Source organism: Euleptes europaea, chromosome 4 (genome assembly GCF_029931775.1).
Source record: "Euleptes europaea isolate rEulEur1 chromosome 4, rEulEur1.hap1, whole genome shotgun sequence".
NCBI classification, from domain to species: Eukaryota; Metazoa; Chordata; class Lepidosauria; order Squamata; family Sphaerodactylidae; genus Euleptes; species Euleptes europaea.
In genome coordinates this window covers 105334839-105397779 of record NC_079315.1, presented here as the reverse complement: position 1 = coordinate 105397779, position 62941 = coordinate 105334839, and the positions used below count along the sequence as shown (strand labels likewise).

The 62941-nt window shown below is 43.3% G+C and overlaps 1 protein-coding gene across 1 annotated transcript; it reads right to left on the bottom strand.

Annotated features, from left to right (window-relative positions):
• Nucleotides 1-6360: 6360 nt before the first annotated feature.
• Nucleotides 6361-53077, bottom strand: RANBP3L (RAN binding protein 3 like). Its single transcript, XM_056849062.1, has 15 exons — nt 52913-53077; nt 37370-37428; nt 36936-36972; nt 34860-34937; nt 33106-33180; nt 28641-28709; nt 27105-27241; nt 24393-24466; nt 22684-22768; nt 20601-20703; nt 19526-19659; nt 18560-18680; nt 16141-16283; nt 14052-14226; nt 6361-6404 (listed from the first exon to the last, which is right to left on the bottom strand). Exons 1-15 carry the CDS (start codon nt 53052-53054, stop codon nt 6361-6363), a joined length of 1476 nt encoding a protein of 491 aa, XP_056705040.1. The 5' UTR covers nt 53055-53077.
• Nucleotides 53078-62941: the final 9864 nt, after the last annotated feature.

The following is a 62941-nucleotide window of genomic DNA, read 5'->3' as shown; positions in this document are numbered from 1 at the left end:
CGGGGACACGCCCACTGCTCCCTCTCACCCCGCCGTTTCCCTCCCCGCTCATTCGCTCAAAGGTTCCGCTCCCACGCATTCTAGAGGGGGGGGGGGAAGACGCCGATTGTGTCTCTGCGCCTGCGCCCGTTTCCGCCAATTGCCGCAAGCCGGGGCTCAGAATCCTTCTGATCCATACTACGGCCTTAGGTCGATAAGGGAGGCTGTCGTTTTGCGCATGCGTGCGAATGTCACAGGGCGTACATAAGGAAGGCCCTGCTGGATCAGACCAAGGCCCATCAAGTCCAGCAGTCTGTTCACACAGTGGCCAACCAGGGGCCTCTAGGAAGCCCACAAACATAGCAACTGCAGCAGCATTGTCCTGCCTGTGTTCCACAACACCTAATATATTAGGCATGCTCCTCTGATCCAGGAGAGAATAGGCATGCAGCATGACTAGTATCCCTTTTAACTAATAGCCATGAATACCCCTCTCCTCCATGAACATGCCCACCCCCCTCTTAAAGCCCTCCAAGTTGGCAGCCATCACCACATCCTGGGGCAGGGAGTTCCACAATCTAACTATGCGCTGTGTGAAAAAATACTTCCATTTATCTGTTTTGAATCTCTCACCCTCCAGCTTCAACAGATGACCCCGCGTTCTAGTATTATGGGAGAGGGAGAAAACCTCCCTGTCCACTCTCTCCAAACCATGCCTAATTTTACAGACCTCTTACCAGGTCTCCCCTCAGCTGCCTTCTTTCCAAGCTAAACAGCCCTAAGCGTCCTAACCGCTCCCCATAGGACAGTTGCTCTAGTCCCCTAATCATTTTGGTTGCTCTTTTCTGCACCTTCTCAAGCTCTGTAATATCCTTTTTTAGGTGTGGTGACCAGAACTGTACACAGTATTCCAAGTGTGGTCTCACCATAGGTTTTATTCTCTATTCCTCGTCTAATTATGGCCAGCATGGAATTTGCCTTTTTTACAGCAGTTACAAGTAGAGTAAATAACAAGTAGGGTCCTGCAGAATCTGTGCTTTGGACCTAAGGGAGGAGGTGGAGTAAATAGAGCGGGCGGCTGATCTGAGCCGCTGAGAGTAACCGTATTAAATGCTCATGCAATTTGAGCCTATCTGTGCTTACTCGGAAGTAAGCCCTGTTGTGCCTCATGGGCAGAAGCTTGTTCCCAGGAAAATATGAATAAATTGCATTACAGTGCAATCATGTTCAGGCTTACTCCAGTGTGATGGGATTTAGAGTGTGTGTCAAGCAGATGAACCAATATTGTAGCCAGAGCCCTATCCACAATTAGAACTATGACCGTAGGCAGTTCATGAGAGGGAGGGCATCTTGGCCATCTTCTGGGCATAAATTAGGGGGTCACTGGGGGTGTGGGGAGGAGTTGATGGACCTTGATGGACCTTGGACTTGATGGACCTTGGTCTGATCCAGCATGGCCTTTCCTACATTCTTAAAACAAAGGGTGGACCATAAAAATGGTCAACTTTCATTAAAGCCATTTGGACAGGAACTTCCATTAACCCCTATTTTCAGTATTCCTGTGTGCGTGCATGGAGAGAGGGTTGCTGGAAGTTTAAACAATTCATGCATTTCAAAATGGCAATAAACTGTCCTGAAAATGTGTACATGCTGTGGCTGAATTCTGAAAAATAACTGTCACTTTCTATGGAAAGATAATATTTGAAACCAGGAGCGCTAAAAAAGATACATAAGAAACTCAAGCTACAACTTTTTTTCTTTTCATTATCCATACAATTAACATAATTTTATTTTATTTTTTTATATATTAGATTAATAAAATCCCAAAAACTGCATATATAATACTTTGCTGGGTTATCCTGTGTAAATAATCTATACTAAAACAGTACATTTTAAAAACAGCATCAGGATACCAAGGATAAAATCTCATAGTTATGTAGCTTTGCTAATGGAACCAACATGGCCTCTTTAAGATATTTAAATTCTAATAACAGTGTTCTTTCACAGCCTGTACAAGTAGCTTATTCAATAATAAGTTTGTATATTGATTTGTAGACAGAATTAACTTTATATCCAAAGACGCACATTGTTTCAGAAGTAATTCCTGTTCAGATCTGTAGGACCCAATGCCAAAGTACGTGTTTTATTCTTTAAAAACATGAATTCTGCTTTTCAGTTGTTAAGCTTTAGACAAGATTAAGATTGGGTATTAATATCCACAACATTTCTACCCTACTATAGGAATAAATGCCATGATCCAGTGCTTCTGGGGAAAATGTAACTGTCATTGTGTATCTTCTATTTGTTAGGCATTTTCTGATCAGAAAGAGATCTGCTTGCAGAAGAAGAAGTTGGTTTTTATACACCGACTTTCCCTACCACTTAAGGGAGAATCAAACCGGATTACAATCACCTTACCCTCCCCACAACAGACCCCCTGTGAGGTGGATGGGGCTGAGAGAGCTCTAACAGAATTGTGACGCCCAAAGTCACCCAGCTAGCTTCATCTGTAGGAGTGGGGAAACCCACCCAGTTCACCAGATTAGCGTCCACCGCTCATGTGGAGGAGTGAGGAATCAAACCCGGTTCTCCAGATTAGAGTCCACCTCTCCAAACCATCACTCTTAACCACGGCACCACGCTGGCTCTCAGGACACTGCATCGTATTGATTGAAAGAAGAACAAATGTGCAATCCTAAACAATGTTATATCCTTCTAAATCCATTGAATCAATGGGTTTGGAAGGGTATAGCTCTCCTTAGGATTACACTGTGAATTTAGATTCTAGACACGGGTTTTATTCAGGACTTTACCTATTAGATTACAGACCTTGAATTGGACTATGAATCAGTGAGGAAATGCTGCAAAGAGAGCTCACTGGGACAACACATGCCCTATGACCTCTCGCTAAACCGATTAGCCGCTGAGCTTTGCAAACAGCTGGCGTTTACTTCACGGTTTATAGCTTTGCATTTGGAGACGAATTGTTCAGAAGAGGTCTGAAGGTCGTATGGCTTTTAGGAGGGACAGTTTAAAGACAGGACATGAGGGTGTGATGTGGTCTGTTACACTGGGCATCTTTGCTTTTGCCGTACTTGAGCATCCATTTGCATTGATCCCTTAGCCATAGACCACCTGACCGATAGGGTTGCTAGGTCTCTCTTTGCCATCGGTGGGAGGTTTTTGGGGTGGAGCCTGAGGAGGGTGGGGTTTGGGAATGGGAGGGACTTCAATGCCATAGGGTCCAATTGCCAAAGTTGCCATTTTCTTCAGGTGAACTGATCTCTATCGGCTGGAGATCAGTTGTAATAGCAGAGGAACTCCAGCTAGTACCTGGAGGTTGGCAACACTACTGACCGAACGTGATAGCCACAGTCTGTTAGCTGGAGATGCTCTGTCAACAAGAAGATTGCCGTCCTTGTAAGAACAAGCATCTCTTCAGTCTTGCCAACTCATTAATCTGATGTGTTGATTTATGGCTCAACTCAAAGAACATATTTGTCTTTGAAAATGTGTAGAACGTGATGTCCTTTGCTAGTAAGAAGCTCTTCAGTCACTCACTAACATATATTGTGTGTGCTTTGGAAGAAATTATTCAGGGTGTTTTCATAAAGCTCTACAACCTGATGGATATAAAGTATTAATCCTAGCCTGATCTCGTCAGATCTCAGAAGCTAAGCAGGGTCAGTCCTGGCTAGTACTTGGATGGGAGACCACCAAGGAATACCAGGGCTGCTGTGCAGACGAAGGCACTCTTGCCATGAACCCCCCCCCAAAAAGGGGGTCGCCATAAGTCAGCTGTGACTTGACAGCACTTTACACACTCACATGTATAAAAAAGAGGCTGTCAAACCTCGCTGAACGTAGCTATATTAGTCTGGAAAAACAAGTTGGCAAAACTGAAATTCTAATTCTAACGTGGATACACGCTTACTCAATGTGAACAAATTACTCTCCCTTTGACTTATGACTCATGAATGACACTAAAAAGCACTTTACACATAAATAGGGTTGCCAACCTCCAGGTGCTGGCTGGAGATCTTCCGCTATCACAACTGATCTCCAGGTGACAGAGATCAGTTCCCCGGGAGAAAATGGCCGCTTTGGCAATTGGACTGTATGGCATTGAAGTCCCTCCCCTCTTCAAACCCAGCCCTCCTCATGCTCCACCCCCAAAATATCCAGGTATTTCCCAACCCAGCTGGCAACCCTACACATAAGAAATGCTATGCATGAACAGAAGGGACAGACACTTTCAGACCACAAAATCATGGGTTAGTTTTGTATAATAATGCACAAATGGCACAGCACATCAGCAAAAAATAGGTACTGTTATAAACTATATTTTCCAAAACACTTCATTTTTCCCTTAAAAAAAAAAGCAGCCGTTTATAGTATTTATTGGTTTTGATCAGAAGATCTGAAAATATTATTTGGAGTATTGTGTATGCAAAACTGAGAGATGCTTGCTCAGCAAAAATATTGGCTTTTAAATTTTGCATGTAAATATTAACGCAATTACAGGACATCTCACACGTGTAAGGCAAAGTTTTCAGCAAGTTTTTAGAATGTTTCTGGTGAAACCATTCACACGTGCAAAATATATAACTGTTTATACAGTTATCTATGTAAATCAGGCCAAAAGGGGTGAACAGATGATTTTGCAAATATTGCTGGTTTGTTATCTGCCCACTTGAAAGCTTCAGGCATAACCTAATGCTCACATATTCATCTGTGGCAAAACACTTACTGTGCAATCCTGGACAGAGTTACACCTTAAAGCCAATTGACTTCAGTGCATTTAGAAGAGTGTAACTCTGTACTAGTATGCTGTAATTCTATTTCCTGGAGGTTAGCCGTGATGACTAAAGTGGGATTTATTTCTGGGTAGACCTGATTAAGATTGCTTCACTGCCTGGTAGGATTGCCAACTCCAAGTTGTAAAATTCCAGGAGATTTGGGGGTGGAGTCTGGGGAGAGCTTGGTTTAGGTAGGGGAGGGAGCTCAGTGGAGTATAATACCATAGAGCCCATCCTGCAAAGCTTTTATTTTTTTCTACGGCAATTGATCTTTGTAGTCCGGATATCACTTGTAACTACAGGAGACCTCTAGGCCCCACCTAGAGGTTGGGAACCCTTTTACAGGGTCATGCAGTGCCCATAGGGTTGCCAGCTCCAGGTTGGGAAATACCTGGATATGTTTGGGGTGGAGCCTGAGGAGGGCGGGGCTTGGGGAGAGGAGGGACTTGAATGCCATAGAGTCCAATTGCCAAAGATGCCATTTTTCCAGGTGAACTGATCTCTATCGGCTGGAGATCAGTTGTAATAGCAGATCTACAGCTAGTACCTGGAGGTTGGCAACCCTCAGTGCCCATCTATTCAGAATCCTACTCAATGGGGCTGACTCCCAAAAAAGCATCCATAAGATTGTACTGACAGTGATGTAAACTGAGCACAATATTGAGTGCAATCCTCAGTAGAGTCCCTCCAGTATAATTGATTTCAATGGACTTAGACTGGAGTAACTCTGCATTGTGATACCACAAAGAAAAAATACAATTTTAATGGAACAATTATTATATTTATAGATGTTTGGCTCCTTCTAGACTAGATTGTTGTCCCCTCTAATAAAATGATGTTCAATGCGCAGGTTTCGAGCACAGAGGGATCCTACGGAGTAAAAAATACATTACAGGGTGGCTGCACAGTCTTCTCCCATGCCTCCCAGGTGTATAAAATATTCACCTGCAAAGTTCTGTTTCTACAGGTAGATTATTATTATTATTTTCATTTATAGTCCACCTTTCTCACTGTGACTGATAGTATTTACTGGACGGAGGAATCCCTTACAATAGGCCTACTATACACCAAGTATTTGGGCATAAATATGAACCGCTGAGTAGTAAGATTTCAAATCTTACAAAATGTTTATAATCATGTCCAAAGTGGATTTTATGCAGATTTTCACAAACTGCCACAGTATAGATAAGTCTATTTAGAAACAACACATTAAATAATTCATAGACAAAATTATAGATTCCATCAATGTGATGAATGAAGCTGGACTGGGATGAACTTTTTCTTTAAAAATTTTCTTAAAGCTGATTCATACCAAAATGTGAAACTTTAAAAAAATGTACTTTTCAAAGAACTGGGATTGTTCCAGCCAAGGAAAAGGAATGACGATTGGAATCCTTAAAGTGCATCTTCACATATCCTTAATAATATTGCTTCTAATGTCCACTTGGAAAAGGTCGTCTTGGCCTCATTAATAATAAAGCAAAAGCACAGAACTTCCTCACATCCATGAGATCACATAGGGATAGTTCAATAAGATGAGAGAGTTTCCATTGTTATTGCTTGAATTCGAGGTAGTTCGTTGTCACAAGCATAGCACAGACTGTCTGCGGGTCCATCGAGAATGATCTGGAGGAGGAAGCAAAGCTGCTGGTTACTTGACATTTAATACAAATCTGCATCCATTGAATCACATTGGCCATTTATGCAGGGTCAATTTTGATAAACGCTCAAAGCTCTTTTTGTAAAAGTGGCCTTTAAAATGCCTTTTCACGGTCTCGCTGCAAAAGGAGAAATTCTACCCCCCACACTTGCCTGCTCCTTCGTTCCTCCGTTTGCATAGCCATTAACAACCACAGTTTGCATAGCTACCGCGTGGCTGTGATTTTGCATGCTTCCTTGAGGGGATTCTTCAAGGCAGGGGCAGAGCAAACACAAAAATGTCGCGTTAAAGGGGCTCTTAAGAAATGCGAAGCAGGTATGTGCTGGCTTTGCAGTCGCTTCCAGAATGACGGTTCAGCATGAAAAACTCAAAAAAATATGAGGGCCCTTCAGCCTGGAATGTGCTGCTAATTACCAAGCATATTGAATCACTTGTAAATAAAATTAATTGTCATAAATACTAGAGACAAAAAATTCAGATACAAACTAAACTAGAGATCTGCACAAAAGTGTGTGTGTGTGTGTGGGGGGGGAGTACGGAAAAGCCAGGGACTTCAGAATAAAAGCCAAACTACACTGAGATCTCTTAGCATCACCTTAAAAAGCAACCATAGATGGTGATTTGGTTTGGGGGCAGAACACTGAGATGGAAGGGGTTTCAAGTCTCTCCTCCAGGTTGGTGTTTTCAATAGAAATGGGCCTCTTTTTCTCCATTAGGGCTAAGAGCAGCTCAGGGTAGGGCTTCTAGGGAAACGGTGCAGGTTAAAGGTGTATTTATTCATTTCATAGATGTCCATCCTGTGCTTTCAGCCACATAGGCTTCTGATACATTAATTTGAAAGTGGAACAATTAAAGACCCCTTGCCTTAACATGAGGATCCTAATAAAAAAAAGGTTGTTCTTAAAGCCAGCCGTGGAGCTTCCACATGGGGGCAATTCCCTGTTGTGGACTTGTTGCCTCTGTGAATGTAGAGGCATTTACAGTGGTGATGGAGATTTCACACTGGGCAATTTCCCATTCTTTTTCCCCTATCCCCTGACACTACGGTTGCCAACCTCCAGGTGGTAGCTGCAGATCTGCTATTACAACTGATTTCCAGGCGACAGAGGTCAGTTCCCCTGGAGAAAATGGCCGCTTTGGCAATTGGACTCTATGGCATTGAAGTCCCTTCCCTCTCCAAACCCCATCCTCCTCAGGCTCCACTTGTAATTAAAGTCTGAGCGTTAATACCAAAAATGGTGCTCAGAACAGCCTTCTTCTTAGCATTGTTTAGTGTCAATTTATTGAAAAAAGAGAGATTCGTGGCGCAGACTTGCTTAACATTAGTCTGTGACTGATGCATTTTTGCGGGATAAGATGATGATATTTTGGTGGAACTGAATTCAGTTGCATCTTCTTCAAAGTCAAAGTAAAAAAATATCTGCTACATACTAAAGGTATCTGTACAAAATGAACTTATAAATGCCATCACCATAAAATGAAGTGTAGGACTATTGATTGTTTTTAGGAAGAGTGTTTTAAAAACAAGTGCCTTCCCATTTTCCATGGGAAAAATGTTTCTATCTGGCCAACATCCAAGAGCTAGTGCGCATGCTCAACTGTCTTTTGAGCTGGCCTGTGTGTGCTGGTCCCACACTGGGCTAAAGGTAGCTGGGACCGGGTATCTTTGAAAGAAATAGAACAAAACAAACTGACTTGCCCTATTAGTTTCAAAGGACTTCAAAGAGCCTATGCAAATTGACACAGACCATGCTCTGCGCAAATGGCCATACTCTTAAATAAGAACGCATGCAGTTGCAGCCTTAGCCATAACATAGCTGGACTGTGGCCATAAATAAAGGTGCCAGCCAACCAGTAAATAACCCTGGTTTGTGGGGTGGAGTGGAACAAGTCCAATTTTTTTCCTCTTTGGACTTATAGCTTTTGAACTGGACTTTGTACGCAAGCCTGCCAAAAGTTAAGGTTGTTAATTCCCTGACTCCTCCCCAGACCTACTCGGCATTCTTCTTCCAGGCACCGGCAGGAACCAGAATTTTTGATCATAAGAGTTAGGAAGCCTTAACCAGAAAGTCCATGCCCATAGATGTGTTTCTGTGAACAGAGCAAGTGTCTTAAATTTTCATTGTAAGCTATTGGGCAGTGTTTCACGCTGGATTTTCTCATTGTGATACAGCTAAATAATGCAAAATGTGCCATCCAAGACTGACAATACATAGATCATTAATGAAATCAGAAAAGTCTGAATATAACCAAGGAAGATAACAATGCATTCTCAGGAATAGAACAGTTCTTAGTACAAAGCTGGAGCTGCTCAAAGAGTTAAACTCTTCAAACTGGGGGAAAAAAACAACTTTCAAGAACAAAGCAAGGGGGAATTTTGAGCACTCAGCACACGTAGTGCGCACTGCCCTTTCACGCCTGCCAATTTTTCAAAGGCCTCACTCAGACTGTTACCCCTTTTGTACATCTTTTAGATCAACTGCAGTCCTTTAACAGAGGAAAGTGCCAGAGGTTACTTTTGAATTTTCCATTACATCCTGAAGAGACAAGCTATGTTTCCCTATTCAGCAATGCATTTGAAACATCAATGAAACCCCCCTAGCTATTTGTTCACACAGACTCATCCCCCTGTATTTAGATCATAGCCTAGGAAACAAAACATGGCCGCTGGGTTTTTATTCAGACAAAGTTTTAAGCATCCTCCCCCATGCTTGCCGTAAGGGAAAAGAAAAATGTAGCGGTCCACAAAGAATAAGCAAACCAGAATTGTGGTCTTGAATATAAAGTGGTTCTCAAGTGGCTATATGAAGCACATCTTTAGAAAAAGTCAGCTAAATTCTGATCAAGAACACCATCGAACACGGTTCCAAAGGAGTAGCCTTTGTTGCAGCAACAGGAGATAGGCAGCACCTTAAAAACTCACACATCTTCTAGCAGAAAACTTACATGGACTCAGGTCCACTTCATCACATGCATGAGGTGGGTCCTCAGTTATATATATGTAATTATGTGTGTAAAGTGCCTTCAAGTCGCAGCCGACTTATGGCGACCCCTTTTGGGGTTTTCATGGCAAGAGACTAACAGAGGTGGTTTGCCAGTGCCTTCCTCTGCACAGCAACCCTGGTATTCCTTGGTGGTCTCCCATCCAAATACTAACCAGGGATATATATATAGGGTTGCCAACCTCCAGGTACTAGCTGGCGATCTCCTGCTATTACAACTGATCTCCAGCCGACAGAGATCAGTTCACCTGCGGAAAAATGGCCACTTTGGCAATTGGACTCTATAGCATTGAAGTCCCTCCTCTCCCCAAACCCCACCATCCTCAGGCTCCGCCCCAAAAACCTCCCGCCGGTGGCGAAGAGGGACCTGGCAACCCTAATTATATATCTATATCTATCTGTATCATAATATAGATACATGTGAGTGTGTGTGTGAGAGTGTGTTTATAAAGAAACAGAAGTTGTAAAAAGCAGGGTGAAAGATTCATGAAATACAAAAGATACAGGGTGAGACATAATTATGTAAAATTCAGATGCAATAAAGAAAACCACAACTTTTGTTCATAACAGCAGTAATTGGTGATGATTCAGTTTTGCTAATTTTGTTAAGCTATTTAAAAGTCCTAATAGCTGAGGAACCCCAAGCCCTTGTTAAGCCCTTAGTAGACACTGCCAAACGTCTTGATGAATTCAGCATTTTCACGCTAAAGGCTTCCTTTGTAGTTCTTGTGCTGGAGCATACCAGTTTTGACCATCCTTTCTGACTTTCCAGAGGAGGTTAATAAAAAGGCTGCAGTTTGTTTACTGAGCTAAAGGTAACATCCAATCTGAGTAAAGACTGCTGATGTGCAAGTTAAACAATCATGTTGACAAGCAAAGGTCTCTGACCCATGATTTGGAGAAAACATTCAAGGGTCAGCGGGCAAAGATAACTGACTCCATGAGCCTTGGGGATCACTCACGCTATAGCACAAGTGTTTGTTTTAATGGGGTTTGCACAGAACATCTTCTAAGCACGTGCATGTATAAAACAGTGCAGTCATATAAATCCTGATGAGTCTTTCCATCCTGATGGTCTGAATTCTTATATAGTTTTATCTCCAGGTAGCTGCGGGACACCCCGGCCCCGTCTCTTATCAAGAAACCTTGGCAGACCCTCTGATAGGGTTGCCAACCTCCAGGAGATCTCCTGCTATTACAACTGATCTCCAGCTGATAGAGATCAGTTCATCTGCAGAAAATCACCGCTTTGGCAGTTGGACTCAATGGCGTTGAAGTCCCTCCCCTCCCCAAACCTCGCCCTCCTCAGGCTCTGCGCCCAAAACCTCCTGCCGCTGGCAACCCTACCCTCTGACGTTTCTCACTTTATTTTATTTGTTCTGACTCTGTCATTCCAATTATCTTTCATGCAAGCTGAGCCTGCAGCTAGGAGTTGCTAACCTCCAGGTGGGGGCTGGAGTTCTCCTGGAATGACACCTGATTTCCAGACTACAGAGATCAGTTCTCCTGGAGAAAATGGCAACTCGGGAGAGTGGACTCTTGCATTCACATCCCTCTCGAGTAGGGTTGCCAGGTCTCCCCTCTCTTCCGGCGGGAGGCTATTCGGCTGCTATTGGGAATGTGAGCGTATGCGCGCGTGCGCTGACGCACATGCGCCACTTCCGGTTTAGAACTGGAAGTGCCGACTCTCAAGGGGCCTTATACCTCTTAGTTCGAATGGTAAAGTGGTAGTTTGAATGGTAAAGTGGCCCTTTACCACTCAAACTAAGAGTTTGAGTGATATAAGCCCCCCCCCCCCCGAGGCGGCACTTCCTGGAAGTGACGTGCGCGCGGTATGTACGCGCGTGTGCACATTTGCCCACTGACCCTCAGGTGGTTGGCAGGCAGAGGGGTAAATTGCCGGGGTTTTGCCCGCCACCAGCGGGCACCTGGCAACCCTACTCTCGAGTTCCCTCCCCTCCTCAAACTCCGCCATCTCTGCATCCAAATCTCCAGGAATCTTTCAACTCAGAGTTGGCAACCCTACTTACATCAATCACACTGTGCAGCCCCACCTCTCTATTCAATTCAAGTATCATAATTTGGAAAAAATGTGTATACTGCGGAGGTTGCAAACTAGGAACAGAACTTCTATGCCTTTAACAGTTTTGTAACATGCAGAAGTCAGCAGGAGAAGCTCCCCCCCGCCCCAAAAAAATAATTGCATGGGTGCTTAACCACCAAGTCTATTTTGGCATGCAAACAGGTTTGCATGTCTGTAAAGGTCCTTTTTGCTTTCCTCTTGGAACAGCAGCTCTTCAGCACTGGAAGTGGATTTTGAACTTCCCTTATACATTCAATTTTTCAGAAGTGAGCAGCTTCCAGCAGTTGGGTAGCTGCAATCCACAGTGCTTCACTATATCAGGAATGTTAAATTAAATTGAGACAGTCTAGCAAGTAAAACAATTGTTGTCTTTTTGTAACATTCCCCCCCCCCCGCCAGTGGAAAAAGAAAGAGATTGCAAATTCACACATTATTTTAAGATGCTGAAAGCTTACGAAAGGAAACAAACAAGAATGCAAGCCCTTTATAGTCTAACAAAAAGATCACGTTCTGTTTAGAGAAGAAAATATCTCAATAATGCTCTTAGGTGACAGTGGAAAAGGAAGACAAGCAGTATAAACGGTGGCATTTTTGCCAAAATAAATGCATAAATAAGAACTTGTTACCAGAAGGGTTCTCGGGCAACTCCCCATCAGTGGGAGCCAAAGGCTGGGAGGCAGTTTTCTGATAACTGAGGAATTCATATGAGAATTGGCCATAACTGAGAGAAGATGGCATGCTCCAGCTGAGGAGTCAGGGGTGTGTGAGAACAGCCAGAAATTTGGAGTCTGGAAGAAAATAAAGAAGCCCTCTTCAGTCATTGTGGCACTCCTGCATACCAGGAGAGTGCGCTAGCACAATCCTCTGAGTATGTGCTTTCACCATTTTGTACGAATAAGGGAAATACATGTATTTTCCAACAGTGTTTGTGCCTACCAGATCTGGAAAGTGCACATGCTGCCCTGCGCACGCAAAAAAGTGAGCATACATGTGAACAAGAGGATCACTTGTAGTAGTACCCTTTCCCAGTATACATGGTAGAAGTGCCAAACTGATAATGACTAAAAAAGGTGAGAGAGGAAACTGGCAGAAAGGGTGGTGCTGGTTCTTTCCTGTCCAATATCAGATGGTGAATCTACTCCAATGCTGAAAGGCCTTTTCACCAAAGGCACCAGGACTGTAGACAGTGGTGGAAATTGCTGTCATGTCTCACCTGACTTCTAGCAACCTTGTAGGGTTTCAGGGCAAGAGATGAACAGAGGTGGTTGGCCATTGCCTGCCTCTGCATGGCAACCCTGGACTTTCTTGGTGTTCTCCCATCCAGTTACTAACCAAGGCCAACCCTGCCTAGTTTCCAGTCTCTGACGAGATCAGGCTAGCCTGGGCTATCCAGGTGAGAGAACTATAGTCTACATATACTACACTGCTACATATCCAAAGGGAGCTTGGACTCTCAAAAGCTTATACCCTGAAAATCTTTTTGGTCTGTAAGGTGCTACTGGACTGAAATCTAACGATGTAGTATCTTTTTGCTGTATGTATTATCCTGCTCTCACTGCTACCATTTTCTGCATTGTTTAACATATCATAGCTACTATTTATGCTTTGTTTCAGATTTCTGTAATCCTAGGCCTATTACATTGGTTATTAGATGTCTCACCATATTGATTGCATGTGACTTAACACTGCGTAATCCACCTTGAGTCTCAGTGAGAAAAGCTGACCATAAACAACATAAATAAATAAATGCACGTACCGCAAAGACATATTGAGTTTCCAGTGCCCTCTCATCCAAAGAAAACACAGATACACTAGGGATAGTGCTATCCCTGGAACTTCCTTCTGCCTAAGGAAATGGGGAGTGCATAACGATATGCTCAACAGTACATCACAGCACTCTTCTTTCAGCTAATAGCAATCTTTTGGTGGTCCCCGGCCCGAGGAGTGTCTGGCTGGCCTCGAACAGGGTCAGGGCTTTCTCTGCCCTGGCCCCTGCCTGGTGGAATAGCCTCTCTAGTGAGACCAGGGCCCTGCGGGACCTTAGAGAGTTCCGCAAGGCCTATAAAACACAGCTATTCCGCCAAGCCTATGGTTGAGGCCAGCTACGGTTCCCTATATATTAATGCTGGCCTCCCTGACCTCCCCGCTGTGGCAATATCTTTTTATTCAATCTGCATTTATTCCATCTGCTCGCCTTACTGAAGTTTGTGTTTTGTCACCCTTTAGAGGTGCCTTAGGTAAATTAGGATGATATTTATATGATTTTATAGGGCTATTTCAAAATGTTTTAAAAGTTTTTACTGATCTAATGGGGTATTTATTTTTGTGAACCGCTCTGGGCCCGGTTTTGGCCGGGGAGAGTGGGATAATAAGTGGAAATAATCAATGAAATAAATTAATTGTAAGGACTACTGGATGACAGATTAATTAAAAGTCCCGATCAGTTTCATACTAGAGTATTTATATTATTTTGAACGTGTGGCTTGGGTAGGCTTTGCCTGATCGTGCAGAAAGAAAGCTCGGCTTACCTGATTCATTACCCTTCATGTGAGTTATCTTTTCAGTATCTTCCTCGTCGCTATCACAGTTTAGCTGCTCCGGCTCCACCTGGCTTGCGTCACATTCCTGTTCAGCAAAGCTCCTTAGTGCCACCAGGCGATGATGGATCGCTGCATACAGAGAACTAATGTCTTTTGAACTTGCCTGCGCAACACACATACACAAAAGGGGGGGCATAGGTCCATTAGAAACTGATTGTCCAGTTCATTAACAAAAAGTTGAACAAAGAGATCCCAAACAACTCCCACGTTGGAAAAGTGTTTTTTTTACTTTTATTTTTGTTATTTTTGAACTTATTGTTACTAATACAAGACATACAAAATACGACAAAACATACATCCTAACTACATAACTCACAACATAACATAGCACCAAATGTGCCTTACTTTATCCTAGACTGACCATCTATTCAAACGATTTTAGTTTCTACCGTCAACTATTACTTCTTAGTTTCTTCTATGTAAACATTTAAGATTAGCCATTAAACTAATATTTAAATCTGCATTAAAGTAGAAAGATTACCATGCCTAATTTTCTTAAAGGTCTATGTTAAACTACTGATATTGATTCTCCAAGATATTACACCTATATTTTAGCTTATAGTACTTATTATTTAATATGAGTTGAATGTGTTTTGTCTATCTTTAGCATACTAAATAAGGTTTTTCTAGAATCATAAACTTAACTACTATGGCTGCAAGTTATTGATTTGTTTATATGCTGTTGAATCAAAGACTTGTGGCACAATTCTACGAGGAGTTCAGACTGGCTCATGCTCTATCCAGCAAGGGAACTGGTGATACATACAGCATAGGACTGGAAGCATACAACGTCACACATGTTTTATATGGTGGAAAGTGCCATCAAGTTGCAGCTGACTTATGGCGACCCCATAGGGTTTTCAATGCAAGAGATGAACAGAGGTAGTTTGCCACTGCCTGCCTCTGCATAGCAATCCTGGACTTCCGTGGTAGTCTCTCATCCAAGTACTAACCAGGGCCGATCCAGCTTAGAGATCTGAAGAGATTGGGCTAGCCTGAGCCATCCAAGTCAGGGCTATGTCAGGTTGCACATACATTTATCCATAAGCACGTATACCCAAATTTGCATGACCCTCCTTTCCCCCTTTTTTGAGCAAGATGGGTTTGCTAAATAGGAGATGTGACTACAGATGTAGATAGACTACAGGCTTCCCAGTGTGCATACAGCGCCCCCAGGTGGTGAGTATATGAATCCAATCAAACTTTAAGAATCAGAATCTTTGGCCATTTATGCAGGGTCAATTTTTATGCTCGCTCAAAGCTCTTTTTAAAAATGCTACCTTTAAAATGCTTGTTCACGGTCCTGACACAAAAGGAGAAATGCCACACACACCCCACTTGCCTGCTCCTTTGCTCCCTTCATTAGCCAACCGCCATTTGCATAGCTAATGCGTGGCTGTCATTTTGCATGGTTCCTTCAGGGGATTCTTAGGTGTGGGGGCGGAGCAAACACAAAAGGTCGTGTTAAAGGGGCTCCTAAGAAATGCGAAGTAGGTATGTGTCGGCTTCGCAGTCACTTTCTGAATGACGGTTCAGTGTGAAAAACTCAAAAATATGCTGGGCGCGTCAGCCTGGAACGCGCTGCTAATTACCAAGCATAAATGGCCTTTGAGTGAGGCTACCTGTTTAACGTTCCCCAAACCATATTACCATGGCTTGGCAAATAGGAGAGCAGTAGTGGAGGTAGGGATACTCACAAATCACTTTACCCCTAAATTTTTTCTGTCCTCTCATTGGCTCAACATATTAAAATGGACTGTCCTTTGGAGAGGGACCCTGCTTAGCAGCTAAGATCTGACAAGATCAGGATAGCCTGGGCCATCCAGGTCAGGTCAACGTTTAAATCAGCACAGTTAAATTGCCATATTTTCTTAAACATTTAATCAGCAGACTTACTTTGGCTCATTCATCAAAAAGTCAGGCGGTTACATTTGGACTAGTGACACTTAAGTTGAGCCCTGAAGCAAACCACTTAATTTGGATAGAGGAATTTAAGTCTTTTTAATTTCTGTCTCACCTGTATTAGAAACACCTTGATAGAATGGTCTTCCAGATCTGTTGCTGTGATGCACAGACTCTTCCGGTTTGCTCTCTGAATGATCATTTGGGTAAAGAGTTTAGCGTTCAGAATGAGTCTCATACTTCCTTGATTCCGCATGACTACAATCAAGAGAAACTGAACAGTAAAACAGGCAGTAAAGCTGAAATCTTCACTTTAGCGCTACAAAATTTTACCCGCCACCACCGGGCACTTGGCAACCCTAGGTGGGAGGTTTTTGGGGTGGAGCCTGAGAAGGGCGAGGGGAGGGGAGGGACTTCAATGCCATAGAGTCCAATTGCCAAAGAGGCCATTTTCTCCAGGTGAACTGATCTCTATCGGCTGGAGATCAGTTGTAATAGCAGGAGATCGCCAGCTAGTACCTGGAGTCTGCAACCCTATCTCAGAGTTACCCATGGGCCTCCAACTTTTCATTCCTTCTAACAGCAAACTTGATGGTTTGTTGCCTTATTCGTAGTACCGTAAAACTGGGCCACCCACAGAATAGGTACCGGGTTTGATTCCCCACTCCTCCACATGAGTGGCGGCGCCTCCTAACCCGTTTCCCAGCCGCCGAAAGCTCGAAAAAAAGCCTTTTTGTTTTTTAAATGGGGCTTTTCGCTGTGCCTGCTAAAAGGGGACAGGAGGTTGCTTTTGATAAGCCTGTCTTATCGTATCAATATTCAATCACAATAAAACAGTAGGAAGTTGAATGATTCAAAGCAGTTTGTTTTATTGGCCAATACACAAAACGCCTGGTGAAAATTGCCTGAAGCGCAGGACAATTCACACACACATCAAAGGGTTACAAGCATGAATATAGACTTCGATAATGGGTGGTTACAGAGGCGTAATACACACGTAAGACTCAACTGCCCAATAAACCATTATAGACATATAAGCAACTATTTGCATGTCCAATAGAAAGTGCTCTTCAAGGCGTTACCGAATGATTATATGATCTTAATGAAGAAACGAAAGCTAAGGCTGACACTTCTTGTCTTAAATCAAAGCTTCAGGCCTCATTAAGGGGCCTTGCTGTACCAGCGAAGAGAATGATCTCACTTGCACCTGACTAGAAATGGTTCTGGGTCAGGCTGACCCAGGTCTCACACTAGTGAATCTCTGAACCCATCATGCATAGTGTCTTTACATATGTATCAGAATATATGTGTCTGATGCTTAAGCTCTTATATATGAGCATGGTATCTTATATTAGCTTGTGAATATGCATACATGTGAGAGAATATATGTTTTCCCCATAAATGAAGTTAATAAGGCACTTCACTTTCAGGCAGCCTCGCCCCCAGAACACCCCGGGAATGCCCCCCCCCCCGGGATGCCGGGACACCGTTGCGGGCCCTTACACCAGTGGGACGCCGGCGGAAGGCCCAGTCGGCGTCCCTGGGCGGCTCTGCCAGCGTCCGGGCCGTCCCTCCGGCGTCTGGCCCGCTCTGCACAGCATAAGTGGGATGGCCGCCGCCGCCCGTCCTATTTAGGCTGGCGCAGCTCCTTTTTGTGCCTCCTGAGCTCTTTCGGCCGAAGAGCTCAGGAATGCGCTGACATAGCCTGAATGTAATTTTAAATTTTAAATTTAAATGTTTAAATTTAAATATTTAAATTTTAAATAATATTTTAAATAATTTTGTGTACATTGAACCATTAAAGGGCGTGTGAGTAATGCCTGTATGCCGGCTCAAAAAGTCCGGTTTTCGGATCAGTCAGAATATTGGATATTCGGATAAGGCAGGGGTGGGGAACGTCAGGCCCGGGAGCTGTTTAAGGACCACGAAATCATTTGGTCTGGCCCTTCATGGGTCCTGGCAGATCTCTCGCTCAGAAGGATCTAAGACTGATGATCCGCCCCCTCCCGCAGACAGGAATAGCCTCTACTCAAGGCAGATATGAGTTTGTTTTGCCGAGAAAAGGAACCTTTTTCCCCCTTGCAGAAGAGTCGTTAGCTATGGAGTTGCTAGGACCGCCCAAGAAACTGGGCTAGCCCTTTCCCACCCAGGTCATGGAGAAACATATTCCCCGTTGGATGCCTGCCTGCTTGCCCACGCTGGGGGGGGGGAGTCATCTGGGGCAGCTGCCTGCTTGGGGCTTGGTTGGCTAATTTTTAAGTTGATAATTTTATATGGCCCGTGAATGATGTTATAAATATCCAAATGGCCCCTGGCGGAATAAAGGTTCACCACCCCTGGGATAAGGGATACTCAACCTGTAAAGGGTTCTGATGGGCACATTATCTGGCCACATTTACACTCCATTGAAGCACATGCATCATATACACTGATGAACTGTGGCTTTTATATTTAAATGTGCCCTTTGTTTTGTTTTTATTTAACATGGTCAGCATTAACAATTGCCTACGGGAAAAGGTGAAATTAATGCCTACCCAGTCGTGACTGTAGCATCCCACGCTGGCTGCTGGACGTGTCGTTCAGTCTCAAAGAGCCGCTTCCTCTTTCAATCCAGGACATAGAAACTTTATTAAATAAGAACATCTTGCAGTTGATCTAAAGTGTGAAAATGTAATGGAAATGGTTAACCAGTGCATATTTTTTAGGTTTAAAAAAAATCTGTGTCATGTATTAGTTATTATGCAATGAAAATGTCGCATTATTCTTTTCTTTTTAAAGGAAATTGTAGTTGAACTATTGCAAATGTATGCAATAATTTGAATTAGCTAGCTGTTCCAGAGCATGTTGATTAAAAAAAAAAGATTTTAAAAATGTTGACCACATAGACTTGCTGATGCCTGTTCTCACTAACTATTTGAACTTTCTATCAATATAGAAGAAAAAGAAGTTGGTTTTTATATGCCGACTTACTCTACCACTTAAGGAAGACTCAAACCAGCTTACAATCACCTTCCCTTCCCCTCCCCACAACAGACACCCTGTGAGGTGGGGCTGAGAGAGTGTGACTAGCCCAAGGTCACCCAGCTGGCTTCATGTGTAGGAGTGGAGAAACAAACCCAGTTCACCATATTAGCGTCCGCCGCTCATGTGGAGGAGTGGGGAATCAGACTCCACCGCTCCAAACCACCGTTCTTAACCACTACACCACGCTGGCTTATAGTCTGCTGTAAACTGAGATAGCTGTGTAGGGAGACCACCAGAATAAGGAGCATTAGGAGCAGAATACGGAAGCAAAAAGACTTGAAAATCCCAGCTATCTTTGATTTTCTCCTTTGTTTTTCTTTCTTCACCTGCATGGGTTACTGCTCTAACCACTTTGATTCTTTTAATGATGGTTTCCATATATTTTTTCCTCTCCTTCCCCTCCAATACGTTGTAAGCACTGTTTCCTAAATAAATATAGTAGAAATGCTCATTACAGGCCTTAGGGAAAGACATACCTGCAACACATTGTGCTCTGCTTCTTCTCCAGTACTAACTTCAACTTTATCTAATAAATATTGCTGTGTTGGTTTCTTAGAAGTGTAAGCAGCAGCTGATTCTACTAGTGTTGTATTCTTGACAACACTTGGTGCTGCTGGGGAAAAGGAAGATAATAGAAAATACTAAGATTCTTACAAGAATTCTTGCAATATCAAAATTGCCCTAACTTAATTCTGAGCCAAAGATAGTCTGAAAAGTTTAATAAAAGCTACCTTGGGCGTACATAAAATATGTGAAACGTATTGAAATACAATAGATATTGAAAAATTAATGAGGTTTTGGGGGGATTTAATGAAGCTTTTCACTCAAGATTAGTCGTTTACCACATTTTTATGCCATCCTTTGAAGGAGCTCAAAATAGCAAACAAGATTCTCATCTCCTCTGTTTTATCCTAACAAGAACCCTGCGAAGTGAATTAGGGTGAATATGACCGGCTCACTGCTGAGCTTCATGGCTCACTGTGGATTTGAACCTGGGTCTTCCCAGTCCAGGTCAGGCACTTTAATCACCATGTTACACCGGCTTTCAGATTCTGAATACTGATCACAATAACGTTATTAATTTAGAGAAGTTACAAGCTGCCTTTCCAGAGAGCTGATTGAGGCAGGTCACACATTAACAACAGATACAGTAAAACCATAAACACAATAAAAAGGTAAAGGTCCCCTGAGCAAGCACCAGCTCATTCTTGACCCATGGGGTGATGTCACATCCCGACATTTTCTAGGCAGACTTTGTTTATGGGGTGGTTTGCCAGTGCCTTCCCCAGTCATCTTCCCTTTACCCCCAGCAAGCTCGGTACTCATTTTACCGACCTCGGAAGGATGGAGGTCAACCTTGAGCCGGCTACCTGAAACCGACTTCTGTCGGGATCGAACTCAGGTCATGAGCAGAGATGTGGACTGCAATACTGCAGCTTACCACTCTGCGCCACAGGGCTCCTATAAACACAATATACAATAATAAAAGACATTATCCTAAAGAAACAAATAGGTGAGATAGTGAAATGTATACTGTTTGCAAACACCTACTTGCCCATGAAGAACTGGTAGGAAAATCTATTGTGAATGTGGCGTCTTCTTCACTATTATGTGACTCACTTGCAGAATGAAGTTCTGGAAATTGCTCAGGCCTCTAAGAAAATTGCAGAAAGACATTACAACTGAAGAAATGAAAAGAGAGATATTGAAGCATGTCAAACGTCTACATGTTTACACCTACAATTAAGAAAAAGCAGGAATAAGTTGCACCACAGGACACACACTGGGGATAGAAACTGGGTGATCATTATACTTTAGTTCTCTGATTTTAATTGATCAGGTTAACATGCAACTCTTGTAAGTATCCTGTAAACACAATATACAGGCACAGTCCAGTGGAAAATTCTTCTCCACATTGACTTGAAGGAGGTTTACACAGGAGAAAGTCCCATTGAATTAGGCCCTGTGGAAATAGAGTTTGGTGTCATTTTAACCACACTGTAAAATGTCTTTTTGTCATAATGCTGTGGCATTAAAGCTGGAGGGGGAGGGAGGATGCCCCATCCTTTTGTGTGTGTGTGTAAAGTGCTGTCAAGTTGCAGCCGACTTATGGCGACCCCTTTTGGGGGTTTTCATGGCAAGAGACTAACAGAGGTGGTTTGCCAGTGCCTTCCTCTGCATAGCAACCCTGGTATTCCTTGGTGGTCTCCCATCCAAATACTAACCAGGGCTGACCCTGCTTAGCTTCTGAGATCTGATGAGATCAGGCTAGCCTGGGCCATCCAGGTCAGGGCCCCCATCCTTTTAACAGAGATTTAATGAGTGGTCATGGTCAGCTGAAACTTTTCATGGCACAAGGTTAAATAACATTGGCTGATAACTGCCGGAAGATCAAACTGATGCTAAGGGACAGCTTGAAGGGGCCGGTTTGAAAGCTGGCACCCCTATGTGGCATAGAATTCACTGCATGCAAATGCAAGCCATGAAGAGCATTCCTTCTTGAAACAGGGACTGAGAGTTAAAAATCATAGGAGTCTTTTGAAACGTACAGAATGGTAAATAACTGTGACAAGATCAGAACTTGACATCAAAGTCTCTCTGTGAAGGGCGACAATAAGAGGGGCAGCCCATTCCTGAGGGGGGGTGGTGGTTAGGCAGTGCCCGGGGACACCGAGGCTGCGCCATCTCCTAAACGGCTTCCAGACCCGTCATGAAGCCAAAAACCTGCCCCTTCCTCCAAGCCCCATGGAACTGCTCCATAGTGTTCCACAGGGCTTGGAGTACTGGCAGAGAGGGCGTTCCCTGCCCAAAAGTGCATAGGAAGCTGCCTAAAGGCAGCTGCTCCCCTGGGAACACTCCCATTAACGCCGGCGCGAGGCCCTGCATTGGAAAAATGCAGTAGCCGCACTGGTACCTGCCTCACGGCTTCCCTGCAGAGGTGTAAGTTCCCCTATGCTGCCATATTTGCCCATCTGGATGGCATAAGCGGCACTTACGCCGCTGCAGGGATCACACTGCCTCCTCACCTCTTTCAGCCCCCCCTCTTCAGGAATGGGCTGTTATTCTCACAGGTCTTATAGCAGATGAAAGAGATCACCACCTGCTATTTGCTGAAATCAGTGGCTCTTGGCATTTATTTATTTATTTATTTATTTGTGTTATTAATAGTCCTTTCTCACTGAGACTCAAGGCGGATTACACAGTGTAAATCAATGCAGTCAATAGGATGGGGTATTTTATAAGCAATATAATGAATGGTACTGTGATTATAGAAATCTGAAACAAAGTTCCCTTTGCAGGGGCCAAAAGTTGGCAGTCCTATCTACAATTTCACTATTGATCCAAGTGTGGTTAAGATGTTTAATTAAAAACGAATTGCTTCCATCTAGGTCTCAGAAAACTTACAAGCAGCAGGTTTTGAATTAATCGTTTAACATCCTTGCAAGTAAGTATATCCCAACTTCAAACACAGTAGCTAAAATTATAGAATTACATCATTTAAAAAATCAGGGTGGTTGAAAAACGTGTTTGCAAAATTAGGACAACATATGTTGCTTCTTAGATATTATGAGTTAATTGGGGAGTTTTGTTTCTTTCTTTGTTCTTTGCAAAATGAGATGAAAAATGTATTTACCAAAACTCTCTCTACTATGTTTTCTCCAAACACAAAGTTAAGATGTTTTTCACTTGAAGACGTTTTGCTTTCAGCTAGCTGGTTGCTAAAACAAACAATAAGGAAAAAAGGGCAGCCATTTAAGATTTTGCAAAATAAGTAATAAAAATATACATTTGGAGATGGGTGGTTTCCATAAATACAAGAGCAATTGTCATAACCACACTCCCCCTTTCAAACCCCAAGAGAACTTGTAAGCCACTGTGGGTACCCACTGGGGAGCAAAGTAAGGTATAAATATCTAAATGAATAAATAAGAAGCAACCACAATGGTGGTACAAGGTGATGTTGAAGCGTTATTACAATGTAAACTTCAATATATGCAAGAGAAAGCCTTTGACCCTTAATATGACTCTTATCCCCCTTGTGAAAATCTCTTTTCCTCCCCACCCCAATACTCAACTGGCCATCCCAGATAAAGACATTTAAAGGAATAGGTTCTAGGACAGGGGTCTCCAGCACTGGGTCCATAAGCGCCATGGCATCTGCTGACACTAGAGTTGCCGCCACGTCTGTCTTCACCACTGTTGGGAGTTTTTGGGGGCGAAGAAGAAGAAGGAGTATTGTCGAAGGCTTTCACGGTCAGAGTTCATTGGTTCTTGTAGGTTATCCGGGCTGTGTGACCGTGGTCTTGGTATTTTCTTTCCTGACGTTTCCTGTCCTTCAGTGTTACTCCTCTGAAGATGCCTGCCACAGCTGCTGGCAAAATGTTAGGAAAGAAAATACCAAGACCACGGTCACACAGCCCGGATAACCTACAAGAACCAAAGAAGAAGAAGAGTTGGTTTTTATATGCCGACTTTCTCTACCACTTAAGGCAGAATCAAACTAGCGTACAATCGCCTTCCCTTCCCCTCCCCACAACAGACACCCTGTGAGGTGGGTGGGGCTGAGAGAGTGTGACTAGCCCAAGGTCACCCAGCTGGCTTCGTGTGTAGGAGTGGGGAAACAAATCCAGTTTACCATATTAGCCTCCGCCGCTCATGTGGAGGAGAGGGGAATCAAACCCGGTTCTCCAGATCAGACTCCACCACTCCAAACCACCGCTTTTAACCACTACACTACGCTGGCTCTCAGAAGACTGAGGAGGGTGGGGTTTGGGAAGGGGAGGGACTTCAGTGCCATAGAGTCCAATTGCCATAGCGGCCATTGTCTCCAGGGGAACCGATCGCTATCGGCTGGAGATCAGTTGTAATAGCAGGAGATCTCCAGCTAGTACCTGGAGGTTGGCAACTCTAGCTGACACCTTCCCTGGCACCTGCCAAGGTTTTTAGAAGGTGGCCATGGACAGGTAAGGCTCTTGCCCAGCAGGGCTTCTGATTAGCCACTGGAAATCTGTTTGGCTGTGCAGATTAAAATAATGTCATTTCAGCAGCAGCAGCTGCCACCAGAGTATTGGTTTGATTCTCTCCCTCCTCTTCCCCAGTATATTCTAACAAATTACTCCTCTTGTCTTCTGCAATTGGGCTTCCTCTCTCTGTGTATACTTGGCCTCTTTGTGATCGGGTCTGCCTCCTGCAGTGGGCATTTAGTGGTTGTGCCCACCCCCCTCTGTGAGAATCCCAAAGGTGCCCACAGGATCAAAAAGGTTGGGGATCCCTGTTCTAGAACACTGGGTTAATTTGTATTTCTTCCGGAGACACAAAAAGAACGGATTCCAGTTAACTTACTCCATTGGTTCAGGGTCTGAAAAGTGTACTGCATTTTCTGAGCCGTTCCTGAGGGCCTGAGTCTCTTCAGATTCCTAAGAACAATTAATCAGATCAACAGGATTTAATTCTCTTCATCTCTACAAACACACATAATTGCTAGAAATGTAAATCACAATTATTTCAAAACGGCAGCATTCTGAACAAACAGAATGCCACAGAAAAGTAAACCACAGTTATCTGCAACATCATATTCACATGAGAACATTACCGACACAAGAAGGCTTCTTATTTTAATGGAACTATTTACTCAAGAAGAGAAAAGCCTAGGGAATTTTTTCTTTTCCAGGCAGAGCTTTTCTTCCTACAATAGTTGCACAGCCGACAGAAATTCAGGCAGTGACGCTTTTCCCATTAATGTATCTGCGTACTAGAAAAAAGTCTTTGCCTGTTGCGTTTCTGCTGGTCGTACAAATATTAATAACCTAGAAGGTCTAAAAGAAAAAGATGGCAATCATAGAAGTAGTACCTGAGTTGTAAGCATTTCCTCAGCTAACATTTAAAGATGCTACTTTTCTTTTTTCCCTTTTTTTTGCTGGCCCGATAGCTTGAGGCACAGAAATATAGCAGTTGAAGCTTTTCCCGACAGTTACATGAGAAGGTGAGGGAAAACGGCTCCTGTTTCATTTCTGCATGCCAAGCACAGACAACACCAGACCCCCTCACACAGTAGCTTGGGGATGCCAGCCTCCAGGTGGGACCTGGGGATCCCCCAGAATTACAGCTCCTCTCCAGACTACAGAGATCAGTTCCCCTGGAGAAAATGGATGCTTTGGAGTGTGGACTCTATGGCATTGTATCCCACCGAGGCCCCTGTTCTTTCCAAGTTCCATCCCCAAATCTCCAGGAGTTTCCCAACCTGGATCTGGCAACCCTACCCCTCTTCCCCTGCCGGTGGCCAGAGGGGACCTGGCAACCCTACAGTAGCTCTTTAGGTCAAACTAGATGAATCAATATAGATTTGTGATTGGTTGCCCCAGCTATTAACACTCCTATAAATGGCGGCTACGCTCCCCTTCCAAGACGGATTGGTCTGCAGTTAGGGTTACCAGCCTCCCAGGTGGGTCCTGAAATTGTTCCAAAATCTCTGGAGGACAGAAATGTTCTCTGGAGGAAATGGCAGCTTTGAAGGATGGACTCTGTGGTATATCATAGAGTCTAGGAGAAACGTAAGTGAGCTCCCTTCCCAAACACCACCCCAGGCACTGCTCCAAAATCTCCAGGAATTTCCCAAGCTGTAGTTGGCAACCCTAGGCAGGCTAAAGAGGGAAAGGGAAGCCCTTTGCCCTTGTATCATCTTCCTGATGAAAATTGGTGTCCTCTCCTGAATTACTACTTGCTCTGAAACATAAATGTGTAGGTTTCCCTAGTGGGACCCACACAACAGCGGGAGGGGTGATTTGCACCATGAAAAAGCTAGAGTGAAAGCCATGGTTCCAGTCCCATTTTGCCCCCCCCCCCATGCCTGCTATTTATAAAACTTTAAAGATATTGAAGTGTGCCTGTGTTATTGTATTAATTTCCAATGACAATAACACAGTAGGAGGTTGAGATTTCAAAGCAGTCCGTTTATTAGGCCTGATATACATACCGGGTGAGAACTGCCCCAAATGCGCAGGACACTTCACACACCAGAACAAAGGATTGCAACAACATATTGTCGAAGGCTTTCACGGTCAGAGTTCATTGGTTCTCGTAGGTTATCCGGGCTGTGTAACTGTGGTCTTGGTATATCAATACCAAGACCACGGTTACACAGCCCGGATAACCTACGAGAACCAATGACTGCAACAACGTTTATAACCTCTGGTCAGGGGTGTTACAATATACGTAGATTCACTGTACACTGGTTGTATACTCCAATATCTCATTAGAACAGCCTATAGAGATTGCCTGAGGCTGTCTCTAAGCAAGCACTAGGTCTTATGATCTTTGGAAGTAGGAAAACACATTCCTTAAGAGGAAGGTAATTCTGAGCTGTCTATTGGTGAACGGCCGTACCAGGCAAGCCATGTAATCTGTTGGCCTCTTATAGTTGTGGATGCCAACGTTCCCAAAGCTTCCATGTGTATGCAGAATATATACATGTGGCTGATGCTATTCTCTTATACCTGAGCATAGCACCTCATAAACCTATGAGTGTTCATACATGTGAAAGAACATGTGTTTTCCCATAAATGAAGTTTATAGGCACTTCCATATGAGAGATCCAATCATGATTCTCCAATATTTTTTCTAACCGAGTCCTCAGAAATATTTATTTAGAAGTATCATCAATGGAATGTCTTTCTAGGAAAGTATGCCAAAGGAATCCACAATAAGTAAGGTGACTTAAAAAAAAGAAGTACATCTTTACTAACAAGAACATTCCTAACATAACCTAACTTCTGTTCTCAACAGGCAGGAGGGAAGCAAACTGTTATAACTGTATGGAAGGAACATTTCAGAAAGTGCAGCTTGGCTTTTCCTCTTAACAAGCATGTTAAAAATTCACTTTGCCCCATAAGTGTTACAAGAGCAACAGACTCTTTTTTTTTATCATCTATAGACATCCAAGAAACAAATAACTCCCCAAGAAAGCCAGGGTATAAAAACCTATTCCATAAAATATTGATACTCATTTGTGATATAGAAAAACAGGAGCTCATTGTTCATATTTACACTTCACTTTACCTCAGTGTTTGCTTTATATTCATCCTCCAGAACATTTTCAATACCTATATTCATTACTTCTCTACACAAAGGAGTTTGTGGAGGCTGTAAAATGGCAGGCCTTAAAACAACCTGTTGAACTGCTGGCGATGAAAGACCTTGAAAGAACAAACAGTAAAGATGATTTTGAAAATTTTGCCCTCAACATTTTACAACCAACATTTCACAAATTAAATACTGATTCCTATAGCACATCTTTTCAAATCTCATCAAATATTGTTTCAGGTAAGCTGTCAATATTATCAAATGTTGATTGCTACTTCATGTCTGTTGCTAAATAACTATTACTACACGATGGCTACCAAATATTCCCCCCCCCCAAATTTGACTGCTACTGAATGCAAGTGGTCAGCCATTATAAAATGTCGGACTGTACTAGAAATTGTCTCTGGATGTCAAATGATAATGCAAAACACAAAATAGTCTGAAAATATTCACCTCAGGAATTCATAGAGAAGAATTCTGAGGATAATGTTTTGGAACAATTTTATTCTAAGCCCCGTGGTGCAGAGTGGTAAGCTGCAGTACTGCAGTCCAAGCTCTGCTCACGACTTGAGTTTGATCCCGACAGAAGTCGGTTTCAGGTAGCCGGCTCAAGGTTGACTCAGCCTTCCATCCTTCCGAGGTCGGTAAAACAAGTACCCAGCTTGCTGGGGGTAAAGGGAAGATGGCTGGGGAAGGCACTGCCAAACCACCCCGTAAACAAAGTCTGCCTAGAAAACGTCGGGATGTGACGTCACCCCATGGGTCAGGAATGACCCGGTGTTTGCACAGGGGACCTTTACCTTTTACCTTACTGCATATGTGTGTGTGTGTTAAGTGCCGTCAAGTCGCTTCCGACTCATGGCGACCCTATGAATGAAAGTCTTCCAAAATGTCCTATCTTTGACAGCCTTGCTCAGATCTTGCAAATTGAGGGCTGTGGCTTCCTTTATTGAGTCCATCCGTCTCTTGTTGGGTCTTCCTCTTTTCCTGCTGCCTTCAACTTTTCCTAGCATGACTGTCTTTCCCAGTGACTCTTGTCGTCTCATGACGTGACCAAAATACGACAGCCTCAGTTTAGTCATTTTAGCTTCTAGGGTCAGTTTAGGCTTGATTTGATCTATAACCACTGATTTGTTTTTTTGGCAGATACTGCGTATACTCTAGAATACTAATCTAGTACTAATCTAGAATGCGAAAATGACATAATCTGCTTTTACATAAGCAAAGAGTATAGCCATACTTCTGAGGGATAAAAAGACTCTTTACAGAGAATTGTCAGTGTGTAGACACAGCCAGTGTTAGTGTGAATATAGTCTAATTTTGCAGGAATCAGCGGCTTCTTCCTATGGACATCTATATCACAGAAAGAGTGCATGACCAGAACAGCTCGGTAAGAAAATCTCATGTGGTAAAACATATTTTGTTTCCTCTATAACCTTCTTTGTCAATTTTCTTCACTTTCAGTTGTGTGTGTATGTGTATTTTCTGCTATGTTGTGATAAATATGCTTACCTTTTTCTGTGGCATTCACATCAGGGCCCTTGTGCAATAATGCTGATGTCATGAATATGTTGTTCTTCACTACAAAAACAAATGTTTATCCAAGGTGTTTAGTAAAATCGATTTTATAATTCATCTTTCAGTTCTTTCCCACCACATACTTAACATTCCAAGGTTCAAATTTGAAATTCCTCTTGGCAAACGGTTCCTATAATTTAGCCATATTAGGTCTGTAGCAGCAAAATTAAAAGAGCTTTAAATTGGTACCTTAAAGACTAACAAACTGCTGTTTTTAAGGATAGTGGGATGGGTCCGATGGAAGATTTCTGCACGTGCTAGAGCCCTTGCACAAAAAGAAAGTAGTATAAAGACTGTGGCCATTTATGCACAGGTTATTTCCATTGGATATGCTGCTCTTTTGATGCACAGTATTTGCAGTCGAATTCTCAAATCACTCTGCACAGGAGCTTCCCCCCACCCCCTAAATAAATTTCCGGAGTACTTGGGATTACTCGGAGTAAATTTCTGCATGCGCCAGTCTGAACCAAGGGAAGAGTGGTCACCAAGGACACATATAAGTGGAGGGCCGCGCATCAGCTCAGCTCTGATCAATCCGGCAGACATACTCGGTGTGAAACTGACCAAATAAGCAGCCACATAGGTCGTTTGTGATTATTTCAGCATTCTTTCACTAGTCCTGCACTCATAAACAAAAAAAGCTTGTTCCATTTGGTCGAGGTCTGAAACTGACCGACACTTGCTGTGAAACTGACAAAATAAGCAGCCTCCTAGTATTTCAGTGTTCTCTTGCTAGCCCTGCATTTTCAAACTACAAAAAAAAAAAGATGGCTTCGAGGGGAGGGGTTGGATGAGGGGGGAAAGACAAGTGAAAGGGAGAAGCGGGAATGGACATGGGGAGAAAAACCAGAATTGACAAGTATGCACAGGACCAGCTTTCGATTTGGAATCGAGGCAGACTTTAAGCTCAGGCTAAAACAGCATCCAGAAAACGCAGAGGAAATGTGAGGGGAGAGCATAATGAAAACAAATCCCCGAAGGAGTCAGGGGAGGGGGGCAGAAACAGCATGTGCATAAAAGGCCTGTGTTGGCAGCTTATATAAACATATTTTCCAACTTTCATTTTTGATTGGGCAAGATTTTGGGCAAGTAATTACTTGAAGAATGGGATTAATAGGTATTACAGTGCAATATAGCCCACTGCAGACTTTCCATTCATATGAACTTGCCAGATTCACATACTGGGAGCACAATGCATGTGGTTGCTGCCATGTGTGAACTGGGCAATGCAATGATGGGCATTTTTTCTTAACTAGGTGACAAAATCAGCTATTCCAGCAGCCTCATTACATTGTAATGGCCAGAACTGATATCTCCTAAACACAGGATTTGTCCTGGGTTCACAGTAAGATTTGAAGGCTGTTAAAACCTCTGCTAAAGGTTTGTTATTGGGGTCTACAAACACCCCTTGTATATTATTATAAATCTCAAGGGCTTTTTTCCCTATGCTATGAAGCAAGACGGCAATTTTCAGTTTTTCAGGCTTTGTGACTTGTAAGTACAGTGTTCATTTTGGTTCCCATTGTCTCCAGTTCTCCCCTAAATTCCCTAAAAAGGATAAATCTGATGGAGGCTTGAAATGGTCCATTATTGAATAAAGGGTATAATCCAGAATCTTTTTGTACAAGACTGGAGACCCAAAGAAGTAACAGGACCACTTCTGACACCATGAGATGTTCCCCTTTGCTTGCCAATCAGGAATAGGGTACTCACTAAGGTTCCTGCTGTTATGTGTTCAAAACAACACATCCATTTAGGGATGGGAGTGGCTCTTTTCAGGACATGGGAGCTCATGCAGTCTACAATTCTAACAAACAGAAACGAGAAGCAGACTCCAGCCTGTGAAACTAAATGTAAAGGGGGAGGGCACAGACCGTTCCACTGTATGAATGGAACAGAACATCTACAGAACATCTACTTAGGGATATTGTTTCTGCAAGTGGAATGGTGCTAAAGTAGGGTTGCCAATTCTGGATCAAGAAATTCCTAGAGATTTGAGGTAGAATCCGGGGAGGATGGAGTTTGGGGAAGGGAGGGAATTTAGCGCAGAGGTGATGTCACAGAATCCACCCTCTGAAACCGCCATTTTCCCCAGGGGAACTGATCTCTAGTCTGGAGGTTGTCAACCCTAGGCTAAGTGAGTTTGCATTTCCTTTCATGAATCACTGAATCTAATACACTGGAAAGATCCGATTACCGATCTCCACTCATCTCATTTGTTTTGACCCCAAGAGAGATAATCACATTCTACAGTTCACATGCACACACACACACACAATTTATTTTATACTACTGTCATTTCTGTTCAACAAATTTTACCTTTAAAAAACTAACACAGATTTGTTAACAAAGCCGAATGTAGGAAAAATGTGCACGCCACATGCAGCACTCCCTTTTTCAAATCGCTTTCAGGTCTCTAAGGGCAAAGATGGATTTAATATCTTAAATTGACGTGGCATGATCTTGGAATAGATTCAACTCAAACAATTTGTAAATATTATTTCATTGCAACAAAAGCAAGTATACAGGTCAACAAGGTTTAAAAAAAAAACCCTTAAAGAACCGTCTAAAAAACAAGTAAAAAAGCCACCCTTAAACCGATCTACCATGTGAATAAGAATCTAATGTTGTCTTGATTGCTGCCAAAGCAAATTATGCTACTTTCTCTCCAACAGGACATGTCTTTGTTCCCTAGTAAATGCTTAGTTTTCTGCTAGCTTGACAAAAAGTCAAAAGGAAGTGGGAGTCGAAGGGGGGAAAACTTGTTTTTGGCCTTTCTGTGAATAGGGCAATGGAACAAGTGGTATTTTTCACAGATCAGCTACACAAATGCAGTGCCTCAATTTGCATGGCATCGTTTCTGTAAGGGCCTCTAAGGACAGTAGAAGGCATTTATGACTGGATAGATTCTTTTTTGAGAGTACATTTTACTCATCAAATATTCCAGTGCAGTACACTGGGGCAGTTCTCAGATCTTGTGGAACAAAAATAACCTCTGCGTCTGTTTTTAAATCGCGTTTTGAAACAACTGCTGATTTAAGTCTGGATCAATAACATGAGGAATAACTGACATCCTATAAGAAGAGCCCTACCGGACCACACTAAAGCCCATCTAGACCATAATCGTGTTTCCCACAGTGGCCAACCAGATGCCTTGGTACATCTTGTGGAATTTCTGTGCAAGATCTCAAAGATCTCAAAGTATACCAGGTCCTATGAGGAAAGGTTGATGGATAGGGTTGCCAACTGCCAGGTAGTAGCAGGAGATGTCCTGCTAATACAACTGATCTCCAGCCGATAGAGATCAGATCACCTGGAGAAAAATGGCCGCTTTGGCAATTGAACTCTATGGCATTGAAGTCCCTCCCCTCCCCAAAGCCCGCCCTTCTTACTCCGCCCCAAAAATCTCCCGCCGGTGGCGAAGAGGGACCTGGCAACCCTATTGATGGAGCTGGGTATGTTTAGCCTGAAGAGGAGAAGAGTGAGAGGGGATATGATAACCATCTTCAAGTACTTGAGAAGCTGTCATATAGAGGAGGGTGCCGAGTTGTTTTCTGTTGCCCCAGAAGGTCAGACCAGAACCAACGGGTTGAAATTAAATCAAAAGAGTTTCTGTCTAGACATTAGGAAGAATTTTCTAACAGTCAGAGCGGTTCCTCGGTGGAACAGGCTTCCTCGGGAAGTGGTAAGCTCTCCTTCCATGGAGGTTTTTAAGCAGAGGCTAGATGGCCATCTGTCAGCAATGGTGATTCTATGACCTTAGGCAGATCATGAGAGGGAGGGCACCTCCCCCTTAGGATTGCACTGTAAGACATTGTCTGCCCATGCTGGAACTTTTCCTGCAGCATTATGACCTTGTAAAATGGCTTTCCTGAACATGCTAAATTCACATGAAAACATGAAGCTGCCTTATACTGAACCAGACCCTTGGTCCATCAAATTCAGTATTGTCTACTCAGACCAGCAGCGGCTCTCCAGGGTCTCAGGTAGAGGTCTTTCACATCACCTACTTGCCCAGTCCCTTTAACTGGAGATGATTAGGATTGAACCTGGGATCTTCTGCATGCCAAGCAGATGCTCTACCACTGAGCCACAGCCCCTCCCCTTCATTCTAGAAGCATGATACTGAACCATTTAGAAGAGACTTTTCTACCACTGGGCAGTTATCTAGAGGCCTGGCTTGGCTGATGGTGAGAGATTCTTGCTTGCCTTGACTGTGTATTGATTGTATATGCTTGTTTTAATTTTTTTAAATTCTCTTTGATCTGTTTGTGGATTCTAACCTGCCTTGAGTCCTTCTGGAAAAGAAAGGCTTTTTAAAAATTACCAATGAGGCAAGGCCCACTCATGAGGAAATGACGCATTGCTGATTTAAGTATTTACACAATTTTTAATTTACCTGGTTGGGATGGTGGAAATGTTGGTAGGATGGTAAATGAAGATGATCTCATTCGTTTTTGGGAGAGTACTGTTTCTGAAAATAAAGAAAGCAAGCTGCAATTTTTTCCAAGAGCACCTTACGGTTTTTAGATTTAGTAAATATAACTATATGGTGGTGGAAAGTGCCATCAAGTCACAGCTGACTTATGGCAACCCCATAGGGTTTTCCAGGCAAGAGACGTTCAGAGGTGATTTGCCATTGCCTGCCTCTGTGTAGCCACCCTGGAATTCCTTAGTGGTCTCCCATCAGAGTACTAACCAGGGCCAATCCTGCTTAGCTTTTGAGATCTGATGAGACTGAGCTAGCCTGGGCCATCCAGGTCAGGGCAAATGTAATTATAGTAGGATACAAAGATAATGATACCAGTAAGTTTGTTTTGCAGCAAAACATGTCAGATATTAACTAAACTCTATGGCATGATATTTGTTTTTCTGCAATTACTACATATTATCCACCTGGGGTTATGCTTAAATTCTTTGTCATGAATGGAAATATTTCAGACATTTTAACCTTGCCTCTTACCGCAATTTGATGCTAGGGTGGCTTACATTATATTAAAAATATTAAAACCTAATCGAAATGAAATGAAATGAAAGAGAGCCAGTGAGGAGTAGTGGTTAAGGCAGGGGTTTCAGACATATGGTCAGTGGGCCAGATTCGGACCCTTGAGAGCGCTTATTCGGCCTGTGAGCCAGCTGAGTCAGCCACCCCTCCCCCACTCTTGATCTGGGCTGGCAAGCCTGCTGCGGGCTCCCCATTTGGGATGGCGAGGCATGGCCCGGCCCAACTAAGTGACATTTATGTTATATCCAGCCCTTGTAACAACTGAGTTTGACACCCTGGGTTAAGGTAGACAGGGACCTGGGAAACCCAGGTTCAAATCTCCACTCGTGCCATGAAAGCTTGTTGGGTGACCTTGGGCCAGTTACACACTCTCAACCCTGACCCTGGTTAGTATTGAGATGGGGAAACCCCCAAGGAGTACCAGGGTTATGACACGGAGGCAGGCAATGGCAAACCACCTCTGAAAGTCTCTTGCCTCAGAAACCCTACGGGGTCGTCATAACTCAGTTGTGACTTGACAGCAAAAATAAAGATAAAATAGTTCATCGTTTAATTCCTACTGCATCCAGTGATCGCCAAGGAGCCCCGTGGCACAAATTGTTAAGCTGCAGTACTGCAGTCAAAAGCTCTGCTCACGACCTGAGTTCGATCCCGAAGGAAGTCGGTTTCAGGTAGCCGGCTCAAGGTTGACTCAGCCTCCCATCCTTCCGAGGTCGGTGAAATGAGTACCCAGCTTGCTGGGGGTAAAGGGAAGATGACTGGGGAAGGCACTGGCAAACCACCCCGCAAACAAAGTCTGCCTTGGAAACGTTGGGATGTGACGTCACCCCATGGGTCAGGAATGACCAGGTTCTTGCACAGCGGACCTTTACCTTACCAGTGATCGCCAGCTTTTCTAAGAGCCAAACTATACATTATGGCAGCCACTGGTCCAAACCATGGCCACTGACACCATTTTAAAGGGAAATTTAGGGCCCATACTTTGGAGATACCAAGTAATCTTGTTACCTGCGCTTTTTCAAGTACTGAAACAGCCACTGGGGCTTGTGGCCACCGTAATGTATAGTTTAGCTCTTAACCACACTTGGTCAGAATTAAGTTCATCCTAACATACAGCAATGCAAAGGAATAAAAGTATGAAATCCTACCTCTGTGAAACGGGGAGTTGGATGTTTGAAAAGAAAATGAGGAAGCTCTTGTCCGTTTTCTGGAACAATCAATGATAACTGTAAGGGGGGAATGATAATATGTCATTATGCATTGCAATCTGTTCATGTCAACAATGCATGCAAATTACGGTAAACAAAACATCTCAACAATGAGGTAGAAATCCACACAAGCTTTGTTAATTTATGGTTGGTTTTTAGCCGTTTTGTGATTGCCAGGTCCTGACCTGGACAGCCCCAGGCTGGCAGGCTAGCTTGATCTTGTCAGATCTCAGAAACGAAGCAGGGTCAGCCCTTGTTAGTATTTGGATGGGAGACAACCAAGGAACACCAGGGGCGTGACATGGAGGCAGGCAATGGCCAACCACCTCCAAATGTCTCTTGCCTTGAAAACCCTACCATAAGTCAGCTGTGACTTGATGATACATACACAGGAAAAATATTGCCAAGGCTAATCAAGGGATCACCCCAACCCCCCCCCCCAAAAAAAGGTTCTCCTAAAATTCAGCCCAGACAAAGCTTTAGGTCACTGGATGAATGATTGGAATGGAAATTCCTGTAGCCTGTTGGGAGCAGGGACCAGGTGTGGTCAGCCTTGTGGCCTGGTCAGTTCTGCGCTGTTAAAAATCTTAAATTGATTTGTCCATTTGGGAGTTCTGGGCAGGCGGGAACTGCTCCTCTGTGGAGGGTCTTGTGTAGGCGTAGAAAGGAAGCAGACTGGAAGCTGAGTTACCTTCCTGACAACTAATGTCAGACAAAAAAGGAACATATTTAATGAAGCTGACAATTCTATATTAATCAATCCTTTGAATAACAAGAAATGTGTATTTTGCATTATTGGTTAATATTAACAGGGTTTTTTATCTGTTATGAATTACTTGGATGTATGCCCTCTTGACTGCTCCCCCCATCAAAGAAGCTCGACTGGTGGGCACACGGGAGAGGGCCTTTTTGGTAGCAGCCCCATGATTATGGAACAACCTCCCCAGGGAGGTGCACCTACCTTCCTCATTTTCGATCTTCAGGAGGAAGTTGAAGACAATTTTATTTAGGACTGCATTTAACTAATTTAGTTTTTATTTATTATCAGTTGTAATTGGAGATTTTAAATTGTGATCTTTGGGTGCTTTTATAGTCATTGTTTTATTTATACAGGTAGAGTATCCCTTATCTGGATATCCCATATCCAGACTGATCCAAAAACCAGACCCTTAGAGCCGGCATGCAGGCAGATCCATGCTGCCTGCTTTCACTGTTTCCTCACCTAAAAGTAAAAATACAGTGTACACTGTATTGTAGGTGGAGACTGAAAGCCTGCAGTTGTTAGTTTGTTGTTGGTTATTGTTCTTGTTTACCAGCTGATACAGGTATTCTGGTGAGATAGTTACACCTTTGCTTTCTGATGGCTTAATGTACACAAAAGTATTAAAATATTGTTTAAATTTACATCCAGGCTATGTGTATAAAGTGTATATAAAACAAAAAGGAATTTGGGTCCCATCCCCAAGATATGTCATTATGTATAAGCAAAAAGTCTGAAATATTCCAATATACGGAAAGATCCAAAATATGGACCACTTCTGGTCCCAAGCAGGGTAAAGGATATTCAGCCTGTATTGTAAGCCGCCTTGAGTTGTGCAAGGTAGAAAGGCAGCTAATAAATGTTTTAAATAAGTAAATAAATAAATGCATAACATTGCTGCTTTACACATTTTGCTGCATTTAAAAATAAAATACATAAATATTACTATAATATATATATATATATATATATATATATAACTCTTTTTAAAAAAGGATGGAGATGCACAAGAGTTTGTTTCAAAGACAGTTGCTCAATAGTCAACTCAGTAGTCAACTCAATAGCTAATTCTCAGGTTTGCCAGAACAGAAAGGACTACATAGGGATCTTTCCTTTCATGGGAATCCCTATTCCAGACGGGTGAGTCCTGAGTGTCTACATGAAGGGCTCAAGGATCATGAACTAGGTGTACCCACAGCCACTAAATAAAATGACACTGCAGCCTTTATAACAAGTGTGTAAATAAAAAAGATTACCATTTTCAGTCTTGCATTCATAGTCTTCTGCAGGTCTCTGTACAAAAAGAAGCAACAGTTAATCAAAGGTTGAAAGTGTCCAGGTAGCAATTATTTTTAGGGGTTCTGTGTCATTGAATATCACTCATAGGTTCTGGGACTACAATTGAGAGTGCCCACATTTCAAATCACCCCCAAATTCACAGCAGAACACAAGCTGAGATGTCTCTCCTTCTCTGCAATTATAATCAAACCATCATTATTCTTAAGGAAACCCCCTCCCATGTTATTCCTATATTTCCTAGTTTAGTTAGAGAATCATCCTTCCAACCCTAAACTGAAGAACACTTCCAGTAATTTCAGAGAAGATCTTAGATCTTGGTGAAATGTATTATAACCCCAATTTTTACATTTCTAAATGTTTGGAGCAGCAGGAAGAAGTTTCAATACAATACCTTGCAAGATCGGTCTTTCTTCTTGAAAACAAATATAGGCTGTGCAATCAGTGATTTGTCTGGGGAAGAAGAAAACTTGATGTTAAACTTGATGTTGATGACTAGTGTTTCAAGGTTTTATTGTTGATTATCAATACTGAAGGTTTTATGTATGATGCATTGTGCAGTTTCCTATAGGAAACAATATTCAGAACACAATAGGAATTATTTATTTTCCTGTTCTGTTACGTGCATGGTCCCTTTCTTTTGCTTACAAATAAACAGAAAGGTTTCGTTGTTTCTCTGCAATCTCCTATAAAGCTCTTAATGGAAGGAATCACATGGTTAAATGCAACAAAGGGCGGTTATATATTCCATATAGCCCTCTTTAAACAAATTACTGTTTGTATATGTAACTCTATTAAAAGAGAAAAAATAACCGACCATTTTCCCTGAGCCCTTTAATGGTTATATCTCAGTGAAACTGCATAGCGGCAGAAATGTGTTTTGCTGGGGTGGTTATTGATAATTCAGCCACGTGTTTTCAAACTGCAGGTCAAGTTGAATATACCCACAAAGATGCAAATTATAGAGCCATCCCACAAGACTTGTGTAATTTATATGCGGCATCCCTCAAGAGCAACAAATTAAAACATTCATTGATTCACCAACATTCAACAGAAACCTTCACACACTGGAATATTGATTTTGGCTTAACTAGCAGACCTGTTTATGTGAGAACATTCTGAATGGCATAATCAGTTGCTAAATACAGAGTGGACATGTCCTTCATAGGTTTTTAAATATTCATAATATATTTTTTCATCTTATATCTAATCTCTCTCACTGTATATGAGCATGCGTATAATTGCCAAAGTGCTTGAAATTTGTTAGGTAATAAAATATTTACATTACACAGGCTTGGCTAGCAAATATTTTGAATTCTCATAAAGCCAGCTGCAAAAATGTGAAATTAATAGTATAGTTATATGTAGAAAGATGCCTGTAATTTGTGAATGAACTCCTCTGCCTGGATCCAGCTCCCAATGAGAACCTCCCTTTTTCCATTTTGCATCTGCTATCAATGGTGTCATCGGAGGGAGGGCAGAAACCAGCTAGGCACCAATTCATTGGGTCTGGATCCTGCTCAACTAGGGAATCTCCTTCCCAAGGAACATTTATAATAAATTTTAGTTGTCCTTGGCATAGATTTTTTTATTCCTGTAAGAAAATTTGGCTGAAAAGCAGGACTAAAATATCATTAATATATCTAATTCTCAATGCAATACTTAAATCCAGAGACTGGAGCCATGGACAGACAAGTCAGATCTTTGTGCAAACCTGAAAAAAACCCAAGGTTTGCAGAAAAAGGTTAAGCTGCAGATGTGTAACTTCCACAAGGTCACGCACTGAGCTTCAATGACAGAATGGAGATTTGAACCTGGGCCTCCCAGATTCAAGCCTGAAACTTTAACTGTTGCACCATACTGGCCTTTGTGGGGTGGCTGCCGTTGAACAGTAGGAAGCAGCTGGGCCTGGGTGAGTCATACAAGTCAGGTGGTAGAAGGTTGCCTGGCTATTGCTCCTTGCCTTGTTCCTGATGATTCCTTGCAGGTCCTTTACTTACAATAAATGTTTCGTACAGGTAGGGTTGCCTGGCTAAAGCCAGGAACCCCTGGAAGACTGAAGAGAGCGTGACTTAGGTCATTTATGCATGGGTACTTTCACTCACGTTTGTTCCCAGTCTGTCTCGGTTGTTCCTTGGAGTTATGCACAAGTTTTCTGTCCATTAGAGATGACCTCACAGCTAGTTCTCATAAATCCCAGGACTTCCCGTCCCTTTATTAACCCAATTCTTTGATCTCTTCTGAGATCAGCCTGGGTGAAATCCCCATGCATGAGGCAAAGCGTGGGACATGGAAGCTTGGGGAGTGATGTTTCTCTCACAGAAAGCACTATAGCCAATTACAAATCAGTGTGTCAAGGGGCAGGGATTCAAATGCTTCCTGCTTCCTCAGAGTTCTTTCTGTGCAGAAGAAAGGATTTAAAAAACAAGGCTCGGGTTTCTTCCCCGACCACCCCCATTCCTTTTAGAGAGCTCCATGGTGTTTGTTTGTTTGTTTGCTTTTGGTTTTTAAAATGCTTTTTAACATTGCAGTTGGGTTTCCGCAGGGGGACAGGATTTTTCTCTCACAGTAAGCACTACAGCCAATTACAAAGCAGCGTTTCAAGGGGCGGGGACTCACATGCTTCCTGATTTGAGTTGACTGCTGGTGCATAGATTCGCAACAGGAAAGTGTGGGTCCAGCAAGCAACAAACCTCAGGTAAAACCTCCATGCATAAATGACCTTAGAGAAAAGCATCCCGGGAAGCTGTGACATCATTCTCAGCTGTATAACTGGAAGTGACATCACTGCACCCTAGGACACAGAGTTTTGGGTGACGAGACACATAAACAGCATTCCTACAGCATCCCATGGTGCGGTGACATCACTTCTAATTATAACCCACCCATTTCCCCACCACTACCCTGTTGAGCATCAGTGGGGTACAGGGACTGACGGCCAATCTGACGTGCTTATCTATAGGATTCTGCTACAGGTAGCTAATTCACTCCTGCAGAGTAGTTTGTGCATCCACTAGAAGACACAAGAAAATATCATGAAAAGATCTGCTTTAGGCTTAAAAAAACCCCAACTTTTATTTTATGGAATTTTTCTCTGTGCTGGTTAGCTGAAAGCTTCATTTCTGGTGCTTTTCCAGAAATGTGTTTCCAGGTAACTAGAAGTATGTGTGGTTGGTAGTTCCTAGCGTACACAATTATAAAATCTGGAAAGCTCTTATAATTTTCACCAAATGTCTGCTGAGCAACAAGTTTCCGTTCGCTTCTCCCCTCCTAGTGAAAAAAGACCTGCTGAGTTTGGGGCGGGGACAGAAATAAAGAAGGTCACCCCATTACTCCCTCACCAGCCCAGATATAACTACACACCCTGCCACATCTTGATATAATTAACTGAATCTACTGAGATTTTGCAATCCACGCTTTAGAGATCTACACAGATTATAGGTCTTCCCTTGTGAAAGGTGAAACCTTTTGAACAGGCGCGGTATCACTAGTTTAATATTCTCGATAGCAAGAACACTTAGAAGACTCACATCCCCACACCCAAACCATAATCCATCACCGCTACCTCAGCTAAAAGGAAATCTTTGTTTTTTGGGCAGCCATAAATAGTTCATGATATATATAGAGAGAACCAGTTCTGATGCAATTCAAACTCAGCAGAGGGCAGCAGTCCCTTTCTAGTTTATTTCAATCTATTCCCCCTCCCCCCATCTTTATGTTTAAGACATTTGTGACTTTAGAGGTTTAGTGATCCCACTGTTCAAAATCACCTATATTTACTTATATACAAGATTTCTACCTAATGCTGCCAATGCAACTTAAACCTCGGTTAAAACAACAGAATAAAAATCAAAGAAGCATAAAAAGCAATAATAATGTCAATGGGGTCATTTAAAAAAGCCACGAAACAGAAACGACACATAAAAGTGGCAACGCTCTGCCCTGAAAGCTAGCAGAGGGAAATACTTCAATTTAAAACCAGCAAGAAAAGTACTCAGCAAGAAATCAGACTTGGAAAATGGCTTAACAGATGCCTGGGGACAAAAACACATGGTTCCTGATGCCCCAAAGCCAACACGTGGGGTTGCCAGCTGGGCTTAAACTGCATGGCATGGAGGTAAATATATCACCTAGTATTTGCTGCAGGTCAGATTGATATTAGAGTACGGTTGCCAACCTCCAGGTACTAGCTGGAGATCTCCTGCTATTACAACTGATCTCCAGCCGATAGAGATCAGTTCCCCTGGAGAAAATGGCTGCTTTGGCAATTGGACTCTATGGCATTGAAATCCCTCCCCCCAAGCCCTGCCCTCCTCAGGCTCTGCCCCAAAAACCTCCTGCAGGTGGCAAAGAGGGAACTGGCAACCCTATATTAGAGGGACCCATTTAAAAGTTGGCAGCCCTATTTCCTAGGGATTTTTAATGGAGGACGCAGGCATTTCCCCATTTCCTTCCTCCCATTTCCTTTCGGAAGGCTGACATTGAAATACCTGACCCACCCATCTTGTTGTGGAAAACCTCAAAACCTTTTTAAAGCCTTATACACTTTTTAAATCGCACACACTTCGAAACATATTCCCTTCAGAAAAAAAAATAATAAAAAAGAAGAAAGAATGTGAGAAACAGATAGGCGTTCAATTGCTGTCAGCTATTATGAATGACTGTTTACTGAAGCAGGAAGGCTGTTGGTAGCTGGCAAGAGTCTCAGATCTCCTCTGCCAGAACTAGGGGATGGGAGGGGGAAATGTTGCAATAGAGAAGGCTCGGAAATGGGAGGAACTGATAGAGGGTTTCTGAATGGTTGGATGACTGACTGGCAGACAAATCAGGAGATTGGGATGCATGGCATATGTCGAACAGTAAGACTTATTCTATTATTGGAAAAACAATGATGATGACGATAACAGCCATATATTTGTTAACAGCAAAATGCCAGTGCCTTCTTTTAAAGGGTACTGAAACCGAGTGGGAAAGGTTTACCTATGGCCTAGATTTTTTAAAAATACAAAAGGGTATACAGAATAATTTCCCTGAAGAACTAGATGTCTCTTCTTGGGTACGAAGCGCACAGAGCGACGTCAACCATTATTGGGTATGAGTAGGGTTGCCAGGTCCCCCTTTGCCACCTGCGGGAGGTATCTAGGGTGGAGCCTGAGGAGGGTGGGTTTTGGGGAGGGGAGGGGCTTCAATGCCACAGAGTCCAATGGCCAAAACGGCCATTTTCTCCAGGTGAACTGATCTCGGCTGGAGATCAGTTGTAATAGCAGGAGACCTGTATTTAAAGAGATACTAAGCATGGGAAAAATATAAAAATAACAAAAGAATTGGAAGTGGCTGCGTGTTGGGATATTTTTCCTTAATAGGAGATTAGCCAGTGCCTGGAGGTTGGCAACCCTAGGTACGAGGCATAGTGGTGCAGGCGTTATGACATGGGCCATAAAACTCAGGAACATGTTGCAGAACTTGTAGAATAGGTCTGGTTTAGAGCGCAGAAACAGAGCAAAAGGAAACATTGAAACATTCCCTCCCCCAATGCCACTTTTTGGATCTTCAAAGAAGCGAGTTGGCCATTAATTTAAAGAAATGAAAAGCCAGCCATGTACGATCTTGATCACTGATGTCCCTTGTTCTGTATAAAGTATATAACTGAGAATTTTCTGAACTACAAGACGCATGAACACACAAAGCTGCCTCATACTGAATCAGACCGTCAGTCCATCAAAGTCAGTATTGTCTACTCAGACCACCAGCAGCTCTCCAGGGTCTCAGGCAGGGGTCTTTCACATCACCAACCTGACTATTCCCTTTAACTGGAGATGCCGGGGATTGAACCTGGGACCGTCTGCATGCCAAGCAGTTGCTCTACCACTGAGCCACAGCCCCTCCCCAAGGCATTTTAAAGGGAACACTAAACTGACTGAACTCTTTACAACAGCAGCTCCTAAATAGTTTTAACTCAGCCGTGGCTCCATTTCAGATGGGGCACAATGTAATCTTTTTAAAGCATGTTCTAAAATATGTGGAAATTCAGTATAGATTTGTCACCTGCTGCTAGACAAAGGCCCTAGCAGTAGTCCATGGCTGCACACAACTACAACGTTACAGAGAAATAGTTCAAATCTGACTACCTGGGTCAGCCCTTCGCTGAAAAATAACTCTATTTTGTAAAATGACCACCTGGACTGCTGTGGCGAAGAGCAATGTAGTAAACCGTTTCAATCTTGTCAGGTCGCTTGACCTATAGCAGTGGCTGGTAACAGGTAGATTTCCTTCAGCAAATACGATTTTTTTCACGAGGTGGGAATGAGGATTCCCCTACCCCGAGCATAGACACATATTGTTGCAAGGTGGGAACAAGGGATTTTTCTTTGCGTGACACATCACAGGATACACCAAGCAGACACCAGCCCTGTTAGTCAGTTTCAAGGAATCTGTAGTTTTTGTTCAGGTATCTGTGCGCAGAGTGGCGTCCTTTCTGGAAGATATGGTCCCACACCCACATTGGCCAAAACAATGGGAACCCTCCCAATGCTGGTGATCCTCCCCAGAAAAAATAATCCTATTTTGCCTTCATCATTTGGAGCCCAGCTAAGGAGAAATCTATTAAATCTGTCCTGAGGGGTATTTTCAGAGAAGAAATCAGAGAGCAGACGAAAGTTGAAGCACCTCAACCTTCTCAGTCTCTCTTGTCCATGGCCTTCATTCCTGCTTTAGAACGATGAGAGAAATATGGGATCGGGAACCCTGTGTTTCCCCTCAAACGTCAAGCTGCATCGTGGCTCCAAAATGTATTGTGAGTGAAGGCTACTCTCCAGTCCCAATGCCTTAGGCTTCTCCTCTCTCTCAGACCAAACACCAGACATGACATGGGCAAAAACGCATGGTCGCTTTATCCTCCTTTAATCCTTGTTTTAGCCAGGATCTAACGCACATTAGGCGAAACGCATGCATTCGATCCAGGCTGAATCCTGGCTGAAACAGGGATTAAAGGAGGATAAAGCGACCATGCGTTTTTGCCCTATGACTGGAACTCTATCCATTTGGGGTTCATCATATTTTCCCTCTGTGGGCTTCAGATTTGACCAGAGTAGCAATGTTGAGTATTTAACTGTTTACCATTGTGCCCTTTCCTTAATCTAAACCACTCCCCACCCAGATAGTATTAGCCCTATAAAGAGGGGGAAATATAGATTCTAAAGATCTGTGGGCTCTACTCCTGTCTTTCCATACATATGGGGGAAACCTAGCTAATAACAGTGTTATAGAGGAATTTAGATTCGGCAAATGTGTCCAGGGAAAGGGTGAATCACCCCTTCCTCAGTGCCCCCATTTTAAAGTTTAAAAAGTTAATAATTGGGAGATGTGCTCACAGATTTACTGTACTGACTCTCACATGCACCCCACAAGCACATAGATCATGGCTGGGTGATGCCCTCTTAAGATTGCTTCGGTGTGAGTAGTTGACCTACAGTAAGGATTGTGCTGATTGGCTTTTTGTACCCATCGTGCAATTTTTTTTGTAGATCAGGCATGTTCTACTGATCTTAAGTCTGGGTGGAGCTTTTGTTCCAGAAAAAGAAAATCATGTGCACATGAAGGGAAATTTGATGAAGAGAATCCACAGTGAAAAAGACAAGTAAATGGTACAGTGTGACAAGAGAACATCACTGTGGTTCCTCTAATGATGCTAGCTTCTTTGGGCCAGAACTGACATCAGGTGGCTTTAAGGAGCACAGAGGGTTGGTTGGATGCAAATCTGCGTTTCCACTGGCGAAAAACAGAGGTGGGGACCTCTTTGTTCACCCAAGTGGCTAGGCTAGGGAACATGAGATGTGCATTGACAAAAGCCATGTGGGAAGGAGGAGAATTGAGTGAAATAGCTGGCTGGATCCAACCCATGGCCTGTTTGTGTGTGTGTGTGTGTATGTGGGTTTTAGCAACGGCAGAGGTTAACAGGCACAGTAGCTCATAAACACGGTTCCTTAAAAAGGCAGCACAGATTAAATTCCTGTTTGAAGCCTCTGAGGACACAGAGTGAATGGAGGCAGACAGAAAAGGGGGATTGGATGCAGCGGGCCATCCTCCTCCTCCTCCTAGGCAGCAGCAGGACACATGTGGTGACAGGCTGCTCTAGCAATAACTGGATAAGACCGGGTCGCTCCAGTCCAGAACAGCTTCACCATTGAGTTGGAAGAGGTTACTGGAAAAGACACTACAGAAGCCTGCCAAGTGGGCTGCTTCTGGCTGTTGGAACTGAAAGAATCCACCCTCCGGTGCCAAGGGAAGACTATGCAATGAATCTATCTGCCCTCCTCGTAAAAAGAAAGCCTGCAGACTAGGACGATGTTTTTCCCCTTCTTTTCTGCCAATCCCAGAAGCTCCCGGGGCTGCAGCACCATTTCCCTATGGTGTTAGGAAAACAAAACAAGCCTGTTCTTTTCAGACTATCTTTATGTTTTAAGGGTGTATTCCCAACTTTTTTCCCCTTAAAAGGAAGGGCCTGTGGCAATACCCTCTTTGTGGAACTCTCTGCCCAAAGAGGCCTATTAGGAAATGTCCCTTGGATGATTTATTTTAGACAGCTGGTTAAAATATTTTTATTTACATTTGTAGGACTGAGCCAAGTAGTATTTTGACATGGTAGTCTTGGGTTTGGGCAGTTCTTTTATGTTGGTTCTATGTTCATTTTTTAATTTTTTTATTAAGTATGAGTTGTCATGAGCGTTTCTTTGCTGCCAAAAGATGGTATGGATGGGTGGATGGAACGATCATCAGACAGCCAGACAGATGTTTGGTGATGCCCAGAAAAGACATCAGAGTACTCTTTCATCTTCTTTCTAGAAAGGAAATTGTCTTTCTGCATGATAAACTGGTACACTCTGGGAAAGTATCAGACCTTTCTTAGCTAATATTTACATAAATAAAGTTTATGGGCACAGGGGTGCCAACTCCTTTTTAACGAGGCATTGGTGGCCCTGCTCCCTTCTCTTGTTAACTCATCCATCAGAAAAAAATGGGTGCTGCTTAAAATGGCCTCCATTTAGCAAGGGATTCTTGTGTGTAATATATACAACTATTTAATGCATGGACGCCTGCTATGACATTGTGCCTCTGCTAAACCCTGCCAGCAACTACTACTATGTAGTAGAAGTCCATGCAGTTATTTGAAGTTTTCCTTGGCATCCTTGACTGCAGTATGTTCCAGATGTTAATAAGAACAGTCTTTCTTTCTTTCTTTCTTTCTTTCTTTCTTTCTTTCTTTCTTTCTTTCTTTCTTTCTTTCTTTCTTTCTTTCTTTCTTTCTTTCTTTCTTTCTTTCTTTCTTTCTTTCTTTCCCCCTGTTCTTAGACCAAGGTATTGAACAATAAAACCATAAAACTTAAATAAGACCCATCTCTAAAGAACTATAAGTATTTGCTAAGGGATGTCAACCTGTCTTGGTTTACAAAAACCTTAGTCTGAAGACCCCAGCATAGGGTTGCCAGCCTCCAGGTGAGACCTGGGGATCCCCTGGAATTACAGTTCATCTCCAGACTACAGAGATCAGTTCCCCTGGAAAAAAATTGCGGCTTTGGAGGGTGGATTCCATGGCATTGTACCCCACAGGTCCCATCCCCAAATCTCCAGGAGTTTCCCAACCAGGAGCTGGCAACCCTACCCCCCCCCATCCCTGGCTGGTGGCCAGGAGGGACCTGGAAACCCCACCCCAACATGGCTCAACTATGGTAATAGAGAGTTGAAGGAAAGCCTGAAAAGGATGGAGAGAACTATTCCTAGGCCTAGGTGCCCCAAAAGGGCTCCTTCTTTCAGATGTCATCTGGGGAACCAAAATTCCTAAGGCAACACTGAGCAGTAACCACTAAAAAACCACCCTGTTCTGTTTTTGTTCTCTTGCCTCGAATAGTTTCCACCTCCTTTGTTAGTGGCCTCGCAGGGTTGTCAACCAACAAATAGCTTATGAGTTGGCTCAGCAACCTTGTCTTTTGCTAAATAACTAACTGAAAAAGTTAGTATGTTCTAGATTTTGCTTGCTTTCATCCTTATCCTATTTTGATTCCATTTGGTTCCGATGTTGGTTCCATTCTTGGGTCTCTTTGCCCCGCAAATTGACTGGCAAAAGATCCCTCAACCTTGATTCAAGGCAAACTTGAATCTCTTGGCTTTACAACTGCAATGACAGATGTGCCTATCAACAAAATGAATACTGGTAAATGCATATGCATGCTTCCCCCCCCCCCAAGTTCCACAAATCCTTTTTTTCGTTTCAATTTTTGTTATATTATTTTTAAAATCACAAAATAGCTGAAAAAATAACTGTAGAAGGCTTTCGGTCAGAGTTCATTGGTTCTCATAGGTTATCTGGGCTGTGTAACCGTGGTCTTGGTATTTTCTTTCCTGACGTTTCGCCAGCAGCTGTGGCAGGCATCTTCAGAGGAGTAACACTGAAGGACAGTGTCTCTGTTACAGAGGAGTAACACTGAAGGACAGAGAGACACTGTCCTTCAGTGTTACTCCTCTGAAGATGCCTGCCACAGCTGCTGGTGAAATGTCAGGAAAGAAAATACCAAGACCACGGTTACACAGCCCGGATAACCTGCAAGAACCAATGAAAAATAACGTTTGGACATCACAGATATCAGGCAGTAGGCACTGTTCACAGCTGACTTTCACTGCAAGCTTACAGAGCTGGCATTTTCAGAGCTGAAGAGGCAAGATATATTTTGGTATATATATAGGTTGTTTATGCATGGGTACTTGCATTCATGTTTGCCCCGGTCTGTCTCAGTTGTTCCTTGGAGTTATGCATGAGTTTTACCTCCATTAGAGATGACCTCGCTGCTAGCCCTCACAAATCCAGGGACTTCCTGTCCCTCTATTAACCCAATTCTTCCATCTCCCCTGAGCTCAGCCCAGGTGAAATTCCCATGCATAAGGCAAAGCATGGGACACGGAAGCTTGGGGGAGTGATGTTTCTCTCACAGAAAGAACTGCAGCCAATTACAAAGCAGCATGTCAAGAGGCGGGGATTCAAATGCTTCCTGCTTCCTTGGAGTTCTTTCTGAGCAGAAGAAAAGCATTTAGAAACGAGGGTTGGGTTTCTCCTTCCCCCCTCCCATTCCTTTTAGAGAGCTCCGTTGTTGTTTTTTAAAGCTTTTTGACTTGGCACTTGGGTATTCGTGGGGTGGAGACTTTTTTCTCACAGCAAGCACTGGCAAGCACTGCAGCCAATTACAAAGCGGCATTTCAAGGGGCAGGGGCTCAAAAGCTTCTTGTTTTGAGCTTGGAGACTGCTGGTGCATAGCTTTGCAACAGCAAAGTGTGGGTCCAGCGAGCAACAAACCTCTGGTAAAACTCCCATGCCTAAGCGACCATAGTGTGAGGGCATTTCCAAATCAACTATACTACTTCCAATATATTCCATATATTCATTCTCTTGGATGTAAATCACACTTTCCAGTAGAGCTGAGTATATATGTTAAACATCTCTTCCTTAGGGCGAAATAAGCATTTAGCTTTTCCTCAGCATGGTCTTCAGAAAACAACAGACTTTCAGGCGGTCTGTTGTCAGTTCTTCGTCATTCATTTCCCATTCCGTTCTCTCCAGTAGATGGTAAGAATTTATGTACTGAGAAGAACAGAACTTATAAAAAAACCCCACATGCTTGAATATTCGGTAGAGGAATATGTTATGATAGTTTTTCTAATTAACTCTAATGAGGAATGGCAATAAATTAGATTAAAATTTCAATTTTAACATGCGATCTAAGTCTGAAATGTTCCCACACATCAATTACAGCTAGTGTCTCTTTCATCTCATTCACATTGTAGAGAAAACTTTAGAAACCTGGTGGGGGGGGGGGTTGCTGCATTCAACAGTTATTTAGAGCCCACAATGCAGTGAGTTTTGGAAGTTTGTGTAATGAGATATGTTTAGCCTGTTCTACTGACACTTACATTGCTGCCAAAAATCACTAAAGCCTTGGAGCTAAAAGCAGGGTTTGCTTAAACCTGTAGAAAGACAATGGGTTTTGTTTTAGAGAAGGCAATTAAGGTATTATTGTGTAAGTTAATATTACTTCTCAGTCAAGTGTGACTATGCTGTGGATTACATCGTATATACAAAAGGGATATCTAGGGTTGACAAATTAAAATGTTGAAAAACGGGGTGGACAGAACTTTCTGAGAACCATGTGCCAGGCCTGTGAACAGACTGACATCCTAAAAACAAGGTACCGGTACGTTAATTTAACCTGATGGCGCTTTATAATTAATATGACGCTTGAAATATGTTTCTTTTGAAAGCTTACACTTACGTTTTGATCTAGAACTAAAAATCTACATCTTGAAATACATAGATCCTAATTTTGAAAATGAAATCATAACTCCAGAGGCGTACTGGTTTGATTCTTCCTTAAGTGGTAGAGAAAGTCAACATATAAAAAACAACTCTTCTCCTCCTCCTCCTTGGTAGTCTGAAGATCTGTTTTAATTCCAGGAGATCGCCAGACCTCACTTGGAGGTTGGCAACCCTAATCTAAGACCAAGGGGTTTAGGCTGGAGTAGTTTTGCATAGGGTAGCACTGTTAGCTGAGAACTTCTCAGAACCAAACTACACAATATGCTTTTTAACAAGCCAACTTGCTTTCCCTGCAGCTACACACCAGCTGCAGGAAATGGCATTTTCAAACCTGCAGGAGCCCAATTGGCTCAGGACAGTGGCTAGGGTTCCCAGGTCCCTCTTCGATACTGGCGGGAGGTTTTTGGGGCGGAGCATGAGGAGGGGGGTGTTTAGGGAGGGGAGGGACTTCAATGCCATAGAGTCCAATCGCCAAAGAGGCCATTTTCTCCAGGTGAACTGATCTCTATTGGCTGGAGATCAGTTGTAATAGCAGGAGATCTCCAGCTAGTACCTAGAGTTTGGCAACCCTATCCCCAAGCCAGTGTGTATGGTTCCTTAAGGAAAGTGGAAATGCTGTACATAGAATGCCTGTGGGAATGAATCTCTTCAGCAGAAGCTCCTGCTAATTTTTCTAGTTGGAATACATCCCTGTCAGTGAGATTATCCCTCATTATCCACTTCCCTTCTCATGCCCTGTGCAAAAAGTAACAGTAGTCAGCAGAACAATCCTTTCTAAAGAAATGTCTGTTATTCTGAAATTCAAGATATTATTTCCAGCTATTTCTCCTCCCCCCCACCTTTAAATAGTTATTTTCTGATTTAGTGAACATGAATTAAAATTCTCCCAGGAACCAAGAGAAGCCAGATCTTTTGGAGATAGGGTTGTCAGGTCCCTCGTTGCCACCGGCGGGAGGTTTTGGGGGCAGAGCCTGAGGAGGGTGGGGTTTGGGGAGGGGAGGGACTTCAATGCCATAGAGTCCAGTTGCCAAAGCCGGCATTTTCTCCAGGCGAACTGATCTCTATCGGCTGGAGATCAGTTGTAATAGCAGGAGATATCCAGCTCGTACCTGGAGGTTGGCAGCCCTATTTGGAGAACTACCGTACGTTTAAATTTTAAAAGTTCCCAGACAGCATTGTTTGAAAAGCAAAAACAGTCAATGGCATAGGAGGATGCAATAGAGCAAAGCTTCATTAATCTGAACATTTTACTGTGATTTCAGAGAACACAAATAGTTCCTGTCTTTTCCTTCTTCTCCACCACTTTTTTTTTTTTTTGGTAAAACAAAAAATCTTCTTGCAGAAAAATTACTAGAAGTAGCATAACTTATGTAACTGTATGTGCAATTTATGGAAGAACCGAAGATAGACAGAGGACAGCGCAATGTTCAGCATTCAACAACCGGGACTAGCATTCATCCAATCAGATGCATGGCTGAGTGGCTAACCGGACCCCTGTAGCTGTATCCCAAGGACATAAGGGGGAATCGTCAGGACCACAAGGCTACATACGTCAAAGTAGACCGCAGCAAAAGTATTGTGGAAAGCATTTAACGCACCTTTGCGGAGGACTGTGCTTTGTTACCAACTTTGATGTATGTTTTCGGGACTTTACCTATGTAGCCTTCTCTTTTTCGCTTTCTGTTGTTTGTTACATGATCATATGTAATTGGTGTTATTGCAAACTGTGAACACATTCTAAAATAGAATCACTGTTTCACAATCTGTATTGTATTTGGCAAATTTTCTGCTGGGATTCTTAAGCATTACCTGGAGGTTGGCAACCCTATTAATCAGGTATTATAGACGTTAGTTGATGTGTGTGTGTGTGTGTGTGTGTGTGTGTGCAGTCAAGTCACAGCTGACGTATGGCAACCCTGTAGAGTTTTCAAGGCAAGAGACATTTTGAAGTGGTATGCCACTGCCTTCCTCTCCATGGGCTGAGAGAGTTCTGAGAGAACTGTGACTGATCCAATGCCACCTAGCAGGCTTCATGTTGAGGAGTGGGGAATCGAACTCGGTTCTCCAGCTTAGAGTCCGCCACTCTTAACCACTACACCACGCTGGCTCATTTGATCTATAAACAATATATATTATTGTTTTAATAATTTGTTCTTATGGCTTTTGTAGTTTTTGTAGTTATGGTGCTTTCCTGGTAGAAAGGCAAAAAATACATAAAGGAATATATATACAAATGAGCAATCTCAAAGTCAGGATTTTGCAAACATTTGTAAAGTATTCATTACTCAGTTCAGCCAAAGTCAAGCCCTTTCAAATCCTATTGATAGCTATGAGCCCTTTTTAATCCTATTGATAGCTATGAGCTTAAATCTCTCCTGTTACTCTTGATTAGATGTAATAAAGTTTACATTTGGATAGAAAGAAGAATGGGAAGAATTATGCTCATAGTAGTGTATTTAATCAGGAAAATTCATTATTACACTATTTGCATTTTCTTTGTGCAAAATCTAGAGCATGCCCTTCCTCCCCATCCTCCCCCCCTTTTACAGGAAATTGTGGGGGGGGCAGTTAAGGTCAAGCCTGGCTGAATCCTTTGCAATCTTTGAATTCTTCTGAAGATCTGAAGCAGCCAGAAACAAAATGTTACTTGAACAGATCTGACATCTGGATAAGAGCAGCAAAAGAAGCTTGGAATCCTTTTTACGAATCAAAATACGAACAATGTAGAGTTATGAATGCCTTGACCTGGATGGGCCAGGCTAGCCAGATATCATTAATCAGATCTTGGAAGCTAGGCAGGGGCAGCCCTGGTTAGTACTTGGATGGAGGACCACCAAGGAATTGCAGGGTCACTACACAGAGGCAGGCAATGGCAAAACCACCTCTGAACGTCTCTTTGCTTTAAAATCCTATGGGGTTGCCGTAAGTCAGCTGTGACCTGATGGCACTTTCCACTACCAGAGTTATCAGTAGTTGCTCTCTAGTGCAACTCTGATCCAGTGTTTCTCTTAGCTCCAGTGTCCAGACCAGGATAGCCCCGGATAGGCAGATCTCATCAGATCTCAGAAGCTAAGCAGCTTTGGTCCTTGTTAATATTTGGATGGGAGACCACCAAGAAACACCAGGGTCGCTAGATGGAGGCAGGCAGTGGCAGTCCACCTTGGAACGTCTCTTGCCTTGAAAACATATGGGGTCACCACAAATCGGTTATTATGACTTGATGGCAAAAAAATAAAATAAAAAAAAACTCCAGTGACAGATGGATTATATTCATCATGCTGTTGATGGAATTATTTTGGAGCCATATTCTGGACCATGGACCAATGCCCCTGCAGTTTTCCCTATTAAAATCTAATTCTATCACCATCGCTCAATTAATTACAGTGGGAGAGCATAAGGCTTGACCTATCCCCAAAAAAATCTTAATTCAAAGGAAGGAAGGAAGGAAGGAAGGAAGGAAGGAAGGAAGGAAGGAAGGAAGGAAGGAAGGAAGGAAGGAAGGAAGGAAGGAAAGAAAGAAAGAAAGAAAGAAAGAAAGAAAGAAAGAAAGAAAGAAAGAAAGAAAGAAAGATCACTTACCATCATAGTATTCTTCATTTTGCTTTCTGTTTTCCAGACTGTGGAACAAGTACACATTTGTCCTGGGATTGCGGCTGGCTTGGTTCATGGTCCATGTGACGTTGCAATCTTTTCTTTTGGTGAAATGAGGTTTGCCCTTCATTGGATGCACGGAGCTGGCTGTTGAGCAACAATCACTAGTTGCACATGAAACCCCTATCCTTGTCTTTGCTCCGCTAGCAGGAACTTGCCGCTTTTCTCACAATCAAGGTTCACAGACTTTAGAAACATACAATTCTGTATATCATGCCGCAAAGTTATTTTCTCTCCCTTCTGAAAACGTTAGCTCAACAGCAACAGCTACTTACAGTTTCCCAAACAGCTGTCCAAACACTGCTCCCACCCCCAGTTTTCAGCGATCCCAATCCTTTTTAACAGAAGCTCAGTCCTTGCGGTTGTACCTCCGCACAATAACTGGGGTTAAAAACAAAATATCTCCAAGGATCAAAAGCCCCCCTCCTGCCAAGCGTTGCAGCTGGAAAAAAGCAAGATTTCACGAAGCAGACTCTGCTCTTACTGTTTCTGACAGCTCAGGCTGGTGTGCTTAACAGAGGCAGGGCTTTGGGAGGGGATATGTAAAGCCATAAGGATTTACATAAAAAGGGGTGGGGTGATGGAAAATGCTCCGCTGGGGTACAGAATGTTTACCCACAGCAAAGGGAACCGTGAGAGAAGTGTTCCTGCTTTCCTAGATCTGTTGGAAGAAAACTCTTAATTGCAGATACTTATACTCAGTCCCAATGTATTAAGAGTTTGAAAATGTTATAAAAAACATCGCTTTAAAAGGGTTTTTGGATACCACGGCTAAAAAATGGTTGGAAGACGTCTTCACAGCTAAAAGGGCCAAACGAAGTGCGAACAGTATTTTTTATAACAGTTTCAAACTCTTAATACATAATGCAGGAATACATAATACGGTAACCCCCTGTGTTGCAAATGGACTTAAAACCTTTCATAGTACTTTACTTCATAGTTTTTGTCAGCCGTCTGGCTAATTCGTTTTGGTTACTGCTGTCTATTCTTTCTTTTTTTTACTGTGATTTGATGTTTCGATGCTTTGAAAAGTATTGTTTTATGGTCTTTTATTGTAGTATTTATATGCTGTTAGATGCGTTGAAGTTTAATTGATTGAGACCATCCTATAAATAGCTTAAAATAAAAAGGTAAGAAATGCTAGAAAGCCTATGTGACAAGCTGAAATTGTACTTCAAATACCGAAATGTGTATAACATAATCAGTATAATCAAAATGGTTCCATATATACATACAACACTTCAATATAAACGTGAAAACACAAAATATATTACAGTGCACTTGCAATGATATCAAAATGTTAAAAGTTATACTGTTTTTCTGAAAAGCCAAATCCGTTTTAACCAAACCTTCAGAATTTCACAATGAGTTGTGAAATCCACAATCATAATTCATATGAAGAAAGATGCTGGATTTCAATCCAATATGATAATTACCTGCAATATAGCTTCTGAAACTGAAAATAATATTTGTCCGAAGGATCTTACCAAGTTGTAAATGGCAGTAGAAGAGAAGAGTAGGTTTTTAAATCCCGCTTTTCTCTATCTTAAGGAGTCTCAAAGCAGCTTACAATCACAACCCCCTTCCTCTCCCCACAACAGGCACCTTGTGAGGTAGGTGAGGCTGAGAGAGTTTGGACAGAACTGTGACTGGCCCAAGGTCACCCAGCAGGCTTCATGTGGAGGAGTGGGGAATCAAACCCAGTTCTCCAGATTAGAGTCCAACGCACTTTATCACTACACCACACCGTAGTTCATTCATGACTTGGTTTTGGAGGTGAGAGGTTTCTTGGTTGCGATCTCCTTATTTATGATTCTATAGGAGGTGCAGAAAGGTGTTGCGGTCTTCTACTTCACATTTGAGATCTGGTGTTTAGAATGCTACTTCCATTTATCAATATATTTTTATTTACTGGTTTTCTAATACGTTTCCTGTTTTGGCGCTAAAGGAGCCTATCTTTTTTGTTTGTTTGTTTGTTTATAAATACCTTAAAGCATCCAATGGGGCTTGTAAAAACAAAGGTCAATGCACTTTACAAGAAATGGAGATTACAAAGGTAGCTGGAGGAGGAAGGAGACGGGACAAAAGGCTCTGCATCAAGACCCCAAGCAACTTCACTTGCACATACACAAATAAATTAGGAGGGATTCAAATGTTCAGCTTGACGTGGTAACTGAAATGGTGAAACTGGCAGGCAATTAGGAGCCGTCCAAGAGCACAAGCCACCCAAGGGGATTCCTGGGGTAGCAATGGTCTTATTCATGGCTGTTTCACTCACTGGCCATTAACGCACAGCCACTTTCTCCCTCTTTTCTCCCGGGAATGCAGCGAATTGGTGCGGTCCCCATGCTGCCACGCACATGCCTCACCCACATGCACGTTGAACCCTCTCCCTTTCGCTATATCCCCAAGAGAAGCCATTCCTCTGTTGTCGCGACTTAAAATGGAAGGCGCACAACAGAGGCAGGAGCTTGCCCGTGTGTGCCAGGCGCCCGGATCGACTCCCCACCAGGAGACTTCCGGGCCCTGGCGGTAGCAGCGGCAGCTCCTTTCCCCACCACGTAGAAGGCACTGCCCAGCCCCAGCGGGGAAAGGAGCAGCCACACTTTTTCCTCCCCCCACCCCACCCCACGCCTCTCTCTTCCCCCCCTCAAGCCAGTGTTTCAAACTCAGCTCAGAGCAGCCTGCTACCTGGATCCCCGCCATCAGAGGCGAAGCGGCAGCGGCGGCCCCTTCTGGTGCCACGGCTGTGTGCTTCCAGCTGCCGCGAAAGGTTGCCAGGTGGTTTGCAGTGGCTGGAAGTGTGCAGACCTGGTGCCGGAAGGGGCTGCTGCAGCCGCTTCGCCTCTGACAGCGGGGATCCAGGCAGCAGGCTGTTCTGAGGTGAGTTTGAAACGCCAACTGAGGGGGGGGAGAGAGAGGTGTGGGGTGGGGTGGGGGGAGGAAAAAGTGCGGCTGCTCCTTTCCCCGCTGGGTCCGGGTAGTGCCTTCTACCCGGTGGAGAAAGGAGCTGAATTTGTTTGTCCCTGTTTTATGTCCCCGTGCGTTCAATTTTTTGAATGCGGGGACATAAAACGCGAGATAGGACAGGGACAAACAAATTCGATTATAGCCATGCGTTAATGTCTACTGTCACCCCTCCGACGACTTCGGGTCTTTATTTTGATTATGCCTGCTGTTCCCGACCATCAGAGGTCACCTCACTCTCCCCCTGCGTTTCCCTGCATTTTGCCTGCGTTTTCAAATTTGAGATAAAACAGGTCCCTGAAAACGCGGGCAAAATGCGGGGAAACGCAGGGGGAGAGCGAGGCGACCTCTGATGGTCGGAAACGGCATGCATATTCAGCACAAAGACCCGAAGTCGTCGCAGGAGTGATAGCGAGGGAAACAGCCATTCGTAAAAGACCAATATGTTTTTAAAGGCAGCAGGGAAACAGATTGTAATCTGACAGGTGGACTGGACCAAAGGATCACCTTGTACATATCTCAGAGGGTGGAATGCTACCCTCCAGTTGATACTGTCGTGTGCAATCTGGGAGTCGCAATCCAAAATCCTGTGTGACATGTGGTGAATTCAGGCAGCCAGGAAATGAAGGAAGTTTGCTCATTTAAAAAGCATCCTAAAGTGCTTCAATTCAGTTGTCTGTAGACAATTTTATAATATCTCATGTTTGCTGTTGCTTTCCAAGTTAATGACTGGTATTGTTGGCATGAAGTGAACCTGTTCTTCCATGCTGCAACTGCTGCCGTATTTTGTCGCTAACTTTCTAGTTCTATGTTTACAAAAGCAGATGGAAGTGTGGGTTGTTAACACAATCCTCTATTTTGCATAATGTAAATTTTAAAAACTCATTCTCTGCCCGTGGGGTTGGATCCAGTGCAGTAATTAACACTGCAGGAAGGGATTTCTATCAACATAATGGTGAAAGGCCTGTTGCGAGGTGGCGCTTCTGGGTGTAAACCGAAAGTGACGTGCCGCAGCATGCAGGCATTTGTGCATGCTTGCCCGCTGACCCTCAGCTGTTTGGCGAGCACCCGGGTGGATTGGCGGGGGTTTGCCTGCCACCACAGGGCACTTGGCAACCCTTGGTTAGCCATATAACACCAACTGTAATCATCTTAAAAAGAGGTGCTTTCCTTGGTTGTCTCAAACTTGCTGGAGTTTCCAGTCTGGAAACAAGAAAGGATTCTTGTCAGGTTGACACCACACAAGTCACTGTGTATGAAAATTCATTTATGATTACCAGCATTCTGATATTACAAACAGATGCTGAGGATACAAGGGACGTTCTGAGAGAGGATCCAGACGTCATAAATATATGTCCTTCAGGGTAGCTGAAGAAATATTGAAACAGGCAAAGATACCGGAATCCTGTTCTACCCAACTGGACTCAAGGACATTTATGGACAATATATGCATAATTCATGAAAGAAAGACACCACAAGTCAATTGCTAATTTCTGTTGAATTTGATTTTTTATGAATTTTGCTTTGTTGTATATATAAAACTGTACATTTAATTTTGTTGATTGAAAAGGTGCTATGAAGCAATAGTGCAATTTGAGGAAATTATATTTATAAATATTGATATAAGTGAATCATTAGTCTACATCTGTGATTTTTGAATACTACCAATTTACAGTTGAATTTACATTTTTTTGAATATTACCTGGAGGTTGGCAACCCTATCCTTCACCCATCTTGCTGGCCAGAGGCCCAAAGCTGTCCATGCTCATGTTAAATGGGTGTTTTAAATTGAATTGCAAACACATGTTCTTCCACCACTGCCTGCCTATAAAACTGTAGTTCACTCCAGGAAGGTTTAAACATGCAGCAACATGATGAATTCCATTGACTGACTCAATACTATCAACTGCGGAGGTGCGAAAGCAGCACATATATTCAAAACGTAGCTGTTTTGAAATGATGCATCATCTGCCCATGATGACATTGGGGCATACATAGGGTTGCCAGGTCCCTCTTCGCCACTGGCGGGAGGTTTTTGGGGTGGAGCCTGAGGAGGGAGGGGTTTGGGGAGGGGAGGGACTTCATTGCCATAGAGTCCAATTGCCAAAGCGGCCATTTTCTCCAGGTGAACTGATCTCTATCGACTGGAGATCAGTTGTAACAGCAGATCTCCAGCTAGTACCTGGAGGTTGGCAACCCTAATCAGCACCTTACAGACTAACAAGATTTTGGGGGTACGAGCTTTTCGCGAATCAAAACTCCCTGCGTCAGAGGGGATTATGTGACAAGGGGTACTTTGATTCGCTAAAGTTCATACCCCGAAAATCTTGTTGGACTCAAATCTAATTGAAATAGAGCCCATTTTGAATTGTGAATAGATCATCCACAGAATCGTTCAGTTTGAAAGGAAACTGGCATTGCAAACAAGGTAAATTGGACTATCCAACACGTAACCTGAGAAAATTAAGCCATCTCTGGAGGCCTCAAATGGAGCTAAGAGATGGAACGAAGGATAAATAGGCCCCTAAGGCAAGCCGCTTATTTCAGATAGTCATCTTTAAAGCAAGGAGGTAGAACATTACCTTTTATAGTACAAAGGTATTAATATTATCTGTTCTACACAATAGAACAATGTTGGGGGGGGGGGTCACAACAAACAAAGTTGCCTTTTCCTCAAAAAGGATTTTGAGTGCTGTACGATAGCATGCGGGCTCAAGAATTTATGGCAGTCGCTGGTGACCAATGCGTATTTGTCAACAGAAAGAGAAATCTGTGTGTTTGGATCTCAGCTTCATCAGTTATCATTGCTTTCCATCTTTCCACTGCTGCAACATAGGTTATCTGTCCCAGGAACCAAGTAACAAGCAGAAGTGTTTTTCTAAAAGAAGGCTATCATGCTTTGACTCCTGGGTGTCGGAGGCTGGGGCTTTCCTCCTCCTCCTCAGAAGACCAGCTCGCTGGCCTGGGTGGGCCTGGGGGGTTGAGACCATTGTAGTCCTTTAACCACTGGAGAGTCAGCAGGTTTTCAGCAATTCCTAGTGAACTGACCTAATGTTCAGGGAAAACTCAGATGTAACATCCATCCTCTCTAGAAATCACCAGAAACTCTATGCTATTAATTATAGAGTTTCCAACAATTCCTAGAGAGGTGTGATGTCACGTCTGGGTTTCCCTGGAAGTGACATCATGCCATAACCCCAATGGCAATTTTTTATTTTTCTCCTGCCACCACTCTGAGCAGCAGCAGGCAACTGGGCTCCCCCTAGGGTTGCCAGGTCCCTCTTTACCACCAACGGGAGGTTTTGGGGATGGAGCCTGAGGAGGGCGGGGTGTGGGGAGGGGAGGGACTTCAATGCCATAGAGTTCAATTGCCAAAGTGGCCATTTTCTCCAGGTGAACTGATCTCTATTGGCTGGCGATCAGTTGTAATAGTATGAGGAGCGGCTGTGGCTCAGTGGTAGAGCATCTGGTTGGCATGCAGAAGGTCCCAGATTCAATCCCCGGCATCTCCAATTCGAAGGGACTAGGCAAGTAGGTGATGTGAAAGTCCCCTGCCTGAGACCCCGGAAAGCCGCTGCCGGTCTGAGTAGACAATACTTATTTCAGTGGACCAAGGGTCTGACTCAGTATAAGGCAGCTTCATGTGTTCATGTGAGATCTCCAGCTACTACCTGGAGGTTGGCAACCCTAGCTCCTCCACTGGGGGACTGGCAACCCTATTATGAAGGATGCAGTAACTGTGTTTTTCTTGAGACTGGGGTGCTCTTCCTATTCAGCAGGAACAGAAAGAAAGACTTTCTTTCTTTCTTTCTTTCTTTCTTTCTTTCTTTCTTTCTTTCTTTCTTTCTTTCTTTCTTTCTTTCTTTCTTTCTTTCTTTCTTTCTTTCTTTCTTTCTTTCTTTCTTATTTCAATTTAAAGCCCGCCCTCCCCGACTGAAGCCAGGCTCAGAGCAGGTTGTGATCTGAAGCTGTTTCTTACATGGCACATAGTGCTACTTGTAAGGGTGGTGGTTATAACATGTGATTGGGAATAGTAAAACAATCATTGTCTGGAGTACTGCATTTGCAAGACAGCTGGCATGGCTGTGTGCCACTTTTATTTTTTTTTCAAGCAAAAACTTATTCCGGCTTCCCTATATGCAAAATTTGTGTGGAATCCAAGCAGATATCTTCCAAAGAAAGCAGACTTTGAGCTCCAACATCCCCCCCCCTTTTCCTGTAAGAGCAGAACAGAGCAGTTCAGTTTCCTGAAGGAAAAAAAGAAAAGAAAAATACAGTTCCCTGAGAGAGAAAAACAACATGATAATCAAACTAATCAAGCCGAGATGGGCAGAAAATTATAAATGTAATGAGGCTATCATCCTCATGTAACATTTTTATTTACCCCCCCCCCAAATGATAGCAAATTTAGGACAAAAACAGAAATAAGAAAATATTATAATTAATAATAGGGGGAAAATCAGAACATTTAACAAAGGGTTGGATTAGGGTTGCCAGGTCCCTCTTCACCACTGGTGGGATGTTTTGGGGGCGGAGCCTGAAGAGGACAGGGTTTGGGGAGGGAAGGGACTTCAATGCCATAGAGTCAAATTGCCAAAGCAGCCATCAGCTGGAGATCAGTTGTAATAGCAGATCTCCAGCTACTACCTGGAGGTTGTCAACCCTACTCTGTGGGCCCTCAGCAACTGGCATGTGAGAAGAACATTCTAAATATTACACCAGGGTTGTGCATCTTCTCCCACACACATCTATGTAAATACACATGCATGAACATGAAGTCAACAAAATGGGCCTTATCACGCTGCTCGGCAATGTTTGAAGACTTCTTCCAGCCTAAGGTTGCCCGATCTGGGTTGGGAAATACCTGGAGATTTTGGGGGTGGAGTCTGAGGAGGGAGGGGTTTGGAGAGGGGAGGCACTTCAATGCCATAGAGTCCAATTGCCAAAGTCCCTCCCCGCCCAACACCCCACCCTCCTCAGGCCCAAAAACACTTGTCATATATCTAATTCTGAACTGGGCCATAAAGCACGGATCAATAGATTTTCAATAGGAGACAGATGGGGAGATTTCACTACAAACCTGAAGGCAGTTCCAAATTTTCAGGGGGGAAATCTGAAATCTAAAAAAATATAAAAAAAATTGGTGGGTTAAAACTCCACAAAATAATAGAAACAACAACTGTAGCTTTAAGAAAAGAATGCACACTGAAGTCTCAGTTGCCATTTTGGAGGCAACCTCAACAATAGTGCTGAGCCTTCCAAGTAGGTCCCCGTTCACAACCAGCGGGAGGTTTTTGGGGCGGAGCCTGAGGAGGGTAGGGCATGGGGAGGGACTTCAATGCCATAGAGTCCAATGGCCAAAGTGGCCATTTTCTCCAGGTGAACTGATCTCTATCGGCTGGAGATCAGTTCTAATAGCAGGAGATCTCCAGCTGGTACCTGGAAGTTGGCAACCCTACTTCCAAGCCTTGGTTTCTGTAAAGCTAAGCCATGATGGAGGAAGCAGGGGTGGACGTGGAGGACAAAACATGCGTCAAAGCCCTTGCTCCCCAAGTATCTTCATTGCCTGCAAGGAACCTAGAAGAGGACAGAGCAGCCCTTGCATAGAGGATTCCCACCGTTGAAAAGTCTGCTCCATGGTACAGCTTGGTGATTGGGCTAAGGGAGTGCAGTTCATCCAGGTCAAGCATGAGACTGGAAGCAGGAGCCCACCAGATTACAGCAGGTCATGGGAATGAAGCACCAAACCTGGTCCATTAAAGGTATACAACTTTTTTTAAATGGTGAGAAGAGAGTAAAACTAAAAAAACAGTCAAACATTGCTTTTTTGCCAACTGGTTCCAAAACAAACTTACTTTCAAATGCAGTGTTAAATGTGCACATGTGAGACACTGAATGACAGTGAGTGTGCTTGCACACATGTATATATAAAATACATACATTCAGCAGATTTTCTTCTTGGGTTTCAAACCCTTATGAATGAAATAAGGCCTTTTATGCAGGGCCGTTTCTCCACGGTCACCCCCACCAACTTCGGGGCTTCCTTTTGATTATGCATGCGTTTTCCCCGCGCTTTTTGCCCGTGTTTTCCAGGTGCTGTTTTGTCCTTGTTTTCCAGATGCTGTTTTAGCCAGTATCTGGAAAACGTGGGCAAAACGCTCAGGGAGAGCGAGGCGACCTCTGACGGTTGGAAAAGGCATGCATAATCAAAAGGAAGCCCTGAAGTATTCGGTGGGGGTGACCGCAGGGAAACGTCCCTGCATAAAAGGACTAAGCTATGTATCCTTATTCATTCATGCTTTATTTCTTCTGAAGCAGACATGCAAAAGCCATGACCATCTTGTGGTTGCCAAGAGCAGCCAGGGCAGGAGAAGTAGTAGAATGACTCACAGCTCAGGAGTGAAAATGTGCACACCCAAAATGAGAAGTGTAAACGGGTCCAAGTGACTTCAAACCTTTTGCATGTCTAGCTGTGAGATAACGGGTTTATCACCTTTTATTCTTTGTTTCACTTGGGATGTTTACTTAAGAGAAACAAGAAACTCAGGCTTTGGTGCTATTCTTGTGCCATATCGGCAGGTTATATCCCTCAGCAGCAGTGGCATGGGTGGGGAAAGTCATCTGGATAACAGAGAATTGTCAGTGCCATCCTAAGCAGAGATACTCCCTTCTAAGCCCCTTGACTTCAACGTGTCCAGAGGAGGGCAACGAAGATGGTCAGGAGTCTGGAGACCAAGTCCTATGAGGAAAGGTTGAAGGAGCTGGGCATGTTTAGCCTGGAGGGGAGAAGACTGAGAGGTCATATGATAACCATCTTCAAGTACTTGAAGGGCTGTCATATAGAGGAGGGTGCCGAGTTGTTTTCTGTTGCCCCAAAAGGTCAGACCAGAACCAACGGGTTGAAATTAAATCAAAAGAGTTTCCGTCTAGACATTAGGAAGAATTTTCTAACAGTTAGAGTGGTTCCTCAGAGGAACAGGCTTCCTCGGG

What these genes read in the sequence shown, in the direction of transcription:
- RANBP3L (XM_056849062.1), bottom strand. Translation starts at nt 53,054, where the DNA reads ATGAAGGGCAAACCTCATTTCACCAAAAGAAAAGATTGCAACGTCACA. An exon ending in TCAAGGTGTTTCTAATACAG is followed by an intron (nt 14,227 to 16,140) that starts GTGAGACAGAAA and finishes TGTGTTGCGCAG; the next exon opens with GCAAGTTCAAAAGACATTAG. An exon ending in CATGAAGGGTAATGAATCAG is followed by an intron (nt 6,405 to 14,051) that starts GTAAGCCGAGCT and finishes TTCCTCCTCCAG; the next exon opens with ATCATTCTCGATGGACCCGC.